At 37.4% G+C, this 70466-nt stretch overlaps 9 protein-coding genes and 2 pseudogenes across 12 annotated transcripts; 4 read left to right on the top strand and 7 right to left on the bottom strand.

Moving 5' to 3' along the window:
- Positions 1 to 3710: 3710 nt before the first annotated feature.
- On the bottom strand, positions 3711 to 7381 carry LOC121787551 (E3 ubiquitin-protein ligase RHF2A-like). Its single transcript, XM_042186323.1, has 9 exons — positions 7024 to 7381; positions 6465 to 6611; positions 6342 to 6388; positions 5447 to 5509; positions 5235 to 5343; positions 4795 to 5135; positions 4591 to 4698; positions 4134 to 4475; positions 3711 to 4043 (listed from the first exon to the last, which is right to left on the bottom strand). The coding sequence occupies exons 1-8, from the start codon at positions 7027 to 7029 to the stop codon at positions 4184 to 4186; spliced, it is 1113 nt and encodes a 370-aa protein (XP_042042257.1). The 5' UTR covers positions 7030 to 7381; the 3' UTR covers positions 3711 to 4043; positions 4134 to 4183.
- A 13801-nt stretch (positions 7382 to 21182) lies between these two features.
- Positions 21183 to 21914, bottom strand: LOC121787050. The gene is made up of 2 exons (XM_042185659.1): positions 21561 to 21914; positions 21183 to 21483 (listed from the first exon to the last, which is right to left on the bottom strand). Exons 1-2 carry the CDS (start codon positions 21670 to 21672, stop codon positions 21287 to 21289), a joined length of 309 nt encoding a protein of 102 aa, XP_042041593.1. The 5' UTR covers positions 21673 to 21914; the 3' UTR covers positions 21183 to 21286.
- Positions 21915 to 23363: 1449 nt separating this feature from the next.
- On the top strand, positions 23364 to 24080 carry LOC121786943. The gene has a single exon (XM_042185535.1). It carries the CDS (start codon positions 23364 to 23366, stop codon positions 24078 to 24080), a length of 717 nt encoding a protein of 238 aa, XP_042041469.1.
- Positions 24081 to 24187: 107 nt separating this feature from the next.
- Positions 24188 to 27258, bottom strand: LOC121787821. Of its 2 annotated transcripts, none has more exons than XM_042186663.1 (9): positions 26943 to 27258; positions 26364 to 26569; positions 25987 to 26022; positions 25832 to 25908; positions 25466 to 25728; positions 24759 to 24827; positions 24618 to 24676; positions 24410 to 24511; positions 24188 to 24322 (listed from the first exon to the last, which is right to left on the bottom strand). In XM_042186663.1, exons 1-9 carry the CDS (start codon positions 26945 to 26947, stop codon positions 24225 to 24227), a joined length of 915 nt encoding a protein of 304 aa, XP_042042597.1. In that variant the 5' UTR covers positions 26948 to 27258; the 3' UTR covers positions 24188 to 24224. The 2 variants fall into 2 exon arrangements, with proteins under 2 accessions (XP_042042597.1, XP_042042598.1); XM_042186664.1 differs by having other exon boundaries at positions 24188 to 24283.
- Positions 27259 to 30106: 2848 nt separating this feature from the next.
- Positions 30107 to 35660, bottom strand: LOC121786942 (annotated as a pseudogene).
- LOC121787074 (prolycopene isomerase, chloroplastic-like) lies at positions 35616 to 39599 on the top strand. Its single transcript, XM_042185692.1, has 13 exons — positions 35616 to 36295; positions 36464 to 36670; positions 36759 to 36858; positions 37117 to 37199; positions 37285 to 37341; positions 37484 to 37636; positions 37737 to 37815; positions 37913 to 38061; positions 38151 to 38285; positions 38390 to 38503; positions 38802 to 38912; positions 39025 to 39133; positions 39267 to 39599. The coding sequence occupies exons 1-13, from the start codon at positions 35843 to 35845 to the stop codon at positions 39338 to 39340; spliced, it is 1824 nt and encodes a 607-aa protein (XP_042041626.1). The 5' UTR covers positions 35616 to 35842; the 3' UTR covers positions 39341 to 39599.
- A 281-nt stretch (positions 39600 to 39880) lies between these two features.
- LOC121787073 (ABC transporter G family member 22-like) lies at positions 39881 to 46135 on the bottom strand. 3 transcript variants are annotated; one of them, XM_042185689.1, is made up of 11 exons: positions 46045 to 46135; positions 45559 to 45931; positions 43156 to 43226; positions 42487 to 42722; positions 42264 to 42419; positions 41998 to 42181; positions 41573 to 41881; positions 41150 to 41440; positions 40562 to 40846; positions 40368 to 40475; positions 39881 to 40265 (listed from the first exon to the last, which is right to left on the bottom strand). In XM_042185689.1, exons 2-11 carry the CDS (start codon positions 45926 to 45928, stop codon positions 40044 to 40046), a joined length of 2232 nt encoding a protein of 743 aa, XP_042041623.1. In that variant the 5' UTR covers positions 45929 to 45931; positions 46045 to 46135; the 3' UTR covers positions 39881 to 40043. The 3 variants fall into 3 exon arrangements, with proteins under 3 accessions (XP_042041623.1, XP_042041624.1, XP_042041625.1); XM_042185690.1 differs by having other exon boundaries at positions 41150 to 41437; XM_042185691.1 differs by lacking the exons at positions 43156 to 43226; positions 45559 to 45931; positions 46045 to 46135 and adding an exon at positions 42939 to 43020.
- A 5215-nt stretch (positions 46136 to 51350) lies between these two features.
- On the bottom strand, positions 51351 to 52695 carry LOC121786941 (annotated as a pseudogene).
- Positions 52696 to 55144: 2449 nt separating this feature from the next.
- LOC121787987 (putative UDP-glucuronate:xylan alpha-glucuronosyltransferase 4) lies at positions 55145 to 56873 on the top strand. The gene has a single exon (XM_042186843.1). The coding sequence runs from the start codon at positions 55223 to 55225 to the stop codon at positions 56831 to 56833; it is 1611 nt and encodes a 536-aa protein (XP_042042777.1). The 5' UTR covers positions 55145 to 55222; the 3' UTR covers positions 56834 to 56873.
- A 1423-nt stretch (positions 56874 to 58296) lies between these two features.
- On the bottom strand, positions 58297 to 59568 carry LOC121787988 (transcription termination factor MTEF1, chloroplastic-like). The gene has a single exon (XM_042186844.1). It carries the CDS (start codon positions 59408 to 59410, stop codon positions 58400 to 58402), a length of 1011 nt encoding a protein of 336 aa, XP_042042778.1. The 5' UTR covers positions 59411 to 59568; the 3' UTR covers positions 58297 to 58399.
- Positions 59569 to 62685: 3117 nt separating this feature from the next.
- Positions 62686 to 65680, top strand: LOC121787752 (protein SMAX1-LIKE 3-like). Its single transcript, XM_042186592.1, has 4 exons — positions 62686 to 63995; positions 64068 to 64245; positions 64636 to 64874; positions 65091 to 65680. The coding sequence occupies exons 1-4, from the start codon at positions 62824 to 62826 to the stop codon at positions 65590 to 65592; spliced, it is 2091 nt and encodes a 696-aa protein (XP_042042526.1). The 5' UTR covers positions 62686 to 62823; the 3' UTR covers positions 65593 to 65680.
- Positions 65681 to 70466: the final 4786 nt, after the last annotated feature.

Raw genomic sequence — 70466 nt, 5'->3', positions numbered from 1 at the left:
CTACTACTTAATTTCACTAAACAATAAATTTTGAATTGAATTAAAATATCAAAACTTCAATTTTATTTCCACAAAATTGCAATTATAACACAATATCATTTTCGTTGTACCAACTACCAGACACAAGAATAAATATACATATTAATTTACATAAAATAAAGTGGTTATATTTTGTACTGTTCTTAACCATGCCTACAATATTTTTATCTTTGAAATAACAAATACTAATATAGAATCGTAATTCTGCTATATAAAATGTAATCTTGTAATTATAGATTTGTTTTGGTGCGTGTACATAGCGATTAGTTGGTGCGACATTCACATTTAATTAGGACTTCTCTCCTAATTGTAAGATCTTAGATACATCATCACTCACATTAATACTTTAAATAATTTATTTATATAATTTTTTCTTTTCATCAATTGATTTTTGTTTGTATCTAAAAGCCATTTTGGCTATAAATTAATAATGTATATTTGATTTTTGTGTCATATTATAGAATTGATTATGGTCAATGAAAAAAAAGTGGTTGTTTGGTCATTCATTTATTTTTAAATTGTTATGATCAAACTACTTGTCACGAGTGAGTAATTAATCTAGAGTTTTAGGCCATCCACCTCCATGTCTCAATACCGTCTTAATACCGTCTCATCTCTTAACTATTCATAAGCTCCACTGCATTTTTTACCTCATCTCTTAATTAAGAGACAACACATGCAACCCTCCATCTCTTAATCATCTCATCCCTTAACTATTAATTCAATTTCATTTTTTATTTTTATTTCCAACAAATTCAATTAAGACACACTTCATTAAATAAAAAAATTATAATTTAAAATCCTTAAAAATAAAAAAAAAACACATAATTAAAATCTTAAAAGAAAATAAAAAAGATATAATTTAAAATACTAGAAATAAAAAAGACACAATATAAAAAAAATTTGAAAATTTGATTTTTTAAAAAAATATTTATTGTGTCGTCATGACGACGCCCACTCGCCGGCCGGCGAGTGGGCGTCACTCCCCGCACCAGAGCTCGCCAGCTTCATCGAGGAGGAGGGACACGCTGCGTGACGGGAGGGCTGCATCGCTATCTCGACGCTGGCTCGTCTCGCCGAGAAGAGTCCGAGCCCGCATCGAGATGGCTTTGCAGATGCTCTTAGGAGCTCAACAGTGGACAAAATCATTGAGAAATGAAATATTTATGGGAAGTATATATATATGTTAGGATCTTAATTAAATTACTAAGAAAGATAACAATTTTTTACTTTTTTTTTATTTTAGTACACTTCTATTTCAACTTATCATAACATATAGTATGATATATCTACCCCTCAAAAAACATATGCCTAGCAAATATATTGATACAATCAAAACTAATTAATCATTCTCTACAAAATATATAATCACTTCATTTTGTAATATATCGTGTCATCATTACATCTCCAAGTCATAATCAACTAACTCTTGCCTCATCAAATTAATTAAGTATTAAAAAACATTATGTTCTATTGGCGTGACCGACAGTTTTTTTTGTTTTATTTTGATAAATGTAGCCTCCTACAAAGTGCTAAATTAGGTTGTAAAACGTGTTATTGTTATTTTAAAATAGTGCTTATTTTAAATTATTTGTCAATTATACTTTGTTACTAGTTCAAAAATTTTCCAGCATTTTAATTTTGATTGATATCATATTTTTTTAGAGGGACGACTCGAGAGACTTGATTGCTCAATAATGCCCTCTTGCAATTAATACTACAAATACAATATAAGATTAGGTGATGAAATATGAACCACAATATAAGATTTGGTGATCAAATTTTCCATAAAGTATAGCTCGAGGCTGTCGGTGCCGAATGGGGTTCAAATCATCTTCATTTCATATTTTGATATATAAAATTTAATTATATGTATAAAAAACATGTACATAAATGCACATGTGGACCATCAATATAATTATTCCAATCCCATGGAGTTTAATAGTAATTTAATCTTATTTTTCACGAGCTATGTTGCTTCAATCATTTTACAGTATAATATAAATCCACTCTCTTTATTGAGTGTGTAGGGAATATGTTGTTATTTCTTGATATTAGTAAAACTTTTTAATTGAGTAATAAAGTAACATGGAGTAGTAATTAATTAATAATGTGGCTTGATTATTTAATCTAAGATCATTCAAATAAAAATTCAAAAGAAAGTTTGAAATTAAATAGTAAAAGCTAAAATTAGTCAAGTGCTTTTCACTAAGCATATGGACTTATAACTGATGGCATTCCCATTTGAATTCAAATAATGTTGGGAATCAAACTTATTAACTGAAGTATATTTAAATTTGGAATTGAAGGCCATATTAATACACCTTTTAAAAGTATTTTTAGGAATTTTCTTTATGTTCTCATTTGAAATTGAAACCCATCGGCCAAATTCTCTCAAATCAAATTAATTCTCAATTCGAATACAACTTGAATTTTCTTTCATTTGTGAGAATGGCTCCACAAGTTGGCGAGTTTGTTTTAATAAAAATCGTTCAAATTCAAATGTGATGATAAGAGAAATTTTTTTCCAAAAGAAATTCACAACTACTTATAAGTTATAAATACAATTTAAATATATATAATTATGTTTAGTAAAAGCTTAATTTGCTCTTCCCTTCTCGTTGGTTTGTTTTTTTGTTGTGTGATCTCGTTTGTTCTATGTATATGATGTTGCTAATTTGGTTTGTTTGGATTTTATCCATTCTACTGGTGTCTTACCTCGGATCTTCAAGAAGGCTTTGAGCTTTGTATATATTTTTTTTGTATAAAAGAGAAAAGTTTAATTTAAAAGCCATCAATAGATATTTATGCATGTGAATGGATCTACTTTGTACTACCTCTAACACATATTGACCCACTCAGTACGGAAAGGAGCCCATTACCATAAAACATGTTCCATAATCAACTTTATATACATAATGTCATTTCCAAATATTTAGTTTTAATCTATTCATTCACTAATTCATTAGAGCATCCACAGTAGTGCTCTTTACAAGAACAAACGTCGTGCTGACGGCATGGCAAGAGCCATGCCCACCATTGCACTCTTGCCGTCGGCACGGACGTGCTCTTGCAGAAGAGCATTGTCGTGCCGACGGCAAGAGCACGAGCAACCAACATGGCATACTCTGGTTGGCCGTTGGTTTATAGTTTTTTTTAATTCAAAAAAATCTGAATAATTCAGATTTAATAATAAAAAATATTTTCACACTTCCATTAATATATATCGTTTTTTCCACACTGTTAATTTATTTTTTTCATTATTTTTATCCCAAAATTCACACCTTCGTCTATAAATACCCCTCATTTCAACTCAAAAAAATCACACTACGCCAAACAACTCTCACGATCTCAATTTTAGGATTTTAATTATGTAATTTTTTTTTTTTTTGTAATTTGTAATAATAATTCGGGTATTTTGAATGCATTTTAATATGTGGAAAATGTTCTTAGTAATTGAAGTATTTAAATTGAATAATAGAATGGTGGAACCCTTGAGCATGCTCTTGACAAGAGCATGAACGGACGTGGATGCTCTTATGGTAGCTTTGCTACTTGGACATGATAAATAAAAACAAATAGTGCTTTCATTTTTTTTATGAAATAGAAATACCACCAACCGACAAATAGTGTTTCCACTAATTTTGGTATAGAGGTAGTAAAGCCCAGGCTCACAAGTCAAGACTAATCATATATAATATCGAACTCTATCTACCCAATCGAACAATATTTATAAAACTTACATAGATAGGGTGAGTGTTGCAAGTTCCATGCATCAATTCAAATGGAGAAATAAGAAAGCAAAGCATCCACTACACTATCTCTGCCCAAATCTATCTCCCAAAGTCACATTGCAAGATTTATGTTCAGATAAAGATTTTATGGTAAACAAAGCTTAACAAGTTGCCTTCCTTTCCTGTTTCTGTTCTTCACTCTGGTTGTGGATCGAACAACGAGTACCATTCACTATCTGATCCTCGGCATGTCATATTTGGATCATATACCTGGATTGCCAAGCAAAAGAACGATAATCGAAAAAAAGTAACCAAATATCAAAAGATCAAGATTACTTATCAGGCCACTCAACAACACACCTTCAAAGATGAAATGCTGAGGATGGACGCCCCTTAGCAATATTATAAACTTAACTTGATACTGAACTTGCAGCAACGGAAGCAGAGTTTTTTCCATTCAATGACGTATCACTGGGAGTATCCCTACTGTTGTTGCTTGGTCCAGCGCCCGAAGAACTTTCTGCACTATTTGTTTCTGGCACATGACTATCGTTATCTCTACTTTCGAGACGTTCCATCATGCGGGATACAGTAGCATTCACCTCCTTCCTGACTTCCGAACCAATATCTGCCATGGAAGAGCTTCGAGAAAACAGCTTCTCTTTCCATTCCTTAGTACTATTTGAAATGGACTCCTTGTATCTAAACATAATTGAATTGACAACACTCAGAACTCAGAAGGCTTAAAGTCTTAAACCATAATAACTAAGCACAAGAAGAAGATTAAATAATGATTAAAATTAAAACCAACTCATACTTCGTTGACATAGAACTAAATCGAGACTTCCAGGAATTTGAAATGGACGGTAACTCAGATGGTCCAGCTCTGTCTTGATTTGGCAAGGACGACTGGCTTACATAGTTTCTAAGTGGACATACATAAAGTGAGTTGAAAGTTGATATAAGAAATCATTTAGAACAACCACCATATAATAGATAGAAAAACTATATATAGTAGTACCTATTATCATTTGATGATCCTGGGGCAGAAGTCGGCACCACTAAAGGTCTGGATAATAAAGCTGAATTTTGATTGCTTCCGATGTTATTTATGGATGCAACTGATAGTGATGGGTTAGTTTCAGCTGCTGCAATTGGCTCAGTTCCTTCTCCACCAGAACCAGCAGAAGATCCAGGAGGATGACCTGAGTATACAACAAACTGTGGACGGGCATGAGCAGAAGAACGGCTCCTTGAGCCATCCCTCCGAGAAACTCGGTGAGTTCTACCAATTGCAGCAGCAGCTGCCAAATGTTGGATAATCCGCTCCTGAAGTTCAGCATCATTAATTCCAGCTGGTAACTGCATATGGCCAGAAGAGTTGTGAAACACTAACACAACATTAAATATCAGGGGCATTGGAGTAATTTTCAAAGGTAACTACAAATATTGATAGCATACATGCTGCAATTCAAAATCTCCGAGAGTCGGATGACGAAATATTGTTGTATTCCTTGATGGAGTGAGCCTAAAACTTCTTTCACGTTCTACAGCCTCAAGTAATTCTTGACTGCCATTAAATAGAAAAGGTACATCAACCCAAATCAAGAAACAACAGAACTGAACAAGAGTTTTGGATTTAAATCAATAGAAGGTCAACTTCAGAAACATACTTTGCAGGATCCTTCAGACTGACACTTTGCCAGCACATTGGACAATTGGAGCTTCTTTGGCACCTACTCCACCAATAGAAGGAAAGATAAGTGTATATTTCAGTCTTCCTCAAACACTAGTTACACTACCAAAATAACTTTAACATGAGGCTTCCTAACTTTTGGCCTCACAATACTGTGTTTTAGTTTAGATTATACAAGATTTAGCCAACAAAATGTACAAACTAATTAGACCCATAGAATAGCAATTACATAGCAACGTTTCAACTGTTGTAAAATTATTGTTGAGCTTGAAGCTAAATTTAAAATAAAATGAAAATATAGAAAGGAAACAATTGCTGGATGATTGTCAATCAGCTCTGGTAGAGTATAATTACTGGTAATGAAAGACTGGGACTAGAAACTTTGCGAACCAGATCAGCAAATTCAGTACTCATTTGCTACCCCTGTCTGATTGGGATGGGTTTCAGATACAACTAAGACAGCAATTGAGGCAGTGTCTCATAAAGAATTACCTAAGAGTTTCTAAAATCTATCTAGACCATCTTCTACCTGCTATAATAACTTTTTCTCTTAAGTTCTCAACCAACAGAGGATGTAGGTTAGTGCCAAAATTAACACACAAACATATTGGTACTACCACCAAACCGAAGTAAGGGTCACAACATTGCTAGTCATAAGTGTTACTTATAAGTCATGAATAACGGCTATACTATACAACTGACTTAGGCAGTCTATATAACGTTGTTAGTATGATTCATTTTGACATCTTAAGTGAAACATGAAATACCAAATAAATGATGTTACGTTGAGCATGAAGTAGCAAATAGAACTAGAACAATCCTATAGATTGAGACAAAGCATGAGCTGAAAATTCAAACGGGGTGACACATACCATTCAAGAATGCACTGAAGATGGAACTCATGCTTGCAACTTGTCACCTGCATAAGATTATCAAACAGATTCACAGATAGCAACAATGGATATGCAAATGCAAATACCACATCAACACTTCACCGCCATAGGATCACTATCAGTAAACCCCTCGAGGCATATGCTACAAGCATCATCACAAGACTCCTGTATCCCTCCCTCGACAAAAGCCGCAGCTGATGTCATGTGAGCCTCTGCCTTCTTAGCCTCATCCATCCCCGGAACTTTACCCTAAAAACACAAACAAATCAGAGAGCAAAATGCATTAGAGTCAGTTCATTTATCACATCACTACCAATAGACCGTTTTTTTCCTTATTTTAGGCAAATATACTAGGCGAGAAAACTGAAACTTCATAACTAAAACACACGCACAAATGTTTGGGCATCTCCTCCATAACTATCCCCAAAAAATCAATCAATAATCAGGCAACAGTCGAATTATGTGATTGCATCAGAAGAATGACCAAAATTCAATGAATTAATAATGAAACGTATCATTAATCATAAAAAACTAGCCGAAATTCTTCAACATCCACCGGAATTGGATGATCGAACATCATACATTCACTATCCGATCGTACAAATACGAGCACTATCAATTTTCCAAAAAGAATCGAGCAAATTAATCATTAATCATTTACCTCCATAATATAGAGAAATTTTCCAGAAACAAAAAAAGAGAAGAATCAACAGACGGTTGTCAAAAATAGGAGAACAATCTCATAAAATTCCGAAAAGTTGAAAGCAGATTTCCCTCCAAATATGAAATTAACGCAGAGGTCGCATTCAGGGAAACCTCGAGAGACAAAGAAGGAGAGAGAAACAAAGAGATGTGACGAAATCGTGTATTAATGAAGATATTAAATTGTTTATTGCAGAGAAGGAAAAATGGTTATTAAATTAAATGAAATTAAATGTGAAGTATGAATGCTGGGTTTGGATTTGGTGGCAAATTCAATAATTCAATTGAAACTTTAATCTAAAACGTTTGATTAGTGATAGAATATTTGCAAATTCATGCCGTATTCTTTATCCAATAAAAAAAATTTGATTTTGATATATTGTTTAACTGGAATAATTTTATTCTTTCATGATTGAATACTTTGTTTTTTTAATATATAAAGTCTTGTTACTAGCAGTCCATATATATTCACTTCAGCCCAACTCAAATGGGCCAATGAATATGGAAATACATCGCCCAATTCTCATTTTTCTCCAATAATTTATTATTTTCTTTGATCATGAAACCTCAACTTTGATAAAGAATATACATTTCTTCTAGTGTTTGATTAGTTTCAAGATACGTGATTTCATGGCATGTCAAATGTCATGCGACTAAACTAAAATTTTTGTTTTCATTTTATATACTTTACTTTTAATTTTATTTTTTTAATGTAAAAATCATGGATTAAATATGCCCGGTCAATGAATTTTGACCAAATAATAAATGTGACGAGACATTTAATTTTGTGAAATTAAATGACATAGCGTCGATCTACATTTTACGTAGATAAATGTAGTATATTCACTTTCTCAAATCCGATTTCCGGTGAGTGAGAAATAGTGGATTAAAGTTGGGCATAATTAGCTTTTAATTAAAGCTTGGAGTTGGAGCTTAGGGAATAATTAACTAGTGTTAATTATCCCACATTGGAGGATTAACACATCTTTTAATGTGTATAAATTAAGTGACTTTATGTTACTTAATAATTATAGTGGACCAAGATGGGTGAAAGAGCCCACACGCGCGCGCCGCCGCCCGCCCGAGCCCGCGGGCCCGAGCCCGATCTTGATCTTGATCTTGGATCTTGGATCTTGGCAATTGGGCTTGGTGCTTGGCCCAAACTATTCTTTTTAGACCACCGTCGAGTCAGCAATCCAAGTGGCTTGACACGTCGTCAAGCGAGGCACAGTCACGGCTGCCACGTGAGAAATCCACACGCGAATGGTACACTCATGCCACACGCTTGTAACCGCCGTCGGTTACGAATCTGCCATGATGAGCCTTCATGGCTTGGTTGACCCTGCATGGTGGCTTGGCCTATAAATAGGCTAGCCATTCCACTGCATTAGTATAACACATACAAGCATTCTCTGCATAAGTTCTCTCCCTCTCTCTGCATTGTCCTTCTGTCGAAGCTCTGCCCTCTCCTCTATCCAGTTCGTCGGAGCTCTGCTGATTGCGGTGCTGCATCAAAAGAGACGTAGCCGTTTTACCTTTGGGGACGACACGCCAAACCGAGAGCACTACCGGGGCGTATCTCGTCTTGCGGGAAGAGGCCTCCTCGACTCGGCTATCATACCATACTGGTTTAGTTGCTTCATTTTTTAAGTTGTTATTTCAGTTCAGTTCTTTCTTCTGTATTCCTTCTTTTGGGTTGTATTACGCCCGGTTTTGCTATCTTGTAATCCAGAAACCAACAATCGCAAGACGAGATATAACTTGCATTTGAAGGAATTTGGACTCTAAACTGAACCTAAAAACTTTCGAAACACTTAATACCTTTGCTGGAGATGTCGACTGATTCCAACACCGCCGCTGCCACCTCCGTCGCTGCCATTCCCTCCACCATGGCGACCACTGGACCGGTCAACACTTCATCGATTCCGTCGATGATGCCAACCCCTGTGTTCTATCCATCTTCATCAACAACCCCTTGAGTGTATGTTAACACCCATGGGCTCACTGGCGGATCCACCTCGAGTGGAACAGTTGGTTCCACTTTTAGTGGTTCCTTCGGATCCTTTAATGGATCGAGTGCTGGGGCCTTCGGGTCTCACACGGGTGCTGGCTCCTTCTGGACCAACACGGGTATTGGCTCCTCCGGGACCAATATGAACATGACGGGCTCTATGCCCGACATGACCATGGCTGGCTCTATGCCCAACATGAATGGTGGGGGCTCTATGCCCAACCATGTTGTTGGCTCCTTCGGGGGCAACGGAATTGGTTCCTTCCATGGACCAAGTTCGGCACCTTTGGCACCAAGAATGATGCCACCTGCCGAGAAACCACCCAAGTTTGGAGGATCTGACTTCAAGAGGTGGTACCAAAAGATGTTGTTCTACTTGACAACATTGGGCGTCGCCAACTTCCTCACGGAGAACGAGCCGCCCGTGCCAAGTGACCAAGAGACTAGGCTCGAAGTCATGGCGGACTATGAGGCTTGGAGGAAAGGAGATTATCTTTGTAAAAATTTCATTCTAAGGGCTTTAGATGATAGTTTGTACAATGTATACTCCAATGTAACCACATCTAAACAAATGTGGGAAAGCCTAGAAAAGAAATATAGCATAGATAATGCTGCAGGGACTGAACAAGTTGTAGCATCCAAATTTATGGACTACAAGATGGTCGACTCTCGACCCATCATGGAGCAAGTCCAAGAGCTCCAAATGATCATCCACGCATTAGTGGCTGAAGGGATGACCTTGCCCGACAAATTCCTAAGGTGCACGATCATTGACAAACTTCCTCCTAGTTGGAAGGACTTCAAGAGCTATCTTAAGCACAAGCGAAAGCAGATGACCCTTGAAGACTTGATCGTGAAGTTGCGCATTGAGGATGATGTGCGCAAAAGCGACCAAAAGGCTAAGGGCTTCACCCCAAATGAAGCCAAAGCCAATCTGTTGGAGCAGGGCGGTCCCTCCAACAAACGCCCTCGCCCAAACCGTCCAAATGACAAAGGGAAGGGAAAGCAGCCTTCAAAGAAGTTTGAAGGCGACTGCTACAAATGTGGCAAACAAGGCCACTTTGCTAAAGACTGCCGCAGCAAGAAGAAGAAGCCGGCTGCCCACGTCGTTGAGAAGGAGTTCAAAGACTGGGATGAAAACGACCTCATTGTTGTGGTCACTGAAGAGGTTAACCTTGTTGATAACAAGGGTGGCAGGTACATCGACACCGGCGCTACTGCTCATGTCTGCTCAGATAGGAGCAAGTTTGCCTCCTACACTGCTGCTGAAGGGAGGAAAATCAACATGGGGAATCAAGCATCGTCCGAAGTCCTCGGCGTTGGTAACGTGATTCTCATGATGACGTCTGGCGTCACGATCACTTTGAAGGATGTGCTGCATGTCCCGGACATCCGCAAGAACCTAGTGTCAGGATCAATACTAGTTAATAAGGGGTTTAAACTTGTATTTGAGTCTGATAGGTTTACTTTGTATAAGTTTGGAAAATCCCTCGGAAAAGGTTATGTAACCGATGGGCTTTTCAAGCTTAGTGTGGCAACTCGCAGTGTTGCAAAGCCTTTGGCTAATAAAAATAAAGCATCTACTTCCTCTTACTTGACTGAGTGTTCAAATTTGTGGCATTGTAGATTGGGACATGTAAATTCAAAAGCCATTAAAAGATTAGTAAATTTAGATTTACTAAAGGCTAATGAATTGGATATCCAAGATAAATGTTAAATTTGTCTTGAAGCAAAAATGACTAAGTTGCCGTTTCACTCGGTTGAACGAAGCACAAAACCCCTTGAATTAATTCACACGGACGTATGTGATTTAAAGATGGTGCAAACTAGAGGTGGTAAAAAGTACTTTATCACTTTCATAGATGATTGCACAAGGTATTGCTACATTTATCTTTTAAGAAGTAAAGATGAAGCAATAGAAGCATTCAAAAATTATAAGAACGAAGTTGAGAATCAACTTGGTTGTAAAATCAAAACGATTCGAAGTGATAGAGGAGGGTAATATGTAGCCCCGTTTGAGGAATTATGCAACGAAAGTGGTATAATCCATCAAACGACTGCACCATATTCACCACAATCTAATGGTGTTGCAGAACGCAAAAATCGAACTCTAAAAGATATGATGATTACCACATAACATGTGGGGGGAAGCTGTTTTGACAGCCAACTATATCTTGAATAAGATCCCTCTCAAAGGAAAAGATGTCACTCCTTATGAGTTGTGGAAGGGAAGGAAGCCATCCTACAAATACTTCTAAGTGTGGGGGTGTTTGGCAAAGGTGATGGTTCCTCCGCCCAAAAAAGTTACAATCGGACCTAAGACGGTTGATTGCATCTTCATTGGATATGCACTTAACAGTAGTGCATATCGATTTGTTGTTCACAAGTCTGAAATATCGACTATCACAGTAGGAACAACAATTGAGTCGATGAATGCTGTATTTCTCGAAAATACATTTCCTTGCAAAGACAAGGAAAAAGTCTCAACCAATTCTGAGACAAGAATTGAAGAAGCCACTAGTTCTAAACCAGTGGAAGAAGAAGCCACTAGTTCTAAATCAGCGGATGCGGAACCTGAATCGCGCAAACGTGCAAGGCCCGATCCAAAAGATACAGTACTAAGACGTGGTAATAGAGTCAGAACACCAAAAACTTTTGGTCCTGACTACATTGCTTTCATGTTGGATGAAGAACCAACATCGATAAAAGTAGCCTTTGCTGGCCCAGACGGACTGCATTGGAGAGAAGCTGTTCAAAGCGAAATTGATTCAATTTTGCTAAACCACACTTGGGTGTTGGTAGATCTACCTGAAGGTGCAAAACCTCTAGGTTTCAAATGGGTACTTAAAAGGAAATTTAAGGCCGATGGAACAGTGGATAAGTATAAAGCCCGATTAGTAGTAAAGAGTTTTAAACAAAAGGAAGGACATGACTTCTTCGATACCTATTCACCTGTAACAAGGATTACATCTATCCGAGTGCTTCTCGCTATTGCTGCATTGCACAATCTTGAGATTCATCAAATGGATGTAAAGACCGCGTTTCTAAATGGTGAACTAGAAGATGAAATCTATATGGAACAACCCGAAGGGTTTGTAGTACCTGGACAAGAGAAAAAGGTATGCAAGCTAGTAAAATCTCTATATGGATTGAAACAAGCGTCATTGCAGTGGCACTTGAAGTTTGATAATGTGATGTTATCAAATGGGTTTAAAATCAACGAGTGCGACAAATGTGTCTACATCAAGAGCACTAATAACGGCCATGTTATAGTGTGTCTATACTTTGATGATATGTTAATCTTGGGTAGTAACACTCAAGTAATTAACGATACAAAGGCCATGTTAAAGAGAAACTTTGACATGAAAGACATGGGTCTAGCCGATGTAATTCTTGGAATGAAGATTCTAAGAACGTCTGATGGAATCATCTTAACACAATCACATTATGTTGAGAAGATATTGAATAAATTCAAAGCCTATGATGGCGCGCCGGTTAAGACTCCAATTGAACTCGACGTTCACTTGAGCAAGAACAAAGGCGAGCCCGTTGCTCAAGAAGAGTATGCACGGGTGATCGGATGCATTATGTACTTGACTAATTGCACTCGACCTGACATTGCTTGTGCCGTGAACAAGCTGAGTCGTTACACGAGCAATCCAAGCAAAGAGCATTGGAGAGCTCTTGTGAGGGTTTTGAGATATTTAAAACATACTCAAAATCTTGGGCTACACTTCTCGAGATACCCCCGGTACTTGAAGGGTACTGTGATGCCAACTGGATATCCGATAATAGAGACTCACTTTCAACAAGTGGATACGTCTTTACTATTGGGGGTAGAGCTGTATCGTGGAAATCCACAAAACAGACATGTATAGCCCGATCAACAATGGAATCAGAGTTCATTGCCTTAGATAAGGCTGGTGAGGAAGCCGAGTGGCTTAAGAACTTCCTTGAAGACATTCCATGTTGGTCTAAGCCAGTGCCACCAGTGCTAATCCACTGCGATAGCCAAGCGGCTATTGGAAGGGCAAACAATGGTTTCTATAATGGTAAGTCTCGACATATACGTCGACGACATAACACCGTGAGACATTTGATCACAACAGGGGTGATTACAATTGACTATGTGAAGTCAATAGATAATCTAGCGGATCCGCTAACCAAAGGGTTAAACCGTGATCAAATGAACAAGTTGCTAGAGGGAATGGGTTTGAAATCCACAAACTAAAGAACTATTATATTGGTAACCCAACCATGATGACTGGAGATCCCAAGAACTTGGTTCAAAGGGACAACTAAGCTATGAGAGTTCATGAGAAACACTCAACTATATCTATTCCCTAGAGAGCAATAGAGTGTTAGAGAACTTGCCTAGTGGTAAAGGCTAAGTCTATGACTTTTAATGGTTCTTAAGGATATCAAAGAGATGGAGTTCTCAAAGAGACCAAGTATGGCAAGGTACTTGACTAAGAATCACCTATGTAAGTGCGAAGTGTGGTCGCTTCATAAAACACACTTATGAATCCAAAGTGGTGTCCAAGACCGCAATGGACACAAAACGTGAGAACGGATGAGGTTGAGGTGTTTAAGCGTTAACACCATTGTCTCGGTGCACGCCGTGGGGGATTAGTTCAAAGCATCGCGCTACTAAGCCGCCTGTGTATCCGATGGTGTCGACTATGGAAGGTTCAAGACCAACAACTACCTATCCTTATGCTTATATACCTCTCGAGGGTTGAGCTTGTGTCTGCATGCATATGCATTTGGCTATTTCCACTCATGTGGGGGATTGTAAAAATCATGGATTAAATATGCCCGGTCAATGGATTTTGACCAAATAATAAATGTGACGAGACATTTAATTTTGTGAAATTAAATGGCATAGCGTCGATCTACATTTTACGTAGATAAATGTAGTATATTCACTTTCTCAAATCCGATTTCCGGTGAGTGAGAAATAGTGGATTGAAGTTGGGCATAATTAGCTTTTAATTAAAGCTTGTAGTTGGAGCTTAGGGAATAATTAACTAGTGTTAATTATCCCACATTGAAGGATTAACACATCTTTTAATGTGTATAAATTAAGTGACTTTATGTTACTTAATAATTATAGTGGACCAAGATGGGTGAAAGAGCCACACGCGCGCACACGCGCGCGCCACCGCCCCCCGCCCGAGCCCGAGCCCGAGCCTGTGCTCGTGGTCGCGGCCTCGGGCCTCGGGCCTCGTGCCCGATCCTAAGCCCGATCCCGATCCCGAGCCCGATCCCGATCCCGATCTCGATCTCGATCTCGATCTTGGACTTGGACTTGGATCTTGGCAATTGGTCTTTGGGCTTGGTGCTTGGCTCAAACTATTCTTTTTAGACCACCGCCGAGTCAGCAATCCAAGTGGCTTGACACGTCGTCAAGCGAGGCACAGTCACGGCTGCCACGTGAGAAATCCACACGCTCCACACGCGAATGGCACACTCCTGCCACACGCTTGTAACCGCCGTCGGTTACGAATCTGCCATGATGAGCCTTCATGGCTTGGTTGACCCTGCATGGTGGCTTGGCCTATAAATAGGCTAGCCATTCCACTGCATTAGTATAACACATACAAGCATTCTCTGCATAAGCTCTCTCCCTCTCTCTGCATTGTCCTTCTGTCGAAGCTCTGCCATCTCCTCTATCCAGTTCGTCGGAGCTCTGCTGATTGCGGTGCTGCATCAAAAGAGACGTAGCCGTTTTACCTTTGGGGACGACACGCCAAACCGAGAGCACTACCGGGGCGTATCTCGTCTTGCGGGAAGAGGCCTCCTCGACTCGGCTATCATACCATACTGGTTTAGTTGCTTCATTTTTTAAGTTGTAATTTCAGTTCAGTTCTTTCTTCTGTATTTCTTCTTTTGGGTTATATTACGCCCGGTTTTGCTATCTTGTAATCCAGAAACCAATATTTAATAAATAAATTACCTTCAACAATCAATAACAGCATGGATCCATTTTGCCATGTCTGCCTTTTTTTGTTATCCCATTAGATTTGCTAAAGAGAATCACTTTACTATGGGCTGGAAGGATATAGCTAAAGTCTAAAGAGCATGCTACATTTGTCAAAGCAAAGTATAAATAAGTTGTACCATGTTATAATAAAACGAATCAGTAGGTAAATCGGCAAATTTATTAGTTTTCAGTTTAATTGTTGGAATCGATTTGACCATTGGTCGCTCCAGAATCTTGTAGCAAATATAGTTAAACATTATATAAAAATGTTAAATCTTACATATAATTAAATATTGTATTATATAGGTATTTAAATATATACTATGTAAAAATATTAAATTCTAGTGAATAATAAAATATAACAAATATTTGTTGGATGATAGATATTATATTAAATACTCCATCCGTCCCCTAATAGGAGTCGTTGTTTGACCGGGCACGAGTTTTAAGAAATGTAAAGAAAAGTTGGTTGAAAAAGTTAGTGGAATGTGGGACCCACTTTTTATATTGATTTTATAATAAAATGTGAGTGGAGTGGGTTAGTGGAATGTGGGACCTACTACCATTTATGGTAAAAATGAAGAGTGACTCTTAATGGGGGACGGTCCAAAAAGGAAATTATCGACTCTTATTCGGGGACGGAGGGAGTATTATAATTAATTAATTATTTAATTACTTTGTAACAATATAAAATTTAACATGAATATTAGATAGTATAGATAAAACAATGTTTTATAACATGACACAAAAATGATTTGGTGGATTGGTTAAGGTAATTTATACACATCATCACATGGGTCAAGACATCATCTACAAACACTAAAAATTTTGATTTCATCGGTCGACAATTCATTTATCCACTGGCTTTATTATAATTATGTATCATTCATAAATTTTAAAGTCACACTAAAAAATAAATGTTTAATACGTTATTAATTAATAAATAATAATAATAATAATAATAATAATAATAAAGCATTAATCATTATAATAATAGTTATCATTATTGTTATTATTAGTAAAATTTAAATTCTATGACTCATAATTAAAAATAACATTAAGATCTCCCTAGTTAGTTGTTAATTGATAACAATAATAATATTGTGGATTACTATTCTTTACATTTTCCAATGTTCGTATCAAAACAATGTGTTCAGTGTTCTACCTAAAAAATTCTTCAAGATAGTTCTTTTTATTTGATAACTGTAATTTTCACTACAATTTTGACTAGTGACTGTAAAATTTCCACTACCGAGGGGGCAATCATAAATTCTGTCCAACTTCAAAACATACTCAAATTAAATAAAATATATAACCGGCCCTTTAATTATGATAGTACTATGATTGCAACTTTTGGTCCAAAACCCCTCGCAAAATATAATTATCCATTTTCTCTCATGGAGTATTTAACATTATAAAAAGAAATAAACAAAAGTTAAAAACTGCAAAAATATATAGTACTAGAATAAGGTGAATAGAGTCCTCAACCAGGGAAAACAAAACACGCCTCGATTTTAAATTTTTAACTTTGGGAGTGCTACTCCCCTTATTCCATTAAAAATAAAATATTTTCTTTTAACATTATCCCATTAAAAATGAAACGTTTTTAAAATAAAAATAATATGATCTCTAGTTTTTTATACTTTATTATCTCTTCGTTAACTCATAAAATAACACTAAATAAAATTTCGTGTAGAAAATAAAAAATATTTATATTTAATACGGGGGAGTAGTATAATTTAGGGATGTATCCTTCAATCTTAATAATATAGCCATCGGATTCTTGAACTAGAGTAGTTCATTGTGACACTACAGTTAATATACAGATTTGGATTGGAAAATGTTAACAGAAAAAATAGGAAAAAGATTGAATGTTGATTGGATTATAGCAAAAAGAAGGCATTGGTGCGTCATGTCGATGTCCATTGTAATGGTGAGCATGTGATCATATGTTAGCTGAAAGATAGACAATCAGTACAGTAGAAGATCCCACTCCCTCTCATCTCTCCCACCTTACCTTTTTACCTTACCTCACTATGGAGTATCACTCTTCATTTTACTTGAAATACTTTTACTCTAAGGGCATCAGCAGTTGGGCGCCCTAAGGCGCGCTCTATGGCGCGCCACGTCATCAGTTTTTATCCTCCTTCTCCCCACCTGCAGTGGGGCGCCCTATGGCGCGCCACATCATCATTTTTTTTAATATTTACAAAATCCATACGAATTTAAAAAAACTAATAAATTAAAATATGAATTTCAAAAACTTCATTTCATTTAATAAAAATTAATACATTACAATGCGAATTAAAAAAAACGCAAACTCAGTGACGGCGGTTACGAGCCCACACTTCTTCAATCATGTCGCTCATGAGCTGCGCATGCTCCTGTTGGTTGCGCATTGAGGCCTGTCTAGATAGAACCTCTTCGAAGCCTAACGGTAACCCTCTATCGGGTGTGTCGGTCGATGTGCCGGACGAGCTAGATGCACGGTCATCTTCATTCCAATCGGTGATGCTTCCGCCTTCATTCTCGACTATCATGTTGTGCATGATTATGCATGCATATATGACATCGACGATGACTTCCTTGTACCATGAACGAGCCGACCCTTTCACAATTGCCCACCGTGATTGAAGCACACCAAATGCCCGCTCGACATCCTTCCGCGCCGACTCCTGCTTTTGCGCAAATAAAACCCTCTTCTCACCAATTGGGCAGCTGACCGTCTTTAGGAAAACTGACCACCGTGGGTAGATGCCATCGGCCAAGTAGTACCCCATATGATATTGGCGTCTGTTGGCAGTGAACTCGATGGCCGGGCCGTTGCCGTTACATTGGTCGGTGAAGAGAGTGGACGAGTTGAGGACGTTGATGTCGTTGTTCGACCCGGCTACGCCGAAGTAAGCATGCCAGATCCAGAGCCGATGGTCAGCGACGGCTTCGAGGATCATCGTCAGGTGGATGCCCTTGTATCCACTTGTGAATTGGCCTCTCCACGCCGTCGGACAATTCTTCCACTCCCAGTGCATACAGTCGATGCTCCCGAGCATCCCGGGAAACCCGTGCGCCCTCTCGTGCATCTGCATCAGACCCTGGCAATCAGTGGCTGTCGGCTTACGCAAATATGTGTCGCCATAGGCCTCTACTATCCCCCGACAAAAGCTCTTCAGACACTCGCGGCCTGTAGTCTCCCCACAGTGGAGGTACTCGTCAAAAAGGTCCGCCGTGGTGCCGTATGCCAACTGACGAATAGCAGTCGTGCACTTTTGCAATGGTGTAAGGTCGGGTTTCCCGATGCCGTCCTCCCGAAACGTGAAGTATTCATCACGTGAAGACAATGTACGAACAATGCTGAGAAAAAGGTACCTCGACATTCTAAACCTGCGGCGGAAAACATTCGGGCCCCATCGCGGTTGATCGGTAAAATAGTCTTCAACCAGACGTCTGTGAGCTTCCTGGTGGTCGCGTCGGACATACGACCTATGTCGAATAGGCCAATGGACTTGCTCAGCCGCCGCTGCCGCCGCCGCCGCTGCCGCCTCCTTCTCGCGCTGCATTTGCGCATAGCATGCCGCCATGGCCTCTTCAACGGCTGCATCTAATGCTTCGTCAAGCGAACCACCGGATTCAGACGAACTAGAACTATTGGTGTCGCCGAGATTCATTTTGGTTGGATGTAGAGAGAGAATATGTAAAGAGATAGTCGATATGTTCGTATGCACAACTGAATGAGAAACGAGATTTAAATAGAAAATCAAAACCGCGTGCCATTGTCCGCGTCGATCGTCCGCGACCTCCACAATGGGGCGGACGATGACCATCGTCCGCGGCCATCGTCCGCGACAGCCGCAATGGGGCGGACGATGGCCATCGTCCGCGCTATCCTCCGCGACCGAAGTATAGGGCGCGGCTATCGTCCGCGCCCTATGGCACGCACCCGCAATGGGTGCGGACGATGGATGGCGCGGACGATGCGCTCCATCGGGCGTGCCATCGTCCGCCCATTGCGGATGCTCTTGGCTTCAATTTTCTTTCTACTTTTTTGGATTACAATTGACTAGGTATATATATGAACATGATATTATTAGTATATTATTTTTTGTGATAAAGGTTTTGTCTACACACATGCACATATAAAAAAGCTACAAATTGGTAACTAAACCTTTATAAGTTAAATCCCCAAATGTAAAATATCCTATAATTAAGGTATGCATGCATAAACTTTACTAATAAGGATAAACATACATAAATTGCACGTACCCAAATGTAAAATATCCTATAATTAAGGTATGCATGCACAAACTTTACTAATAAGGATAAACATACATAAATTGCACGTATATAACTTAATTAAATGACTTTTTAGAGGTGACTTTGGTACGTCTTCACTCTTCCTTTGCTTCGGTATCTTATGTAGCTAGCTAGTGGTACTCTCATGACTGCACTCCTTGTTTTTGTTTTGGTTGTGCTTGTTTCGTGAGGTTTGTGAGGTGTTTGTTTCAGTCCATGACTTCTGTTTTTCTACTTTTATGGCGACTTTGTTTCTATTGTTCTTTTGAGCATTTGGCTCGCCATCGTGTCATTCATGGCTTGAGCATGATTCGTAGACATGAAAAAAATAACACTTAACTAAATTGACCCGAAATGGACTGGGTTTTGATGTGAGTCGAGTGGATATCGTCGTTATTGCTATGTGCTAGGTTTATACAAAATTCATCATATATTTATATTCGAGTGTGCTAAAATATTATGGGACATATGTAAGCATCATATTTTGGTGTGTTTGTTGCAGTGACAATTTACATATCGTGAAGTTTATTAGTTGTTCAAACACTTAGTTAGAAGGTAAACAATGAATAAGTATAAGAAAATAGAAATAAATGGACAACATATTTAGGAGAGATGCTTGGGGTTGGATTCATGTGAAAAAGAGAGGATTGGACAATTAAATGAATCGTCTCGTGACAATTATAATAGCTATTGGGTGCTTAGACTATCTCCATCCGTGACACTCACCCAACTCAACCTTAATCAACTTTTTAATAAAATATTCATTTCTCTATCCTCCACACACACAACTCTCTCTCAATTCAACCTCCATCAACTTTTTTACTTCTATCCGTGATCCCAACCCAACCCAATTAAATATTTTCTTTTTCATATATTTTATATTAATATTTAAATTTATAGTTAATTTAGATATATTAAATAATGTCTAACAATTATAATAAAAAATATATGATTCAAATTTAAAACATAAAATATTAGATATTCAAATAATTAAAGCACAATATAATAACAAATTACACCCATTAAAGATAAATGTAATAATCATTGAAAAAATAATAAAATTAATAAAACAATCAAAATTTAATGTAGTGCAAAATTTTCGAGATTGAACATGTGATGTAGAATTATATTGTTATTGTGCAAATTTATTACAACATACATGTACTCCAATAATCAAGTAATAAAAATAAATCAATAATAAAAAGTGAAAAAACAAAAATAAAAAAGAAATCAATATTCAGCCAATAATATGAAGACATGTGGCATGTGCCCCTCACTTTTTCTAGTGGCGGCAGGCTGCTCTCGAGAGATGAGGGGCGATTGCCTGAAATTATTTTACAATTACTTTTATTTATACTTATTTTGTCTTTTATGTGTGACATTGTCTAGAATGTCACCGTTGGAGGTAGTCTTACAATTCGACAAGGCAAAAAATTTCATCTAAATAATGAGGAAGTGGATCTTTTTACCATGCTTTGAAACTATAGAATTAAGTTTCTGTTTATAAATTGCTCCATATACTCGTATTTTATATTTATTCTTTAATATCTTTATCATTTACCATATTAATTTTTATTAGTATAAGAAAATCATCATAATAGTTTTTAATGTATCATGTTCATGATTATTTATCTTGTTAGTGGCTTGTATATAAAGTTATATGTTGTGGACTTCAAAAATGTACATGTGATAGATATTTTATGATAGTCAGTATTTAAATTATGAATGATTACAAATTCATTAAATACATTATGTACGGCACCCAGTTCACAAAACAGCCTCATGAAAACGGTCCTTACTTTTTTTCTTTATTTCTTCATCTTCGCCTACTTCTCATCTCTAATTAATAATAATAATAATAATAATAATAATAATAATAATAATAATAATACTTATTATTAATATTATTATTAAAACCTGATTTTTAAACAAGTACTAGTAATTTAATACATGCCTTTCATGCAAAATCTCCCTATACATAGCCTGCCAAATTTCCGGCAACGCCTCCAGATTCTCATCGTTATTACCGTCCGATTCCGCCGCCTTTCCCCAAGCCCTCCGATTCGCAGGCGAATCCACCACGTCATCGGCCCATCGAACCTTCTTCTTCGGCTCCACTTTTGCCACCGTCTCTACAAAAAAATAGAATAAAAATTCACGTTAATTAAATTTTAAAAAAAGGGAGAAACTAATTAATTAACGAATAAACCTGTGGAATTTCCGATTTCGAATTCGATTTTGTCCATGAATTTGGAAAGGAGGTGTTTGTGGACTTGCATGGCGACGAAAACGACGCTGCCGGAAACGGCAAAAACTGCCATTAAACCAGTTTTTCATTGAAGAATCCATTCTTGAAATGGGGTTTTTATCTGTTTTTTCATATAATAATCAAAGGTAATATTTAAGATAAAAACCATTTACTAGATTTGAAGAATCTAATGAGAACAAAGGGAGGAAGCATTTAAGGATGATGGTGAAAAATGGAACAAGAATTTTGTTTGGAAAATTGAGGATTTTTTGGTTGACAGTTTTCTTATATTCTCTCTCCGTTTTTTTTTTCATTTTTGTTAGGATTTGGTGGTTTGACGCTTCGATGACTCTAACTTCCCCTCTTATATAAAGGCTCAAATAATTTTTGTTACTCAATTAATTTGGATCACTGATTTTTGTATGATTGAAAATTGCCATTATACTTATTTTCCATCATAAATGTGTAGTAATGTTTAATTAAGAATATAGTACTAATAAATGTCAATTTCTACATTACAAAAAAAAAATTTAAATCGAAATTGTTATATATACTTGTTCGTCGGTAAAAATTAAAAAAATGTTGCTTATACCGCCGGAAGCCTATGAAATCCTAGTTAAGCATACACAAATGATGGTTGAATCCAATCACCAAATCAGGAACATTTCATTAATTCAAACTTCTATTGCTAGGTTATCGAGAAACTAGTTTTTAGTTGTGCTTTTTATAATTCCATGTCTCTCAATTCCAACAATTTAAAACGAGGAAGAATATATGATGTGAATGAAAAGTGTCAAGTTTACTCATAGCTATTCTCACTTAATGCCATAACTAACGATGTTTGAACAAATATTTCATGTATAAGCCAGTCAACATTTTTTAAAAAAAACTTGTTTAAATTACGTGAGATGGTCTTTTCTTATACGAATCGGATAATAAATCCGGAAAATCTGTAACTTATTTTGTAAATTCAAATCCGAAATAAATATTCTATTGACGAAATAAAATCAAATGTAGTACACACTTAATTAGGAATTCAACTAATTGTGAATCTACTAAATACGTACACTTTGCTTAATCTAAATGCAATCTCGATTAATAGTCTCGTAACCATATAGCAAATATTCTAAATTATAAGAATTAGGGCAAACAATTACTAAATCATTTCAGCCAAACCATGTAATTAGGATAAAACAAATCCCAGCATTTTAATTTATAAAACTGCAATTTCTAGACACCGGTATAAGATAAAGAAGTGATATTTACATAAAAAATAATAATATGACGTTAACATTTCCATGCTATCTCAGAATCTTTTTATTCTTAAAAAAAATAACCAACAAACCTTTCTCTATCGTAATAAAAAGAAATCACCTCATAATCTATTAAAAGAATTTAGAAAGCACGATAATATTGCATGGCCACCCAAAATTTCCTTACCAAAAAAATAGTCCGTCAAATATAATCCCACTTTGACTCGGAACGTGTTTAAGAAATATAATGGAACGTGAGTTAAAAAAGTTAATGGATTGTAGGTTCTACTTTTATATATTAGTTTTATAATAAAATGTGAATATGAATGAGTTAGTCGAATATGTGGTCCACTACTAAAATGGTAAAAAGTGAAATGAGATAAACTTTGAGGGACAGACGAAAATGGAAAAATGGAACAAACTTTCAGGAACGGAGATAGTATTATAAATACACATTCACAAAACTGAAAACACTGATTTTATATCCCCATTTCTATAAGGAGAAAAAACCATGGCATCATACATCATGCCCATCGCCGTATTGTTTCTTTCCCTATGTTTCGCCGCCGCCGCCGAGTCCATCGCAGAATCCCCCTTCCCCGCCTCCGTCGACTCCATCGCGGAGCCCCCCTTCGCCGCCTTCGACTCACCTGCCCCTGCTCCCGCCTACGACGAGATGCTGATGACGGCCGACAACCTAGAGGGCTACGAAGATATCCCCGAGCCCATCCTCGATCCCTTCTTCCCTGTCACCGCTGAGTCCATCGCCGAGCCCCCTTTCCCAGCCTCTGACTCTCCAGCCCCGGCTCCAGCCTACGACGAGACCGCCGAAGCCCCAGCAAGCAACAATATCATCGACAAGGGGGCGATGGACAGCCACTACCTGACAGCGCACTTGAGCGCAGCCGCAAACAAGGTGGAGCAGTTCGTGGCGACGGAGGTGGATGGGAAGCTCAAGGACCCGGCGACGGTGGCCTCCGCGAGGGATTGCCTGGAGCTCTGCAAGGAGGTGTACGAGAGCGCGGCAGATTCTATGAAGAAGGCGGTGAAGAGCATCTCCACCGGCGACTTCATCAAGGCCAACTTCGACGTCAGCGCTTTCAGCACCGACATCGACACCTGCAACAGCGAATGCTCCATCGCAGGATTTGAGACATTCGAAAAGTGGGCCCAGGACGTCGCCAGCGACTGCCTCGATAGGATCCTCCAACACAGTAATCGAGTTTGAGATCATCAAATTTGATTACGAGATGATGGATTTTTCATTATTCGTCAATGTTTCTTCTCCAATATGGAATAATGGAATTCATTCATCACAAAAAAATCAAAATAAAATTTAAAAAAAAACTAATATGGAATTCATTCATTATATTTATGGAACCAAGTTTCTGGATACAAGTTTATCTCCATGTAGTGTAATCTTCCAGCAACCTGCTTCGAGCATAAAAACAGAAAACTTTTTGGGCACAACTGCAAATTAAAACATCACTCAAACAATTTTGAATCTAACAAAAGAACAAGACCAGCCATTTTCAGTTGATGGGAGAAAATTATTACCTTTGAATTTGTTATCCACTGTAACAATTCCAAATGTTTCTTTGGTTTCTCGAACCATGATGCCTTGTAACCCAACGTAAGCAGCAGTTTTACACTGAACAACTACACATACCGATAATTAAAGTCACACTTCAAGCATAGTCAGACTTTCACCAGGAAGTTTATTTTAGATTTTACAAAAGTTGAGAAATGAGTGAAGTTTCCAAACCTAAAACAATTGCACCATGTAGGTCGGCATTAAGGAAGCATTGAGCCAACTGTTCTTTCCTGCAAGAGCATTCAAGATTACAGGATTACATACATTACGAGAAAAGGCAATACTAAAGATGAAAATAGCATAAAAACTAACCCGGAAAATTTAAGAAGCTTCTGCACATTGGCTTTCCACTTCTCATGCATAGGCTTAAACATGTCAAAGCTGAAAAGTCAGAAAAAACAATTGAGGTATTACAAGAGAAGTATCTGACAATGATCACATGATCTCAGACTCAGACTACTAGAAAAGCAACGTCTGATTCCTATCACAATCAACGAAAGGTTGGAACTATTGCAAGAAATGTACATGGAAAATCTATCGATCCAAGGAGTAGTTACAACTTACACAAGCATCCCTTGAAGAAGAAGAAACAAACAATAACATGATATATACTCAATAAAGATAAAAGCCAAAAATTCTAAACACCAACCACCTTCCTCAAACTTCAATCACTGAATCGTGTCCGAAAGGCAAGGGGATTTCTTGAATTTATAGGGACTATACCATTCTAGTGAACTACCCGGCAGACTGGACATTCTTGGGGAGTATTTGTAAAGGTACACACTACACAAGTAGCGATCCCAATTTTTGTGGACTATCACAGCAATGCCAAAATTCAAGTTGCTCCCTTGGTGGCAGACCACTTTTTCAAAACAATAACCAGAAACTCCATGATTTTACTTAATTGCTCCAAATAAAAGAACATGCCGCACATTTGAATACTAGCTAAGTATGAAAAAAACACTGGTGTTGATCTATTAAGACTGCATGAGCAAAACAAAACTGAATAGTGAACTTACTTGTGGAACTCTTTTAGCAAATCAAATGTTCCAATACCCTTATGTTGCTTTAGGGACATATGCTTTTTAGAGCGTTTTGAGCCATGTTTTAATGCTCTCATATGACCAGAACTTGAACTGCCATTTTTCTGGACAAAATTATCAAGAAGTATTGTATTCTCGATTTTTATATTTTTGGATCCCTGCATGTATTTCTTAGCTGAATCACCATGTTGGAAAAGCTCATGTAAAATCCCATTAACTGTGGCTTTACCATCAGAAACCTGCACAATAGAGCAAATAGAAAAAGCCACAATTAACTTGATTTTCTAGAGAAAGCAAGTCAAATGACAACACAGATACTCAGATGGACTACGTGAGACTTACTTGTACACAATTTCGTAGCAAGTTTTCATGAACAGAGTGAGAAAGATTGAAGTAGGCAGGCTCATTTGATTCTGTATCTGTAAAATAGGGGGGTTACTATTAAGAGTTCTCTATCAAAGTCAAATCCAAACAGCTACTGTATAGTAGAGCAATACCTTCTTTAAAAGTACGACCTGGAAAAGAAAATTTTCCTGCATAGCATCCAAGAAGGCACATGAGATTAGACAACAGAAACATGCTAAAGTCTCTAAAACATAAAATGGCATTACATTTAAAGATTTTGCAAATTTGAAACTATTAGTTTCACAAAAAATAACACTCAAGTTTTAAGAGTCTTTGGCCACCACAACATAAAAGCTTAGACTCTAATGACATTAAAGAACGATTAAAATCCAAATTGGATATGCATACATACTTTATCCAAAAATGGAAAAAGATAATGAAGCTGCAATCAGTTACTATATTTTAATAATGTGTTCTAAGCTTTTATTCTAATAAAAAGATTAGACTGTAATCATGATTAAAGATAAACCTTTTTTAGGTGACGATTTAGAGAGGGGCTTAACGGCCGGTGAATCTACATTCACAGATTCAACAGATACAGAAACCGGTTTCTTATCTTCAGCTGGCCTTTTCTTGCTCTTCTGTTGCTGGGTCTGAACCTCCGACTTCGCTTGAGCAAATCGTCGCTCTAGAGCTTCCATGGTACGTCTCCTCTGGTCTTCCATACTAGTTAAACTGTCGGAAACATACATTATAACATGAATCTAGTGGGAGCACACAGTAATAAAGAACAAAATAGTCTATTTTTTTTGTACACATTAGTAACTGAATGAACAATAGATAGTGATGCAGAATTCATATGCAACAACGACACAAGCATTGAGTTACAACGACAACACAATTAGAAAATTGCGCAACATTGCAATAATGAGAAAGCACCAACTCTAAAAACTCTAATCTTAATGTGCAAAATTTGTGTTCTATCTGGTATGCAAGCTCAATCATCAATATACAGCAGAAACCAATCCACAGATACAAAATTGAGAAAAAAAAAAGCACAGAATATTAAATTACAGAAATGAAATCATCGAAGTGTTCGAGGCCAGACCTCATGGTTGCAGATTAGAGGTTGAGCGGATGTAGCATAAGATCAACAGCAGATTAGCGCTGTGTGATTTTATTAAAAGGTAGAGATTTGGGGCTGCTTCCTATCAATTAGGGTTATGCGTTCTATCTGCAAGACTTAAAATGCAGTAGGAAAATACCTCCAACAGTACTACTGCAAAACGAATCTAATTATAGGTTTTTGATGAAAAAATACCTATCTTTAGTATACCAAAACACTTTTTAGATTTTAATTTATTGTATTCAAGTCCAATCATTTTATATTTATCAAATGAACAAGAAGAAAAGGAATGGAAAAAACTTACAGTACTTTCAGTAAAACACACGCAGACGGTAGGTTGGAGAAGAAGATAACAAATAAAAACCTATATTAATGTTATTTAATTGTTGATTAGTGGGCTGGCCCATTTCTTTTACACGTCTGGCCCATTTCTTTTACACGTTTTTTCATAAGAGTAAACTTCAAAAACAATTCTCGGACTATGGATTTATCTCGTCTATAATCTCTAAACTTTAAAAATATCACCAGACAATCCTAGACTAAGAAATTATTTCAAAAAAATGGTCTTTTTAAATTTTTTTGGCGAAAATACCTTTTGAGAGTTTTTTAGAATTTGGGATTTTTATCTTTTCAATATTTTTACGTTTAAGAGTTTGTCTCATTTTGTCACATTCTATTTCTCTCTCCCTATCGCCCCTCTTTCTCTTTAAAATCTCTCTCTCGTCTCTCTTTCTCTTTAGGGTGTCCACTATAGGGCCGGCGCGCCGGCCGCCCCCATTCCGATACCGTCTCGTCGGCCTATAGTGGAGGGAGCGTTCGCCCTGGGGCGGATGATTTTTGTTGGGGCAGACGGCACTCTGGCGAGTTATGTGCGAGGGCGCGTCGACTGCCCCCATTAATTTTTTTATTATTATTATTTTCAAAAATTCTACTATAAATACCACTCCACCACCACCCATTTTACACCATTTTCAAACAATCTCCATTCATTCACTCTCAACACTTTTACTCTCTAAAAATACAAGGGTGGAGACGACGAAACACCCGGCACTGACGAATCGGGATATGGCGGCTATCCTTCCCAGCCGTCGGGTTGGAGTCAAACTCCCCCTCCGTGGGGATCGAGTCCAACTCATCCTCCATCTCAGCCGTGGAGGTCGAGTCCCACGCCCCAACCTTTTCAGAGGAATTTGAGTCGGTCGGCGTTTGGAGATTACAGACCCAACCTCGACGCGGTTAACCATCTGCAGCCGGAGACCCCTTTCCAATCCAGCCAATCTCCTTTCACCGATGCAGATCGAGACGCACTGGAGACTATGATGGGTCTGCTCAGTCCGGGAACAATACAATTTTTATTTGTATTGTTTTTAAATGTTCGTTGTATAATTTACCGTTTCCAATACAACGAATATTCGGTCCCAATTACTTCGTTTTCTAATTATTCACATTCTGATAATTTTAATTGATTTAATATAGATGAAATAAAATAAAATGATAAGTGGCTAAAATTTTTGGGGTTATTGGAAGTGCTCACCTTATAGTTGCGGATAATTTTTTTTGTGGGTGCCGACAAATAATTTGGGTCTGTGAAAAATATGCAATGTTACGTTTAGGCCACCCGCAACGCGTCCCGCGTGTGGCTCGTATCTCGTCCCACCGAGACGAGATGGCGGCGAGACGCGTTGCAGCGTCCCGTCTCGTCCCGGTCTCACCGAGACGCCTTTGCACAAGTTTCCTACTTTTAGCTACTTAATGTAACATTTTTATTTTTGTATTGAATTAGTTTTATATATAACATATTAATTTATTTTTCAATATTTATTTGCTGAAATGAAGAAGTTGGTTAAAATAAAGATTCTTATATTAATGAAGGTGTCCTATAAAAACATTTCACATTTCTCATTTGTTGTGAGAGAAGTCCAAATTCTTAATATAAAATTATCTCTCTCCTAATTCTCTCACTCTCTCTCCATGATGCATATATATATATATATATAGAGGAAAATGATCAATACAAAACTTGATCTCAATACAAAATCCAGACCAAATCCTGACCATGAGATTTGACAATCCAATGGTCAATAATTAAACAAAAACACGGAGGGTCATTGTAGAGCAGTTTTAGGTCATATTATAAACTTTGGATTTGAGGTCATGCTAAGACCATTTCATGTCATCCTTACTATAATGACGTAAAAATAAGCTTACAATGACCTAAAAATGACTTTTGTATGCTTGGTTCTGCATTTTTGTATTAAGAATGCTTTTGCATGGATCAAAACCCTATAGATATATATATATATATATATGTATATATATGGATGTATTCATTTCCTTTTTGTATCTTTTGTTCTTTATTCTTTTTAATCTCAGCCACACGATTTTGTCATCCGACGGTTAGAGACCTTAGATCCTTTATTCTTCTTAATATGGGCCGTTAGATCTCATTCATCAACGGTCCAGATGATCTGCATTATTACACTATAATGGTGCATTATTAGTCGGTGTGCATTATTCAACTGAAAATCTGTATTATTACACTATAATGGTGCATTATTAGTCGGTGTGCATTATTCAACTGAAAATCTGCATTATTAAATGACACGTGGCACCAATCTAACCGTCGGATGACAAAATCGTGGGACTGAGATTAAAAAGAACAAAGAACAAAAGATACAAAAAGGAAATGAATACATCTCACGTGTGTATATATATATATATATATATATATATATATATATATATATATATATATATATATATAGGACTATGATCAATACCAAACCAATCTTAAACCTTAAACGCCGAACAACGTCATTATATGACAACCTGAAGTTCATTATAATGAACTAATAACAAACTTATAATGAACTTCAGATCTTTATATTATGCTTGATGATGTTATTGTTTTTATATCTTTGAATTCCCTATAATGAACTACAAATAAAATTGTAATGAACTCCGCGTTGTTTTATAATGATGTGTTTGGTGTTTAGCGTTTAAAATTAGTTTGGTATATAAAACAACTCTCTCTCTCTCTCTCTCTCTCTCTATATATATATATATATATATATATGGATGTATTCATTTAGGTTGGAATTTTTGGGCCTAATTGAGAACTAAGATACATTTTCAGCCACTCATTCTCAATTTTCGCGCGATGACAACTACAGAGACATTATGTCAACTACGATGTCAACATCAAACGTTATTTATGTCAACTATTATGTCAACAGAGACATATCATGTAGTTGACATTATATGTGTGTAGCTTACCACCTCAATCGACGCAATCGAGAAACCCTTGCTCCTCCCCGGCGAGAAATTCTCCCCAACCGTAAGTTGCTCAATCGAATCGAATTTCTCCTTCATCCCCCTCACAATCCCCAAAATCTCACCCTTCCCTGCCTCCTCCTCCTCCTCCTCCTCCTCCTTCAGTTTCATCACTGTCAGCCGCAGCGACGACCCTGGAGGGACCGCCACCGGACCGTAGAAGCCGTCGGCCACCCAATTGACGGCAATTGACGTCGTCAACGACTGGCTTGACGTAATTTTTGACGACGCTGACGTGAGCGGGGTCATCGATGTAGGACGCCAGATCCGATTTGGACCTGTAGCGGGAGTGGAGGAGGTGAGTGAAGGTGAGGGAGGCAGATCGGCAGCGGGCGACAGGGCCGGCGGAGATGTGGAGGCGACGGTGGCGGAGGAGGGGAGGGAGCGGAGAGGGGGCTTGCCGAGGCAGAGATCAGCCATTTCATAATTAAAACATGAAATTATATTCTATCATTTTATAATTAATAAATATAAAAGTATTTTTCATGTGGCAAATTCTGAACCACTCATTTAATAAAAATGAGTGGCTAATAATGCATCTCAATTCGCAGGCTAAAAAATCTCAATTGATCACAACCCTATCTATATATATACATCCCTCCTTGTCCACACTATAGATATACGCATGTACCAACCAAATTATTTAATACTCCATAATTTAATTAATAAGTCTTATTATGTTATTTACTATAATTTAATTTAATTAAAGTTATTGGAAAATTGTTATGGGGTTGTGTGTAATTTAAATAAAATATATAGATATGATTGAAAAGTATAAAAAGTAAGTGAGTGGAGAATATTTTTTTTTGTTTGAGTTTAGTGTAAATGGTTGGAGTAAAATTAATATTTAGTGTGATATTTACACTAAAATGAGTTTTAGTTTAGTGTAACGAGTGGAGATGGTTAAATAACTCGATCGATATCATAAGCATTCAATTGATATTATTTTCTCTATAGAATTAATTACCTAATTCAGTTTTTATTAATAATACAAAAAATATTCATATTTTCCTATTTTAATATGTCCACCAAAATTATGCCATAATCAACTAATAGAAGTAATATTTTGTAATGAGATAAATCTTAGTTTACCCTAACTTCAACGAATTTTTATACCTTTCTCATTCGTATTTAAAAATATGTTACAATTTTGTTTGTGTTAACTTTATACTATATGTTTTTATATAAATATTTTTATAAAATTAAAAGTTAAACATTGCACTTACCATTTTAGACATAAATTTTCAATTTATTATTTTTAACCATCATAATGTAAATAATAGGAGTATTTATTTATACTATTAAATTAAAAAGTGGAATATTTTGTTTCCCGGTAAAAAGAGTTGAATACAGTCTTAGAGATTTTGTCTCATCTTGGGAAGAATCACTTCGTAAGGCCATCCGCATCGCGTCTCGATGTTGTCTCTATCTCGTCTCGGAGAGACGAGACTGCATCGAGACAGCGATGCGGGCTCCGTCTCGTCCCCAGCCCGTCCATATGCCGTCCCCTATCTCGCCGCGAAGAGGCGCCCCGCGAGACAGCTCGCCACGCGCGTTGGCCATGTGGCGAGCTGTGGTTCATCCGTGACGCCCACTCGCCGGCCCGCGAGTGGGCGTCGCTTATTTCCGTTGAAAATGTAATTTTTTTTGTTTTTTTATAAAATTCAGAAAAAAATTCCAAAATTATACTAGCCGTTTATAGCCGTTTTTTACAAATTTTTTATTTTTTGTATTTTTTAAGCCCCCAATCACTTCTATAAATATCAAATCATTCCCACAAATTAATCCACCAAAAAAAAAACTCTCTATTCTCACTCAAACACTCTCAAAGACTCTACATTCTTCATCTCAAAACATTATTCTTCTCCCAAATTTAATTCATTCATGGATCCATTTGAGCAAATGCGTCGAATAATGGAAGAATCGCTAGAAGAAGATCGACGTAGGGAGGAGGAGGAGGCCGCGCCGCCTCAAAGGCGATCCCGGATTTACATCCATCGTAACCGGGAGGAAGCCGCCGTAAGGTTGGTACGCGATTACTTCTGTGAGAACCCGGTATGGGGAGAGACCTACCTCCGTCGCCGTTTCCGCATGCGGAAACGACTATTTATGCATATCGCAAATACATTGGCAGCCCGGGAAGAGTACTTCCAAGAAGGGTTCGACGCCGTTGGCCGTCCCAGTCACACGACGCTCCAGAAATGTACCGTAGCAATCCGTCAGCTTGCTACTGGACAAACGACGGATGTGTTTGACGAATACCTACACATTGGGGAAAGCACTGGGAGAATGTGTTTGATGAACTTCTGCAAAGGCGTCCGGGCAGCCTTCACCGACAAAATTTTCCGGAAGCCTAGCACCGCAGATTGTCAGTTTCTGCTCCGACTTCACGAAAAAGTGCACGGATTCCCCGGGATGCTTGGCAGCGTCGATTGCATGCATTAGCAATGGAAGAATTGCCCTGTGGCGTGGAGGGGGTCATACACGAGCGGCCACAAAGGCACCCACCCATCGTTATACTCGAGGCCATTGCCGACTACCGGCTATGGATTTGACATGCGTATTTCGGGGTCCCCGGATCGAACAACGACGTCAACGTGCTCAACTAATCCGACCTCTTTTTTGAATGGTGAAGCGCCGACCTTCAACTTCATCGCTAACAACCGCCAGTATATAATGAGGTACTATCTTGCCGACGACATCTTTCCGAAGTGGCCAACCTTCGTGAAGACGTTCAACAGGCCGATGAACGAATAACAAGCTCCTTTTGCGCAGAAGCAAGAGGCTGCTCGCAAGGATGTGGAGAGAGCGTTCGGGGTTCTCCAAGCTCGATTCAACATCATCAAAGCCCCGACTCGTACGTGGTTTATGGAGAATATGATCAACATCATGTATACGTGCATAATCTTGCACAACATGATTGTCGCCGACGAAGGACCTGAGGAGGGAAATTGGTTCGACTCTGAAACCCCGGGAAGCTCGACCGCAAGTAGTCCGCCTCGCAGTGGAGTGCATCCGTTTTTGCAAGAGCGGCTGTCTGTTCGGGCAAAGACACGTGATTCTACCGCCCACACCCAACTCCAGGAGGATCTAATGGAGCATATTTAGGCAAAATTTGGTAATCAGTAGACGCACATGATCGTCATTAGACAACTCTTTCTTATGCTTCTTTGAGTTATGAGATTTTGAATTTAGAGAGAGTGAGCGAAAGAAATTAAATTATATATTTTTAATTTTGTTTAGGATTTCAATTATGTGTTTTTTTTTAATTTTTTTAGAATTTTAAGTTGTAATTTTATTTTATTTAATAAAGTGTGTTTTTATTAATTGAATTTGTTGAAAATAAAAATAAAAAATGAAATTGAAAGAATAGTTAAGAGCTGAGATGATTAAGAGACGGTTAAGAGATGGAGGGGCGCAGGTGCTGCTTTTTAGTTAAGAGATGAGATGAAAAGTATAGTGTGGCCATGAACAGTGAAGAGATGAGAGACGGATAAGAGAGATAAGACCATCCACAACGCGTCCCGCCCCGGTCTCGCGTCTCGTCCCGGAGGGACGGGTTCGCCGCGGGACGCGTTGCAGCGCCCATCCCGTCCCCAGCCCGAGCCCGTCTCGTCCCGTAGCCCGTACCCTCGAGACGCGGGACGCGCTGTCCCGCCACGCGCCTGGGACACGTGGCGCTCGTCCCTTGCGTGCGTGTCGCCCACTCGCTGCCCCGCGAGTGGGCGACGTCACTGATGACGCAATAATTCGTTTTTTTTAAATCGAATTTTTAATTTTTTTTATACAAACGGTAATATTACCGTTTGATTTATATTTTTGTTTTTTTATTATTTTTTATTTTTTTTACTCTATAAATAATCTTATTTCATACTCATTTCAAACACACATCTATTCCTCTCAAATCCTCTCTATCACTCCAATTTCCATCTTCAATCACCTAAAATAAATGGATCCTTTTGAGCAAATGCGTCAATTAATGGAACAATTACTCGAAGAAGATCGATGACGGGAGGCGGAGGAAGCCGCGCCACCCCCACGACGCTCCCGGAAGTACATCAATCGGAACCGGGAAGAAGCCGCCGCACGGTTAGTATGCGACTATTTCTGCGATAACCCGATTTGGGGAGATACCTACTTCCGTCGCCGTTTCCGCATGCGGAAACCGCTATTTCTCCACATAGCGAATACTTTGGCGGCCAGGGAAGAGTTCTTCCGAGAAGGGTTCGACGCGGTCGGCCGTCCCAGCCACACGACGCTGCAGAAATGTACTGCAGCCATCCGACAGCTTGCGACTGGACAAACGGCCGACATATTCGACGAATACCTGCACATCGGAGACACCACTGGGCGCATGTGCTTGCTCAACTTCTGCAGAGACGTCCGGGCAGCCTTCAGTGACGAATTTCTCCGGAGGCCAACCACGGAGGATTGTCAGTTCCTCCTCAACCTGCACGAACAAGTGCACGGATTCCCCGGGATGCTTGGCAGTGTCGATTGCATGCACTGGCAATGGAAGAATTGCCCGGTGGCTTGGAGGGGGTCCTACACGAGCGGCCACAAAGGCACCCACCCAACCGTTGTACTCGAGGCCGTTGCCGACTACCGGCTTTGGATCTGGCACGCGTACTTCGAGGTTCCTGGCTGCGAACCCAAAGCAGACTCTTTTTGCGCAGAAGCAGGAGGCTGCGCGCAAGGATGTGGAGAGAGCGTTCGGGGTCATCAAAGCCCCGGCTCATTCGTGGTTCATGGAGAGCATGGTCGACATCATGTATACGTGCATAATCTTGCACAACATGATTGTCCGAGACGAAGGACCCGATGCGGGAAATTGGTTCGACCCCGAATCCCCCGGAAGCTCAACCGCAAGTAGTCCGCCGCGAAGTGGAGCGCATCCGTCTATATAAGAACGGTTGGCTATTCGGGCAAGGACACGCGACTCTAGCGCCCACACCCAACTCCAAGAGGATCTAATTGAGCACATTTGGGAAAACTTTGGCGGAGCAGATTAAATTATGTCATTTTTATTTTTTGGGAATTTTAATTATGTCTTCGTTTTTTTTAATTTTAAGTTGTAATGTTGTTTTAATTTTAATAAAGTGTGTTTGTTTAAATTGAATTGGGTTGAAAAAAAATTATAAATGAAATTGAATGAATAGTAATTAAGGGACTGTATATAGACGGTTAAGGGACGGAGCGTTGCAAGTTCCGTCCCTTAGTTAAGGGATGGATGAAAAAAGGAGAGTGAGGCCCTCAAATAGTGCTCAAATAGTAGTTAAGAGACGGTTTAAGAGACGGTTCATTGACAGTTCAACTCCTACCTTCGCCATTAATTTCCCTCCAAATACTTCCAAACCAGTTCCCCATTAAAGCTTGAATCCGTAGGCTGCCTCTACCCAGTCTAAACCAACCTAACTCAATCACCATAATACCTCAAACTGCCAAGCTATCTTTAACACTTAAATTCTGTGACTTGGAATAAGCTCTTGCAAGAATCACTTTCTTGAAATCTCCGGATTTTGATTGTTTCTTGAATAATAATTTTCAAAATGAGCATCCTCAGTTCTGGGGTTTCTTTCCGTCGCTCAATTTTCAGTAAGCCTGAGCCTGTGAGCAGCCGAAACCCCAGAAACCAAAATCGCAGGATTCTCTGTTTAAACCATTTGAATTCCTTGAATTCGAGTAGTGATGGTTTGGAATTTGGGGTCAGCAGAGGCAAGGATGAGAAAAGGAGCAGTCTTTTTAGGTTGAAATCGGCTGTTGATGTTGGGGAAGTGGTAGAGACTTCTGGGACAAGTGGGAGGGATAGCTGCTCCTATGATGCAATTGTTATAGGTTCCGGGATTGGGGGGCTGGTGGCGGCGACACAGCTGGCGGTGAAAGGGGCAAAAGTTTTGGTCTTGGAGAAGTATGTGATTCCTGGAGGAAGCTCTGGGTTTTATGAGAGGGATGGCTTTAAATTCGATGTTGGATCATCGGTCATGTTTGGTTTCAGCGATAAGGTTAGCTTGTTTTTCGCATTTGGCTTCATTTATTGGGGGAATTAGAAGAATGTAGTAACTTGCATAGAATGCCCAATGATTGAGAACTAGGAAATTTGAACATGCTGTTGTATAGATGTGATCAATGGTCATTACTCTTTAAACTCAATTGCACCATTGTATTTGCAGGGAAATTTGAATTTGATCACACAAGCATTAGCAGCCGTGGGAGCTAGGCTAGAAGTGATACCTGATCCCACCACTGTTCATTTTCATTTGCCTAATGGCCTCTCTGTCCAAGTACATAGAGAATATAACAAGTTTATTTCTGAACTTATCAGTAAATTCCCCCATGAGAAAGAGGGGATTCTCAAATTCTACGGTGTCTGCTGGCAGGTTTGTTTCTGATTGAAGTGATTGTTTGCTTCTTTAGGCTGTTCACAATGTCTGAATTAACCTTTCATTCTCTTGGATATATGATTAGGTCTATAATGCACTGAACTCATTGGAGTTGAAGTCACTGGAGGAGCCAATCTACCTTTTCGGGCAATTTTTTAAGAAGCCTGTTGAATGCTTGACTCTAGGTGATTGGTGTTTTCTGCCAATTTATATCCACTTTTTTCCTTTTCTGTCTCGTGATTCTTGTAATCTGTTCTGCTTGGTTTGTCTTATCTGTCTTTGGAGGTCTTTAGCCCATGATATAAGTGAAGAACCAACAAAGTAATGGGTTTAGGCTATTAATATTCTGATTTTATACATTTTATATTTGAATTACTTTGCTCTAAACTGCAAAATACGCATGCTTCTTTTATGCTGATGGGTGCTTTCACTATTCATCTCAGCCTACTATCTTCCCCAAAATGCTGGTGACATTGCTAGAAAGTATATTAAAGATCCTGAGTTGTTGTCCTTTATTGATGCTGAGGTGAACTTACCTAGTATGTTATGAATAAACTAACCTTTTGGATTAAATATATTTAATCTGTGTCATCAATTTTCTTGATTTTCAGTGTTTCATTGTGAGTACGGTTAATGGTAAGCGGACACCTATGATCAATGCAAGCATGGTAATCTATTTTATTTATTCTTGCTCCATCTAGATTTCAATTTTAATGGGGATTAATCTTTTTTCAGAAAGTTCCTTACTTAATCCCCTTATTTCCCCTACTTTCATTTCACGCCCTGTGTTCTGAAATTCCTCTCTTCTAGGTTGTATGTGATAGACATTTTGGTGGGATCAACTATCCTGTCGGAGGAGTTGGAGAAATTGCAAAGTCATTAGCAAAGGGTTTGACTAAAAAGGGGAGCGAGATACTTTATAGGGCAAATGCAACCAGCATTATCATAGAAGACGGAAAAGCTGTAAGTTTACCTGCAACTGCCATCCACTTTGTATTTCATGCTCTGTTTCCCTGAGATCATTAACGAATAAAAGATACGGTTCACTTGTCCCATTTTATAGGTGGGGGTGAATCTATCAGATGGAAGGCAGTTTTATGCTAAAACCATAATTTCCAATGCCACTAGATGGGATACCTTCGGTGAGTTTTTCCAAAACTCAGTTTACACTAACGTGAATTGCTTGCGTTATCTTCTTTATCATTGTGAGTTTTGAAACTGTTGACACAATTAATGTAGGCAAGCTCTTGAAAAAAGAAAATCTACCCAAGGAAGAAAAAAAGTTTCAGGAGGCATATGTTAAAGCGCCATCTTTTCTCTCTATTCATGTGGGGGTTAAAGCTGATGTTTTACCACCAGATACCGATTGCCACCATTTCATCCTAGAGGTATGGTGTGGTTTCGTATCATATAAATATGTGGCTTATGAATTAGTTCATTGTATATTGTTTAATTTGGTTTACCTTACAAATATTAGGATGACTGGAAAAATCTGGAAATCCCTTATGGAAGTATATTTCTGAGCATTCCAACAGTCCTTGATAAATCACTGGCTCCAGAAGGAAACCACATTCTTCACATTTTCACGACTTCTTCTGTTGAGGACTGGGAGGTTGCTTTACATCTCTTATTCTATTAAAAGCATTAGCTTTTCTTACTACCAATTTTCGTTTTGAACTTTTCAAGAGTTTAATTCAAATTTCCATCTTTCTACAGGGTCTGCCGCGCAAAGATTATGAGGAAAAGAAGGAACGTGTGGCCGGGGAGATAATTAACAGGCTCGAGAAGAAACTATTCCCTGGACTAAAGTCATCTATAGTTTTTAAGGAGGTACAGAAACTTACTCCACAACATTGGTTTCGGAGTTGATGCTTATTGTAACTTCTAGATTTATATATCACTCCAGTGATGAAATCCTGAAAGTTAAAATAATTTCACTGTACATAACTACTTTAATAAATAGTTTAAGAGTTGCCTGACGAGAGGAAGGAGAAAATAATTATATTGTGATTGCATCTTCACTGGGCAACCAGCGACCTTGTAATTTTAACAAAATATTATGATTTCTTGTCCATGTCAATTCAAGGCACAAATTGTATTATGTCAGTGATGCTTCTGAATATGGCAGGTGGGGACACCAAAGACACACCGGCGATATTTGGCCCGTGATAGTGGCACTTACGGTCCAATGCCTCAAAATGTTCCAAAGGGCTTACTGGGCATGCCCTTCAACACAACGGTATGTTAACCAAAGATTAACTGTTGCTGTCATAATCAATCATCGAAGTTGACTTTTTTTATAAGTTCTTATCTCTGCAACTTATCTACTTCATTTCTGATGGAGTTTGCAGGCTATTGATGGTTTGTATTGTGTGGGAGATAGTTGCTTTCCTGGGCAAGGTGTCATAGCTGTAGCTTTTTCAGGAGTTATGTGTGCACATCGAGTGGCAGCTGATTTGGGTCAGTTTTCTAAATTGTTTCTCATAACTTAATACAATATCCTCAAACAACCTATTATTTGTCTAGATTTTCATAAAGGTAGATCAACTGTAATTGTTTCGTGTTCTTGAACTCCTTTTCCACTTCAATGCAGGATTCGAGAAGAAAAACCCTGTGCTTGATGCCGCTCTCCTTCAGCTACTCGGTTGGTTCAGGACTTTAGCATGAGAAGCCAGCAAAAATGTCGAGACTCAATAGGAAAGCATACCAAATCAACAGTCTTAAAAGAGCATTAAGATGCCATCAAATGCTGTTAGCTACCTTTTCCTTATGTCGATAGAGTGGTGAAGTAACCATATTGAGGTACTTTTGCCTTGAGTTTGTTTTGGTAATACTATTGAGGAGTTTACTTTTGAGATAGATGCTGTAAATCATGTACTGCAGTTTCATACCAAATTAATATTACATTGTAGATTGACGAGATTGACATACACATACTTCGACCAACCCCAGATGAGGAATATTTTCATTTTCATCTTGGGTGTTCGTTGGGAATGTCACAAGTTTCCAAACATTAGTACAATACATACAATCATCTTGAGGAAAAATACTATTCCCTATTGTTCGTTTCGATACAACCTGAAAACCAAACATAGCCTAGAAAAGAGGGTGAAAAACTTTCATGGCATTGCTTGAACTTGTCAGAATTTGCTGGAAACATGTCTTTCAGTGAATCCTGCAGAAGTATCTTCAGAGAAATCCATGCAATGATGTTTAAATTAATCTCAGCAGAATGGTGATTGTGCGACCTCTCTTCGAGGCAAGAGTTTCAATACAGTCTTGTGGCCAGATGATTTGTTAGCTAGCAAAAGCTTTGAAAACAAAACACTGCACTGTCACAAGGCCTTTAATAATATGGCTTTGTGTACAACTAAGCTCCTGGCTGGAGCTTCATTCTTCGCAACGATAGGTAAGCTAGTAGCCTATAGCCTATCACCATTGCTAGCAGTGCTCCAACTTCCTTGCAACCGTTGTCTATTCTGACCCCATTGATTGTGTCACTTATGTGCTCGTACTGTACTTTCAGGAGAAGTTTGTAGGTATGGTAATTGAAGGAGAGATAGCGAAGCCATGATATGAACACTGGAACATTCTGCAAAAAGATTAAACTTTATGTTAAAGTGTACATTTATTTCCTACTTAATCCCTATTAATTGTTGAGTAAAGTAATTCACTTCATAATTTATGTGGTTACCTTCACAAAGTATCCTCCAGCCAACATGAAGGTCATTACTGTGACTGAGGCCAGCGTTGTTGCCCTCTTTAAATCCATCAGTGTGGCACCAATGGCTAGCCCGAGCCCCTGCCATCATTTTTACTCTTATGATACTGATTCATGTAATGTATCCGAATTGCCAAAAAAATCTCTTAGATGGAGAAAGGGCATACCTGAGCTGCTATAATGCAGAGAAAAACTGTCACTACAGTGAGGAAAAAGGAACAAGCATTCATTCGTAACCCTGCCAAGAAATACACCACCACGAGGAAAAGTATTGGCAATATTAGGTCGAGTGGAAGGTCGCTTGTAGTTCTTGCCACAAAATATGCACTCAGTCTGTACATGTCAGCTGCTCGTTCCTTGCTCAGCATGGCTCGCTCTTGGGGAAATGTGAAAATGGCTGTGAAAACTGGGAAAAATCCCCAGAACACAGCAATGAAGAACAGTAACCCTGCCTGCAAATGTTTTTTCATTTAGATTAATTTTTTATTCATTATCTTGTTGATGAGCATACCATATTAATTCACTTCATTTTGACTAGAAATATTATGCTACCAGTTTTTATTTGAAACTCCTCTCTCTATAGCATATTAATTTATTTTGCAGAATAAACAATGTAACCTTGATGTGGATATAGGCTGTTACAGAATTTAGTTACTGACACAGTTTTGCTTACACAACTCATTATTTCTATTATTGTTCCATTTTGGGAATTATGAATGAGCTTAGGTTTAGAAGATGAAAGGATGTTTAGTTACCTGATCTTGCAGTTCTTTGGGGTTATTGCTGCCGGATTGCCACCATAGCAATCCCAAAATAGCCGCGGTTGCAAGAACCTGAGTTACCCTCAACCAGCTAAAGTAATCGTGCCTCCGTTCTTTTAGTCCTCTGCAGAATAGTATGGAGTACTGTTCAAACCAGCTTGCTCCCCATTCTCTCTTTGCAGAACATAGTTTGGTCTTAATCTCGTCATCAACAGGTGTTGGGTTTTTAAGTTTCTTCTTCTCACTTTCATCAACCCGTGCCTCATAGGCCTCCACAAGATACTGCTGATGCATGGTAACATGAGGAAAGCAATAATGTTTGTTCATTGTGAAACATTATGGACATATAGTTTACTGGTTGAACTGTGATATCTATAGTTTCTTAATTTCTTTGGTGACTGAATGAATATCTTTTACCTCATGCACAACTGCTGGAGCTGGTTTTCCGCTCTTTGTTTCTGTTGTGGAGTCCCCGATTTGCACTCTATCCTCCAATTCCGAGGGGACAGAAATGTCTGTTATGTTCCCATTTGCGAGGTCGAGCATGAACTCTGCAGGGTTCATTGCAATTAAAGGGGAGCAGCCTATGGATGAGAAGTAAACCATTGCTTCCGACACCTTGCCAAAGTAAAGCAGACTCCCTTTGCCAAGAAGAATCAACTTGTCGAACTTATGGAAGAGTCTGCTCGATGGCTGGTGAATCGTGGTCACCACTGTTTTCCCAGCCTGTCATACCGGGTACAAGGTAGGTGGTGTTATAATATTTTGAAAGTTACTGTAATAGTTTCAAATTCATGTTGATGTTAATTGCTTGGAACAGAATCATGGCTGTCTAATATTACCTCGGCTATATCGTGCAATGTGTCCACAATCCTCAAAGCAGTCGTAGAATCGAGGCCTGAGGTGGGTTCATCCAGGAACAAGAGGGATGGGTTGATAATTATCTCGTTTCCAATGCACACACGCTTCCTTTCTCCACCTGAGACTCCCCGAACGAAAGAGCCGCCTATCATAGTGTCTTGACAGCTGGTTGTGACATACATTGCTGAAAGGGTCAGTCAATTTCACAAGATCTGCACATAACTGACAAAACTACCTCCCTAGTTACCTCTCTAGCCCCAGCTCATATATAACATCCGATGCTCTTTTATCTTTTTCTTCTTTCGTCAAACTCTTTGGAAGCCTCAACCGAGCTGCATAAGTCAGCGTCTCCCGCACCGTAAGATGAGGAAACAGAACATCGTCTTGAGTCACAAACCCTATCCTGTGAGATTTGCAATGTCATCTTGAATGTCCTTGAATCTCTCCGGAGGGACAAAGCAGATCATTACCTGCACTTTAGGGACTTGGAATATGGTTGATCATTGTACGTGATCGAGCCACCATGGGCAGGCTCTCTCACTCTCCCTCCCAGTAGACTCAGCAACGAAGTCTTTCCACTTCCGGACGGCCCCATCAGAGCCAGAACTTCCCCCGGAGCAACAGAGCCGTTGATCCCATACAAAATATCCTTCTCCACTGTCGACGTCATGCCTTTTAAAATCACCTTGTAAGTTACATCTGTGAACTGCACATATTTAGGAGACAAGAATATGATGTGTATGTTAAGGCCGTTGCAAGAAAATGAGGCTCATCATCATATGTATTCTATTTCTGGCCCAAGATCATATGTGATGCATGATTTCTTGACGATTGCATTTGTTACATTTGTTTCTAGAAATAGAATGTAGGAAAGTCTTGTACAAAAATGCCATGGGAAATGAGATTCTGTACAAGACTGAACCTGAGATGACATAATAGCAATAATGATTTGAGTTTGCATTGATCTCTAGCTAGATAAACACCTCCATGCCTTTAATATCCCTGTCCAAATAGATGGTATCACACATCAATCTGTGGCTCCTTCTAGAAAGTACAGGGCTGTGACCAATTGCGTTTCTACACGTGTATGCCATCTCGAAAGAAGAGGTTTATTGAATATTTATGAGTGTGTATGTTACCTTGAGGTAGATTGGCATCGTGGGTTCTGATTGGAGTCTCTTCTTTAGCCTTCCTGCCTCAAGATTTTCAGCTGCAGCCATTTTACCAAACCATATGATTTATCATTTGCCATAGAATGCATGCTTTTGCTCGATTGGGGATTGTGTTTGATTCTTAGATCTTTTTATTTACAGAGAATATCTGTACTGTTTGAATATCCTTAAAAGACGACATTTTTCCATAATTTAATGAACGGAAAGTAAAATCAGTTGTAATTGTAATAATGAATATATTAAGCTTAACAGGGCTTACTAAAATGTAAAATGATTTTCTAGTACAAATATTCCAAACAGCATAGCCCGAAATTATTTTTAAACTGGTAGCAAAATAGATTTGCTTGGTGGCAGTATTATTGTTACTGTTATTACTCTTTAGAGTTGTTTTTCTCGGAAATGTGTTTTAGGAAGGACTCAAAAATGGTATTTTTACAATAGTGATAGATCTTAGTGCATGAATTTTAGTTTCTCGTCCTCAACTTTATATATAAAAGAAATTTAAGAAAAAAACGTCAGAATTTATTTTTTACTAGAAAGCAACTATTCTATAAAGTCTTTTCTTTTTTGTTTCCTTATTTTTGGTACCAAAAACTATATTGTATATTCTATTTATTTTGAAAAATAAAATTGTAAAAACAGAAATCATAAATAGAATGCCACTGGTTATTTAGTTTCAAAAGGAATTTTTAACGGTTTCGGCTAAAAACTGTCGATAGCTGGTTTTCCATTTTTTTACTTATTTTTTTTGTAGTTTTGGACAAAATTAGTGATTAACATCTCGTAAATTAGTGATTAACAGCTCGTTACATTTGAAGATACACTAAATCTCATTTTGGTGTAGATTTTTTTTACTAAAACTATAAATCCAAATTTATTTTTACGTTTTCCTACGAAACAATACCAAAATAATGTAAAATTTGATTTTATGTAATTGGTTGGATTAAAATTACTTTTGACATGATAAACACTTAGAATAGATTTGAATTTAGTATAAATGATTGGAGATGGGTAGATGAAAAATATATTTTAATTTAATCATGAATCACTAGTCATAAATGTACTTAGTACTACACAAATAGAAGATGAAATGTACGAATGTCCTTGGCAAAGCAAAGGGACCCCATTATATCGCCAAACTACTCTGGACCTTACAATTGTAGAGAGATAAATAGGATAAGCTACAATTATTTGATTTGGTGGAGAATTATGTGTCCCGCACCCAAATCTCAATTACCTAATTTTCTTGAATTTCATAATCAAAATCTGAGCTTCTTCCAAAATAATTGTCACACACACTCATTGACTAGGACTGCTGGTCTACTATAGTCTATATATCACCTTTTGTCAAACGAACATTAATCCCATCATCGTCTTTCATGACTTATTTGCAGAAAGTGATATAAATTTGAAGATAAAAAGTCATTTAGAATAATCGAAACTGCCGAAATTTGGTGTGGGGTGACGGAATAAAAAATTTCATTTTCATGCAAGTTCTTGTTACTCTAAAAAAAATAAAATTTAACGTGATCAAGTGCTTTGGCTAGATTCACGATTCATGCATGTGTTTTCATCTACTTTGGAATATGGTACCATATAATTTTTGCTCTTTTTCATTGTTAATTTTGTCAAAATTATCCAAAAATCATCTATAGTCCTTACTAAATTCACATAGATGAAGATCAATTGTCAAAGGTTGGAGAATCAGGAAGAACTGAAATTGGAGAAAAAATAAAGATTTTTTAGTTTTAAAATATACTCCCCTATTCCATTAGTAGTGAATCAAATTCCTTTTCTAGTCGTCTCATTATAATCGAGCTATTTCTCTTTTCAGGCAAAATCTAATACTCCTATGCAATCTTCTCTTTTACCTAAGTCTATCTTTCTTTATTCTCTTAATACTTATCTCCTTTATCCCGACTTCACTTAATTCACTAAATATTTATTCTTTAATTCTATGCCAAAAGAAACGCATAAACACTCATGAGCCGTATGATTAGTATTAATGGTATTGGCTTGATTTTTTTTGTACGATATAGTATTATTTTTAATATACATATACGTATTTGACTATAGGAAAATAGCCTCAATAAACCCCGAACAATATATTTTTCTACATACGCGCTTTATAAACATGCATGCATATGTATCTAGAGAGAGAATATCACATGAAGAGGTCTTGCTTTTAGTCTTCAACTACCCTTTTCAGTTTTCACAATCTATATGAAAATAAGTAATTGAAAACAAGCGTCTAATTTCGGTTGCATATCACAGAAATATTCATCCATTTAATTTCATCTACAAAAATAAAAATTAAATGTAATTGTTCCGTAAAATTGCAATGTATGAGTGAGAGAGGAGAGGACTGACCGATCTCGTCGTCGCTAAACGGCTTCGAATCGGCGAAATCGTCGGCGGGGACGGTGAAGCTGGCGAATCCGCTAAACGAGAAGCCGAGGCTAGCGCTGGACGCGCGGCTCAGGGCGGCGCCGCCGCTCAAATCGTCGACGTCGAATTTCAGCTGAGCGCTCCTCGACTTCCGAATGTGCGTGTTCCTCCCCGGCGACGCCGCCGTCAGCCGCCGGCTCGATATCCGCGATAAATTACTGCTGCTGTCCGCCGCCGCGTCGCCGGAAGACGCCGGAGACTTCATCGCCCCCAGCGCCGCCGCGATCGTCTCCACCAGCTGGTCCGATTTCGTCCGGAGGAGACTCGTCGTCGAATTCGCTGTCTTCTCCATTTTCTGCAAATTGATTAAATTCGAATACACTGATTCATCATTTTTTGCTACAGAATCAACAAATTGAACTTACGATTTGCATTTTTTTTGCTACAGAATTAACAGATTGAACTTACAATTGCAAATGTAGAGAGAGAAGTTGTTGAAGTTTTATCATAAATGTGAAGGGTTTATGCAATATATAGGGCGATAATGAAATGTGGGAAGAGTGGTTAAGTTGCATGTGAGCCCCTAAACTTTGTGATAATTGAATTTCTACCTTTTGTTGAAAATTACGGGACATAAATGCAAAAGATAGGATAAAGAGGATGATCTGTGCTTCTCACGCAATTGCATATCTCTTTTTAATTCATATTTAAAATTAAGAAAATGTTAATAAGCTTTCGAATTTAACTTGCTTGCGTTGAAATGACAAATTCTAGTAATCTCATGAATAAAATTTTAGTAGATTTTTTCGTGGACTAGTTACGGTTTTATCATCTAAATTCTAAACGTATTGAGATATTTACATTCAAGCCACTACTGTCTTTCCTAATTAATTTTAGAATAAAGTGTTACCAATATTTGATTGATTTCTTTCCACCTATCAAATTTGACTTGTGTTTGATTGGTTCAGATATGCATGTTTTAGTCAAGTGATGCGCCAATTTAATGGGAGTCGTACAAATATGCACACAGCTCATTCAATGCTCATCTCAAGATATTAAGAAACATTATAGAAGAACAATTTGTAAATCATTTTGTCAGTAGAAATAAGTAAATGTGTCATTATATTTCAATCATTATGAATTCTTTTAGTTAGATATCATTTCGGTAGAAATAATTAATAAAGTGGGTCTAACTGTGTTTAATTTCATGTTTACTTATATACTAGTTAACTATTGAGCCTTTCTTCATAATATCAATGTTTCAAAAGTGAAATTTGTTAGTGAATCAGTAAAGCTAGCTATTCATTCATGATTCAATCAATCCGACCTAGCTATTGATTCATGATTCAATCAATCCGACCACATGTCGAACTGAGATAATGTAGTTATACCACTACAAAAAAAACGCCAGTTAGCTCAAGGTGACAGATAAAATGACTAAAACCGCCAGTCACTAATTAGGGACGGAAAAATCCGTCACTAATACTAACTATTTATGTTTTATTGGGTGGATTAGTAACTTTAGTGACGGATAAATTCGTCACTAAGGTTTTGTGGTGACAATTTTTTTAATGACGGATCTGCCAATACTCATTCTGCCACTAATCATGGTAAGTGCCTAAATTTCACTAATTAGTGACGGATACGAGTTTTTTGTAGTGTACAAAGAACATTAAAATTAATTAGCGATAAAAAGAGACAATGTAGAACACAAATAACATTAAATACCAACTAAGTCTATAAATTTACCAATTAATTCAGATATCTAATAAATAAACAAAAGCTTTTACCGAAACATTTTAAACATGACAACAAAATGAAAGTTATAAACCAAAACCATGATATTCAATAATAATCTCTTTCACCCTCATTTCCTAGTTAAAGGCTAATGTAACTCAAGTCATCTAAAGCTATGCATGCATGTGCTAGCTAGGTTCATTTCAAAAAAACTTACATACAAAGAATTAAATAAAATAAAAACATAGTTCAATTGTTGGTTGGATTTTAGTCGAATTAGTTGGTTTCAGGTTCATATCGGTTCAACTGATCAACCCTTTCATGTTAGACTGAATAACACATCGATTCACGATCCAGCAGACCGATTTGATCCGATCCAATTTTTAATACAGTGTGGTGCGACCCAATTATGCACTTTTGTTACTTATTCCATACCACATGTCCTCTTTGGTCTATGAAATTACTTGATACATTAACTCAATGGTAGTCTCTAGAGCTTCACTAAATAAGGGTATATGACAAACTTGGTTTCACTTAAAAAACTCAGTGGCATACATATCTTCATCCAGTCTATTTTGTGGAATAAAGACAAGCCTCATCAAGATGGAGTAGAGTTAGGATAAAGTTGTCTCTATAATTCAAACTTTTGGCATTAATGTTGTTTAACCTTATTAGGTACGTAGTTGTTAATGAAATCATGATTGAATGGCCATCGTTTCATCTTAGCTTGCCTCTTTGCTAGGGCATGCAAATTTCTAAATCGTGTACCACCTTTTCCTTTTCAGATATGGAATTTGTCACTCAATCCCAATTATATATATACATGGTATATTTTTTTGTTTTGTGCTTATTTTGTAGTAGGTGTTTGGGTTTGATTTTATCCATTTAATTTTTAGCATTTTCTTCTTCGTCATGGTCTCATCATAGTTGTAGTCATCATTTTTTTTCCCTTCTGATTATCTCTTCTAGTTTTATATTATTGCGATACTCGTTACCTTGAGTTCAAGCTAATTATTAGCCATGTTTAATAAAATTTGAGAAAAGTAGGTTGTTCTTAACTAAGGAAAAATAAGGATAACTACATGGTGTATATCAAAGACTATAGGTGGAAAAAATATCAAAATACTACCAAAAAAATACTCAAAATATCAAACTTTTATTATATCGTAATTTTCGATGCATTATGCTATTTTATCGAATGATTTTGATATGATAACAGTATAAATATTTATATATCACGGTATACTGAAAAAACAATACTCATTTATGGATAAAATGCATAACTTTTGGAAAAATTCTATGAGCTATTAATACATCATTATAATTCGATTTACTGGGATTTGTATCTGTAATCTGCATGCACATTTTTTATTGTTCTTCGAAACACTTAATTAGTTTTTTGGATTTTTGTATTTTTTTTTCAATTTTTGCAATTGCAACACAAAGGTTTTAGTACAAATTTTCTTTGTGAGAATTTCATTTACTAGAATGAATGCATGATAATTTCACCTATCAAATAATTGGTACGTACATATTAATACAGTTCATTATAATGCCATCATCATCATCATCATGTGATTCAAAGTGTGGAAGAAGTGTGGAATGTATCAACTTGTTAATAGTGCTGATCACTTGTCAGTGGCCAATCAATACTATCGATATATAATTATATATATAGTGGCCTAATAATGTCAGAGACCTTCAACTCACCTCTCAATTCAAATTTCAAAACACTAAAAATAAACCCTAAATCTATCATAACACTCAGCTCTATCTCCCTCTATGTCTTTTGTCAGACGCAATCAATTCAAAGACAAACATTTAGACCAGATTTGTCTCACAACACTCACTTAAATTATCATAGAATTTCATTTTTTGTAAGTAATAAGAATGACTAGTGTCACGTAAAATCAATGATCAAGAAAAAAAAAGCAAATTGCCAAATAAATCCTGATAGAAATGTCAAATTTTGGTTCGGCCCATATTTTTCAAAATCTGGAAATTAAATCATGAAAAATGAAACTACGCAATTATCTCACCCAGCCTAATTTTCGGAGAAATATGTGATGATGTATGTAGCAACAGATTTTATGGGTAAGTGACGTGTTTAAAATCGGGTAGCACATCATCGCATATTTAGCCGACAGATGAGATAATTGCGTAGTTTCATATGTTGGGATTTAATTTTCAGAATTTAAAATGAGTGAGTTTGACCAGTTTATGATTTATTTGACAATTTGCCATAAAAATCTTGTGCGTATAATTTAATTTAAATACTACTAGTATAATTCATTTATTTGAATGATGAAAACAAAATTTACTTAAGAACTCTTTTGTTTCACTTCACAAAGGGAAAAAAAAATCCATTATATGTTGTAGGGAATTTATATAATTGAAATAGAAAATGGGATGGTGTTGGTCTCGTGTCAAAAAGTGGAGGTGCCGGCGAAAGCACGCGATAGGGACGGCGGTGGGGACGGCGGAGCAGTGGGCTGGACACAGCTGAGCCACCACACACGTGGTGCCAAAAATCTATTACTGTCTCTTCACAGCTTCCACGTCCACCCACTCTATCACCATCCCCTCTTCATTTAATACACACTACTATTTAATTTCACCTTTTTTACATTCACTTTTCATTAATTAATTTAATCAATTAGCTGTTGTTCTTCTCTCACTAAATCTAATCCATTTATTCTCCATGAGTATCTGTACAGAAATACTAGTATATGATTTTGCCAATATCATTTGAACATATATATTGCGTGTTTCTATTTGTATATCAAAATATTATGTTCAAGATCATGTAAATAAATTATGCACATTATTGCTGAACGAAGATTATCATTGTTGGGTGACACGGCTGTATTAATTGTTAATTAGTTTTAAATTCATTTTATAAAATTCGAATTTGAAAAATACGAAGGTCATATTTAGAGCATTTTAGATCATCATTCGTGTTTTGATTTCGTATTCGGCAATAAGATTAATTTTTCATATATATATAAGTATAATCATATGTGTGTGTATTAAAATTGTAAAGTAAAAAATAGGCAAATGAACACAAAAAACCTCTTTATAGTTATTAACTTATTAGGCTGTCCCTTTTACAAAATATATAGATGAAGTGATGAAAATGAAATGAAAAGATGGTAAAGACAGGAGAAATTTAAAAGGAAGAAAATGTCTATTAGCGATTATTACGTGAAAGACAATATGGCTCATGCTTTCAAACAAACAAATTGGACGTACATAAATTACGTATAATTATGTCCACACAATTGTCATGGATTTAGGATTTAGAGAGAGAGTGAAAAGAGAGAGAAGAGGCTGAAAATGGCCCTCATTTATGACTTTGGATTTGAATCAAAAGATGATATAATGATCTCCACTTATGAGCAATATTTAAAGGAAGACTATCTTCAATAATTGAATATGTCCTAAGTGATACCACATATAAAATTCATAAAAGTAATTTTATACTATATCACTTTTAATATCTAGTACTACTCACACCCTTGGTGAGTTCAGATTTAGAGTCTTATATACGGAGTATTTATTATTAATTTTTCTCTTCTATGAAGAGTATTTTTCGACATGTACTTAAAGATTATATATCATGAACACATTTGTCATTCTTTACAATTAAGCTAAATGGACATTTGTCACAATGACACATAAATTATTGGGTGTTTATAATTTATTTTTATAAACCATGAAATTCCCCCTAAATAGTTATTGCTCGCTAATATTGTTGACATTTGCGTTGGATAAGTGCTCGGAAGGTGCTTGTCAATTAGTTAAGCAATGTTTTTTTTGTAATAAATATCAATCATTACAATTTTTGAACAAGGGAAACGTTCAAAGATCAGATGCCATATATCCATATGCAAAACTAAACATTACTAGTAATACATGAGTAGAAAATATTGCAGCCAAAATTAGTGACAAAAAGAATATAAATATTGAATGTGATCAGGCATATGGAGTAAAGACAAAATAATAAGATGAAATCATTGTTTAAATCTCTGAATAAACTAACTGTGTGACTTAAAAGGAAAATTTGAAGGCACCCCATGAGGAGGAAACAGCACCCACTTCTTGGAGCCTCTCACCAAGCAGAGGTCGAGTTAGGATCAATGTCGAAAGACGATCCAGACACGGCCGGCCCAATTATGATCCACACCTATAGTCCGGCCTCTCGCTCCCCAAAACACTAAAAATATCCTCACCGAAGAATACTCAGGAACCCCATAATCCATCCCCAGCTTAGGAACTTTCTCAGCAAACTTAGGGTTGAAAAGATACAACGGCCGTTCCTCCTTCACTTGATCCGAGTACCTAAAGTAGTCCCCGAGCTTCATCTGCACCGGCCCAACCGAGAACTGAGCATCACCACAGACTCCAATCAGATACTCCCTGTCCCATTTCTCCACTGCAGGCAATTTCTTGAGACAACCCTCTAACAACACCGGCTTATTTAACTCCTCGAAGCTCGATGTAAACTCATCAACAGAACTCCCCCTTCTCCTCACTATGTTATCCCTCTCACACACTCAGGCTTCATCTCAAGGTTAGCACAGAGGCAGCTCTGGAACAAGTAATCAGAGTAAAAGTCCCTAACCCTAACCCCACTGTCAACAATCTTGAACTTGGATTTACGTCCGCATATGAGAGAGAGTACTAAAAATTTATTTATGGCTTGTTAAGACACGCCAAGAAAACTCTCAACATGAACAACCGAACGTGAATCCCAAGCGCGACTCGCACACAACATGATTCTATTTGTATTGATACAATACAAAGACAACATAATAACAACACGAACTCAATAACATATGCTAATGACACAGAACATGATATATAACCGACAACATGGTGATGGTCATCGTGGCTATGAAGGTCTTGACTATGAAGGCAATAAAATAACCAACAATTAATGGGTTATTCAAACTTGAAACCCAATACAAATACGATAAGACATGATAAAGCTCATAAATTTTGGGTGTGTTTGTGTCGTGTTGAGAATTATCAGTCCTACTATAAACAACAATTGGGGATACAAGAAAAATAACAAATCGACAATATTATAGAGTGAAGGAAAGGGGAAAAAATAGAAAGCAAAAGTGGTAATATACAGCAGAGAACTATCTAAGAGGCACACTCAGGACTACATTTCCACAAACCCAATTCTTAAATTGGCCGATCAACAGACAAGAATATGTATCTCCTATATCCACAAATTAGATGTATGCTATGTCACAAATTGAAGTGAAGCGAAACTGCACAACGACGTGTGATTAATGACCAATCAATCCCCTTAGCAGCAAATCCACCAGAACAATCGAAACACCAAAAGAGCAGCTTCAAAGCACTCAGCATCCAAACGGGTGTGGAAACAGGGGACTGAAGAAAGACTGATCAGGCTCAGTTTCGCAGGTTTACTGTCGACACAACCCTGCGCTGTCCGATACGAGGACCTTTGTCTAAAAGCATTAGCAAACCTTCATTCTTGGCAGATTTTCCGAACATGTACCTGAGACGGTCAGAAAAAAAAATAATGAGTGCACAATGGTAAACTCATACAATTTCTATCATCTTCCATTATTTTTGCTTTTTCCTGATTCTCATGAAAATGTTTCTCTACAAATTGATCTGTCTCTTACAGTGTTATTAAAAAGCAGAGATGGCGGCGCCGTGGCGGATAGCGGTGGCAGTTTCCAGGCTCAACACCACCGCCACCATGTGATATGGCGGTTTACTCCCTTTTTTGAATGGCGGCCGCCATTCACGTAGCGCCGTGGCGGGATATGGCGGTCGAGGTCGAGATGCCTTTTGCCTTGTAAAATGAGCCCACTTATCCCACTATCCAGCCCACGTGACATGTAACCTAGCCCATTGATCATTATAGACAGTTTATTTATAGGGTTTATGGGAGTTTCTGGCTTCAAAACCATAACTGCTGCAGTCAATCTCGATTCAAGATTTCAAATTCTTGTCTCTCCGATCTCCACACGCACAAGGCTCCAGATTCTAGACTTTCATCACGATTCACGACAACTGTAACTTTTTATGTGCTACTACTTATTTTGTATTAATTCCACTATTTAATTTTCTCTTTTCATATAATTGTTTTACTCGATGCATGTATTAATTCCAATGTATAATTCTCTATTTTCCTATAACTATTCTTTTCCTATAACTATTCTACTCAATGAAAGCATCTCTATAATTATTGTCTTCCACCATTTAATTAGTGTATCCACTAACTAAAACTTTAGTTTAAGTGCTTCCATTACTAATGTTGTTTTGTATGTAAACGTGCCACACATATATGAACATGCATGTCTTTATGATGACAGCAGGAGCTTAAATTCCCGAGACTATGTTATAGCCCACATTTAAAAAAAATATAAAAATGTATTGATCGGTGCAAGAGATAGTATATGCATTCCATTATGCATGATTTCAAAATAAAATATGCATATTGAATTCTCACACTATATTAATCGATGTTTTTGCTCTTTTAATATTCATAATAAAGTTATTATTTTTCTTTAAACATGCAGTAGTTGGAATTTGCAATAATGTCAACTAGAGAAGAATCTTCTTCAATGCCGGTTGGTGGCAAAAAAGATGTGGGCTGGAAATTCTGCACTCAAGTAGAAGCAACGTCTACGAACAAAGTCACGTGCAACTATTGCGGAAAAACTATGAATGGTGGAATTACTAGAGGTAAAGAGCATTTACTGGGGAAGATGGGCACTTTGGATGAGATGAAGATACACACGGCGGCCTACTCATCCAATGGTTCGAAACTAATTTTGAAGATGAAGATATTGATAGTCTTGAAAATTTATTATAAATAACTCTTTCGTTCTACTTGAAGTGGAACATTTCTAATTCGACACGTGATTTTATGTAATGTTGATTTGCACGTAAAGTGGAGAAAATAAAGAGAGGGGAAAAAAGTAGATATAATGATGTTGTTTCTATATTTGGAAATCTATTATACCTAGATATTATTGTGAGAATGTGAGGCCCTTTATTACATAAGCAAATTAGTAGTACTATAGTAGGTGTTAGAATTAGAGGTATTAGACTATTAGTAACTTTTAACTCTAACCTGTACAGTGTCCACTTTAACTGTATTTACAAAAATAATATGTTGCTCCATATTATAAGAGAAAAATGAAATAATTGAGTTTAACTAACCTATCACTGATTAGGGAAAGAGGTTTGTACATTTACAATCAAGTAAAGAGATGTAAGTTCTTGATTAATTGTAATATTATCCCTAAAAATATAAATACATTAATGCAAACTTCGTCATTATTAGGTTTGTTAAATGGTCACATTCTCGTACCTATATCAATGTTATTGACATTTATAATATGAATTCATATTTAGAGCTTTCCACAAAAAATATATTCTACTTTTTTAAAACCTTGGTCATCAATTGTCTATTTACTGGTTTTTTTATAACTATGCGTAATTACAATTTTAATTAATAATGTAACATGGTTTTTCAATATTTATTATTGAAGACGAAATGTCGAATAATGATGGAAACCACCAATTAATAAATTTAAATGACATATTTATTAAAACCTCTATAAATAGAAAAAATTAGGCGTGAAAATAATGTGGAAAACGTTTTATATTTTCGTGGAGATTCCTCACACATATGTACTAGTTATTGTTTTATTTATGGATAAGTGAATCCATTTTTTGAGTTCTCACTTTTTTTATAATAATTGTCACTTAATGAGTTCATAAACTAGTCTTGTAATTTCTTGCAAGGATTGGGAGGTTTAGTTGGTTGCAAATATTCAAGACTCTTCAAATTCGATTGCATACATTTAGTCCAAACTCTTTCCAATCTTTACAACAACAAAAATATTTCTTGATGATGTCTAAGCTCTACTACACCTTTTCTGTCATTCTTTTCTTTGCAGCCATCACAACTCTCAACATTCAATACCTAAGACAAATGCAAGAAGAGGTCCAAAATCCAACAACCTACCTTAAACCAGCCACAGACCACGGCTGGTTCGAATTCGTTGCACGAGAGTTCGGAGACGATCGCATCAACGTCGCACTGGTCAACATCGACCAAAGGACGATGCCAGGCCCGGTCCCGACCAAAGGAAAGACCGTCCCAGTGGATTTCCGCCACATTGATGGGGGTGTGCGGTGGTCCGACCTGTATCCGTCGTGGATCAACGAGAACTCCTCCAAGTGCCCCGAGGTACCAATGCCGGCGTTCGAGAGCTACAAGGAGCTCGACGTGGTGGTTGCTAGGGTTCCTTGTAATGGATGTGTGGAGATTGGAGTGAGGGATGTTTTTAGATTGCAAGTGAATTTGGTGGTGGCTAACTTGTTAGTGAGATGTGGGAGAGCCCAAAGTAGGGTTACTACTAGACCTATATTTGCAGTGTTTATAGGGTCAAGTGGGCCCATGTGGGAGATCTTTAGATGTGATGATCTTGTTTTCCAAGATTCTAATTTTTGGATTTACAAACCTCAATTGAGAAGGATAAGACAGATACTACTCACGCCTGTCGGAAGTTGCCAACTCAACAACGACGTCGTATCGGGTGAAGGCTTACGGGCACAGACAACCGAGGACGAGAGGACGAAGCAGCCAAGAGAGGCTTATTCCACTATACTACACTCTTCAGAAGCCTATGTATGTGGAGCAATAGCTCTAGCACAGAGCATCATCCAATCAAACACAACAAAAGACCTCGTCTTGCTAGCCGACGACCATGTCTCTCCTGAATCCATCAACGGCCTCCGATCAGCCGGTTGGAAGATCAAGCGGATCCAGCGGATACGCAACCCTCACTCAAAAAAAAATGCCTACAACGAGTGGAACTACAGCAAGCTCCGCCTCTGGGAGCTAGCAGAGTACGACAAAGTTATGTTCATAGACTCTGATTTCATCGTCACCAGAAGCCTAGATGAGTTCTTCGCACACCCGGGAGTCTCTGCCAAGGGAGATAACATAAACCGTTTCAACTCGGGGCTGATGGTTCTTGAACCATCCATGTGCACGTTTAGGACCCTGATGAAGAGGAGGTGGTTGGTGAGATCATATAACGGTGGTGATCAAGGTTTTCTTAATGAAATGTTCCCTTGGTGGCACCGTCTCCCCAACAAAATAAATCATCTCACCTTCTTTCCATCAGCTGGTGATCATAAAAATAGAGATCATACGGTGCCCGATGATATATCCGGGATCCACTACCTAGGGTTAAAGCCTTGGTGGTGTTACAGGGACTACGACTGCAATTGGGATATGCCGGAAAGGCAAATATTCGCCAGTGACTCGGCCAACAACATCTGGTGGGATGTTTATGACAAGATGCCAGAGAATTTGACACAACACTGCTCCTTGACACCCAAAATGCATACTATTTTTAGAGGCCATAGAAACAAAGCCAGAGATGCTAACTTACCTGATGGACATTGGAGGATCAAGATCAGAGACCCCAGGCTGAAAAATGTATTGTGATTCCTTATCAAATGAATACGTGATAACTTGTTCCCGCATATTCTGCAGTAATACCGCACATGTTAGAAGTTGTTTGTTCCAATATTTCTCAAATAAACTTTTTTCTGTAAGCATCAAAGTCAATTTTGCTACAAAACTTCAGTCGAAATATGGAAAACCTACATTTACCCAAAAGTAATTTGTATGTATGTTGATGCCAATCTGAAAATGAAAGATATCTTTCATATTAAGTTCACAAAGAGGAAGGAATTACTGTTCAGTTTCTATGAAGTTCATCTTCTTTCATCTTGTGGTTTATCATTTATGCACAAGAAATTATCAACCGCGCTTTGAACTTCATTTTTGAGTAAATCATTGCCTCTAATAGCTGCAGAAAACTCAGCTTGCAACTACCCCACATCAAGCTCCCTAGAATAAAGCTGATCGCACAACAACTGGTCAATCAGGTCTCTGATTTCAACTCCCGTCTAATTAAGTCCTGCAGTAGAAACCACAGGACATTGCAAAAAGTATGTTAGGACAAAATATAAAGGAGAAAACAGCAATTCGAAAGCACAATAAGAAGTAATCTACCTCTGCTTTCAGCTCATTATATTTGTGATTTATAATTCAAACAGGTGTTTGAATATCCATAGTAGCTGGGTGGAACATCTCATGCATCTGAGTGGACTTCTCTTGAAGGGCAGTGGACATTAGTTGCTCAATTCTCAGTGGCCATCTCTAAACCTTGAAGCTTCACTTCATATTCAACAAGAACGGAAGAACATTCGTGTAAACATGTTGCAGAAGCTGTCCATTTGTTCAATGGGAAGCCACCATTTGGTTTTAACATATTCAACTAACTATCTACCAAAAAACTAATACTACTACTACTACTACTACAGTTCTGTAGCATAAATGATTGATTTTCATGAATCCAGATTGACTTTTTTAGTCCATATGTATAAAGCGAAATCATAGAAATCCCAGAAACACTGATGCCAACTAGAAACATTTCTATCTAATCACAAATTTCACATTTATAGCTCCAGTAACAAATATCATAATCCTATATGGAAAAGCCATTGACCAATAATGATATTTCTAAATATTTGTCGAAGCATGCTCTGTGATATCATGAGCTGTTATCAGTCTTTCTAGAACTTCCTCAACAAGGCATGTCCTTCCTAGTGCTTCTATATATCAAGGTAATGAAATCTATTGTACTGCATAGTAGTCGCTTTACACTAAACCAAACTCGTCCCGTACACCATGAGCAATCGAAACTGAAATAGGTAGTAATCAACAAAACGAAGCAGCTTTATCTCTTATAATTAAGATAGAAAGGCCTTCAACAAAATGATTCTACCATATCGAATATCTAGCAAGCAAACGAGTAGCACATTCCAGCACTAGCATTGCTCAGAAAGGGTAGCATTATCAACAGTGGACATAACAAAGACAGCAACATCACTCATCCATAATTCTTAGCAATGATGAATTGAATTAACCTCATAATCATTCACAAGAGTAGAATGTATGTACTGTGCATACATCAATATAAACAAACAACACCAGTTTCCCAATCTATGTAACATCATCACCATGAGTATTTATCCAGAACGGAGAATTCCTCACCGGCGCGGATGAGCTACAGAAAACCTCCAACCTCGCCCGAAACCGCGCCTCCGAGAGCTTCAGCATCGTCGGCAACGCCAAGCACACGCCCTTCTCCACACACATCCCGTGCCTCGGCTTTATCCTATTCTCCAAGCTGAAGGAGAAATAATGGGGAAAAGCCACCAATTCCTTCAAATCCCTCCCCATTTCGACCACGAAGTAATCGAATTTCGGCTCGAAATTCTCCTTGATGCTGTAGCAGAACAGCGAGGGGAATCTCCTGAACATCGCGATCGTGTCCCTGTACGAAAACCCTAGCTTCTGAAGGTACTCAATTCTCGGAATAAACTTGGATTCGACGGAGCAGGAGAGGAGGAAGGTGAATTTGCTGACGTCCTCGATGCCGATTGTGCCCTGGAGGAAGTAGAGGGCGGGGCGGAGCTGGCGCTCGACGCTGCAGGTGAGGAGGCGGGGGCGGCGGTGGATGACGCGGCGGAGGTCGGGGGCGACGACGCGGGCCTCGCGGAGGAGGAAGGTGGTGGCGCGGATGACGGTGGCGGAGGTGGGGGAGGTGAGGAGGTCGGGGCACATGGGGAAGATGCGGCGGAGGTCGGGGACGGTGAGGCCGAGGGAGAGGAGGAAGGCGACAGTGGATTGGATTTGGGAGACGGGGGTGGAGAGGAGGGGAGGGTGGGAGTGGAGGCAGTGGAAGGAGTCGACGCCGAGGGAGTCGAGGTAGAGGATGATTTCTTGGATTTGGGAGGTTTGCGGCGTCGGGGGAGAAATGGGGAGAGGCGTGGGATTAGCAGGCGACTTGATTGGGGGAGGGAGGGAGATGGTTTTGGTTGAAGAAGGAGGGGGAAATTGGAGGTGTTTGGGGCGGGGAGTGGAAGGGAAATTGGGATTGGGGAGGGGGAGGGGGAGGGGAGTGATGGCGGCGGCGGCGGCGGCGGAGGAGAGGTGGAGAGTGTCTTGCATAGTTGCTTGCTACATTGCTTGGAGAGGGAGAGGGAGAGGGAGAGGGAGAGGGAGAGGGAGAGAGAGACAGAGACAGAGACAGACACAGAGGGAGAGAGATGGGAAGGAGATAAGGTGAAGAAGGCGTGTGTTATCTACAAATCTCCATTTTTGTTTGCTTCCAGCTTTACGGTTTTGTTCGATTTATTTATTTATTATAATAAAAGGCTGTAGTAATTGAAAATGGGATTAACAACTAGCGGTTATAAGAAAAATCTAACGGCCCAGTATTATAGTTAAAGCCCAATATGGTCCAATAAAAATGACATGGGCTTGAGAGCTTAGACACTAAATAGTTTAATCGATCCACTAAGTAAAATTTATGTCCTCTTATTTGGATTTTGAGCAATATCTTAAGAAACGATGTCATGTTAAAATTGCACCGACTCTTCGCCTTCAATACATATATATACATAAACTCCATCTCCATATATTATTGCTAAATTTTGGGAGCACGGCCTATAGATATAAGAAGAACAGTTTATGGGATCGGACTACGGACACAATAAAAAAAGGTTGGTGTCAATGTCAAAAGGCAGAAGCAGTGTAACGGAGAATGAAAGTTAACCTCGACTCTAAAGGTTGGGATGCAGTTTCTATACCTTGGGGTCGATGACAGCTCTAAAGGGCCGAATTTAATCGAGTTGTAGACTATGATTTCATTTAATTATCTCGGAGATAATCAATTTGCTCTCACATTATTAGTTTAGTTAGAAGATGTAAATCAATTTTTTTCAAATTTTTTTTTGAATGGCTTTAGCCCTGATGGCCACGTTGGCGCATTCGAAGGTCGAAAAGCATGTGTCTTTTTTATAGATGCATTACTTTTTATTAGTAGTGCTTTTCATGGTATATAGTGCTTTAATATACTTTTAGCAAGAGAGAGATAGGATAATTAATGGATGCTAAATTGCTAATCCTATATCATCTCCTGACACATACACACACACACACAACACTTTTCTTTTCTTTTTGTTTTATATTGCACTAGCTTATTTTTTTTCAACATATTAGTTTGTAGACTGCAGATAGAGAATATAGATAGATATTTGTAGTAAGTAATTAACTATGACCAAGCTTTTACAGGATTTAACCTATTTGAAGGTTTATTTGTGTTAGTGGGGTGTCAAAGCATGGGTCAAATACTTATCAAAAGCAACACACTGTTAAATTTGATTCAAACGAAACTGCTTTAGTGGTAGAAGAGGAGATAACTTTACATACAGTTTAGTTTATACAAATGGATGCTCTTAATTTGAAATTTTGAATGTCTTTTTAAGCCATCAAAGATAGGAAGACCCCTTTTTGACTGAGACTGCCTTTGAATGAAGATAAATACTTACCTATTTTTCATCTATAAAAGCTAATTAGATATCCATCAAAATCAATACAGCTGAGATATTCAAATGAAGATCATTGTTACTGTGAGAACGTGAGAACTGAGAACCATTTTCAGCCGTTCGATTGTGAATATATGTCTACCATAAATTGATGTGATAATGACTTTGCGTTCGGGTATTAGCAAACAAAAATAAAAATAAAAATAAAAATAAAAATAAAAAATAAACCAAGATTATGAGGTTAGGCATTGTAGTGTAGGAATAAGACAATTTAGGACAACAATTTCGAAATATTCTTGGTTGCAGAATTTCTCATGTCTTGGCTGCTTTAATTGGTCAGCATTTCTTCACTTCTACACCAAATTACAGTGTTCTTTTCTCCTTTCCCACAAAACACACACACACAAGCTCTCAATTTTGTTATAAATTGCATGTAATAGACATTAAATGATGTGAAATTATTGTCATATTGAGTTTTCATTTTTATCACTTTTTTTTTTCTTCCTGAAATTCATTTCAAAGATTGAGATTGATATGATATGATATGGATGGTGACCATTGCATGGGTTTCATCTCATTCTGTATCTATCACGCTAAGAAAAATGAGCACGCAGCTCAATCAAACTAATTTAAATTACATAGTTTGACTCATTAAAGTCTATCTTCGATAGTATGAAAACCCTAGAAACATTCTCTCATAGTATGTCAAATCCAATCAGAAATCAATGCATTTTAAAATATAATATAGTATATTTAACATTGGGTGATCGATCGATTGTTAAAGATTAAATTGTCTCGAGATTACCCGAGATTGGTATGGCCTACATATGCAGAATTGCCCTATATTAATATTGTCACAAGAAAAGACCAAACCCTATAAATCAAGACAAATTCTACATGACATTGTCTGAAATTAAGTATCGGATCGTACGTATCCATCCAACTGATTAACGTTCATAAGACTCAATCTTGTCTAATCTATCAAACTGAACATATCAATAAATGAAACATTCTTCAACTCACATTATTGAAGTGTCATTGAATAGTTGGGAAATTCATAATCCCCATGCAAAATAGAAAAAAGGATGATGCATGCAAAGCTTTTTAAACTTTAGGTTTAAGTTGAGAGAGAAAGAGAGAGAGTTTGCTTTATATATTCTCTTGGATATGGAAGCAAAATCATACACAGTTCCCGATTCCTTCAAACACACATCCCCCACACCTTGCTTCACTTTTTCACCTCCTCGTTTTCTGTGTTTATTCATTCTCTACCACAACTATATAATTGTGTTTGTGCCCACAAACAAACAAATTAAAATAAGAAAAGAAAAAGAAACTAATCGATCAACATTAGTCATTAGGACTATCATAAAGCGACCTACGTATACACAAAAAAATGTATCATAATTTAGTAAAATTTGTAACTTTTTTATCCGATTCAGATAACTTTAGTCGTTTGAATGGAAATGCTAAAAAGGAAAAGTTGCACTTTAGTTATATTGACCAAACATTCTCCAATAATTCGAAAATTGCTTACTAATCTCCAAACCAAAGGAATACTAATAGGAACGGTACTTAGTTTTAAGTAAATATTTAATTTTAAGTAAATGTAAGCTGCATGAAAGGAAGAGTCCCACTAACACCACATTCCATAAATATGCATAAAATAAAGAAGATATAAAATATGTGGAGAAAGATGAGATAGAGAGTAGAGCTGATTTGCCTTTGGCATTCCTCTTCCTTGTCACCACATGCATTCCACTGCAACATTCGACTTTGGACTAAGGCACTATTTTCTACATTTATATAATTGCCATCACAACCACAAAAGTTCCATTTTCTACTGTACATAAAGATTTAATCATAACAATATATTATTCCTAATACTATATAATAACCTACTCCACTTCATATACTCATTTTTTACCTCATCTACAAGAAAAGAATTCCCTTTCTCTTCCATCTATATTAAACTCTCTTGACAAGAATTAAATCCCCAACAACAAACACCAACATTCTTTTCTCCCAATTGCCATGCAACAAAATCCTGGTTTAATTCCCTTAGGTTTTCCCCTCACCAAACAATCGCAAGACAAATTAGTATACTCAGAAATGAGAGCGTGCGGTGGCTACTTCTCCTCCCAGCAGTCTCTCACGGCAGAGGCGGCCGGGGTGGTCAAGCAGGCAGTGGTGCTGGCGAAGCGGCGCGGCCATGCCCAGGTCACGCCGCTCCACGTAGCCACCACCATGCTGGCCGCCCCCGGCGGCCTTTTTCGTGTGGCGTGCCAAGACTCCCTCTCCCACCCCCTTCAGTGCAAAGCCCTAGAGTTATGCTTCAACGTAGCCCTCAACCGCCTCCCGGCCTCCGCCTCCCAAAACCCTTCCATCTCCAACGCCCTCGTGGCCGCCTTCAAGCGGGCCCAGGCCCACCAGCGACGCGGCACCACAGACAGCCAGCCCCAGCAGCCCCTAGTGAAGATCCAGTTCAACCACCTCGTCGTCTCCATCCTCGATGACCCAAGCGTCAGCCGCGTCATGAGAGAAGCCGGCTTCTCCAGCACACAAGTCAAGATCAACGTAGAGAAATCCATCTCCCCTCTCTCTCCCAAATCAAAATTACAAACCCCAACCCTAACCCTCTCCTCTTCGTCATCGTCATTACTGTCATCGTCGTCATCATCATCATCATCTCCACCACCATCATCTGAAGATGTGGATGTCATAATCGAAACCCTAATTAAAAAACACAAAAGGAGCGTGGCCTTAGTAGGGGAGAGCACAGCCGCCTTATCCGCAACGGTAAAAGCCCTAATCCACAAAATTGAGAGAGGGGAGGCGGCGGAGCCACTCAGAGAGGTGAAGGTCGTAACCATCCCGCCTCTCTACAACCTCCGCGGGGACGAGGTGGAGATGAAGATGAGCGAGATCACGCGACTCGTGCAGAGCCTTCTCCGGAGAGGGGTGGTGCTCTATTTAGGAGATCTCAGTGAATATCTAGAGAAAGAAGGAAGCTACAACATGATCATGGAGATAGGGAGGTTGGTTTGGGGGATTGGGGAGATGGAGAGGTTTTGGGTGATGGGAATCGCCACATTCCAGACTTACATGAGGTGTAGAGATGGCTACAATTCTCTCCAAAGTGTTTGGGGGCTTTACCCTCTCACCATTCCTCTTGATACCTTGGCCTTTACCCTTGTCTCCCAAAGGTATTTTATTTTATTTTATTTTCTTACAAATTTATTAAGAAGTGATTAAAGTTGATGATTGTGTTGGTTTAGTGATGAAAGGAGTGGAGGTGGAGAGGATGGAGAGATGGAGCTTTCGTGCTGCGTGGAATGTCGGGAGAAATTTCGTGTCGAAGCAAGGGATTTGCGGGCGAGTGGTAACGAGCAAGCCTTGTCGAGATTGCCTTCTTGGCTTAAAGAAGAAAGTAGAAGACTTAATGACAAAGACAAGGTGATTTCCTACTATCTATTTGGTTTAGTAATAGTTCTATTAAGTCAAGAAAATAATAGGCCTTTCACTTTTTCACATGACTCCTCAAGATCTTTATTAACATATATAAGTATAACTGTTGACTCGAAGAGTGTATATTAGGACACATCGTCCATTTAGTCTACAAATTCCACGTCAGTTTGATATTTGATATTGGAGTCTGTAATAATTGACTCACTCTTAAGGTCAATGTCCTCGTTGATCACAATTCTTCTATCAAGCCACAATATGTACACCACCGTTCTGAGTTGGCTTCCAAACATTCTCGTTGGTTCCTTTGTCTGGCCTCATTTTGTTACGTTATTTAATTCGTAATAATAACTAAGTTATCGAACTATTTGTTTGTTTTAGAAATGTGAGACCATGAGGGAGCTACGCATGAAATGGAACTCATTCTGCAGCTCAACGCACAACCAACCTTCATCATCGTCACCATTCTCATCCGAGGACGTCATGGAAACAGACGTCCCGCAAAAATTCAAAGAATTCAACGCAGAAAATTTGAATCTCCTCTGCAACACACTAGTGGAGAAAGTCCCGTCGCACAAACAAATCATCCCTGAAATTGCGGGGACAATCCTTCAGTGCAGGTCCGTGGACACATCTTAACCAATAAGGGGGCTTAAGCCCCTACCAAACTATATATATATTTTTTGTATAATATCATCTTATTTTTGGTATTTTGTGTTAATTGTTGCGCAAAAGTTACTATAGTAAAAAAAATAGTACTACATGCAAATTATTCTTTTAAAATTTCAAATATATAATGCTTCTACCAAAATAAATTTCTGCATCCGCCAATGTAGGTCCGGAATGCTAAAGAGGAAAACCCAGAGCAACAACGACATCATCAAAGAAGACACGTGGCTCCTTTTCCTTGGCCCGGACAAGAACCAGGCCAAGGAGAAGATCGCGAGAGAGCTGGCTAGGATCGTTTTCGGATCCTATTCGAGCTTCGCGTCGATTGGGGTGAGCGGGAGCTGCATCAACCGGTTTGAGGCGGCGGTGGAGGCAGATCCTCGCCGTGTTTTCTTGGTGGAGGATTTGGAGAAGGCGGACTACGGCTCGAGGATGGGGATCAAGAGGGCGATGGAGAAGGGGAGGATCGGAGAGGAGGTTGGGCTCGGCGACGCCATTGTTGTGTTGAGCTGCGGAGGTTTTGGTGGTGATCGGAGAAAGGAGGCGGGCGGAGGCGGCGGTGGTGGGGAGATTTTGGATTTGAATATGTCGTGTGAAGAAGAAGATGGATGTGTGGATGATTTGGGAATTTTTGAAAGTGTGGATACAAGGGTTGTGTTTGAGCTTTAGATTTTGTGGGGATAGTTTTTTTTTTGGTAGAAAGGAAAATGAATTCATTTTCTATGTAAGTTGGGTTGGATTTAAATTTAATTGGGTATAAATTACTTAGTTACTTCAAAGTTATTCTCCATATTCAGTTATGAATTCCCGCCAACCTCAGAAAACATAACTAAAACTCGGACCAATTTTTATAATTCGGATTTCGATTTTTTGTGTTTAGTTTTTCGGATAATTCGGTTTGATTTTCATTTAAAAAAAATTCAGTTTTTTGGTTCGATTTGGTTTGGAAAAAATCGAACCAAAAATCGAATACTCGCCTCTAAATATAAGAGTAAAATTTAATTCCCATCATTTTCCATTTTTCTTAATGTACTATATATCAAACTCATAAAAATGAATTTAATTCCTACTCTCATTGAATTTTCATATATGATAAAGTTGAAAGTACGTGTAATACATGTGAACAAATTGTAAGAAAATATATTCAAAATAAGCAGAAATAAATGTGTATTAATTTGATGGACAATCCAAAATGTATTAAAATGTGAACTATTTAATGTAACGAGATAGTAGTAAATTGATGAAACAAATACTGTAGCCAACTTTAATTTGGGTGTGGTGGGTGTGGAAATTCAAACTTAATAGCCTGGGAAACCGAAAGTTGATGTGAAAGAATTGAAATATTGAAGTGGGAAATGAATAAAAGAAAATGAATAAGAATTGGATTGCAGATAGTCTAGTTTGGCTTTATCTTTTATTTTTACAAACTTATGTTAAAAAGGTAGAGTTAATTAACCACGATATTTTTACCTGTTCTCCCAAATAAAAATGGGTGGTTTGGCCTTTAAAGAGAGTGATGAGTTTCCAAATCAAAAAATAAAAAGAACGAGAAAAGAAGAAGCTAATAGAGAAAGAATACAAGAACAAAGAAGTAAAAGCAAAAAATTAAAGTTGAAATAAGAAAAAGGTGAAAATAACTTGTTTTCCCTTTTAGCTTTTACGAGGTCAGGAACAAATTAAATAAAATGAAAAAAGCCGATTGGAACCTTTCTTTTTCTAATGAAATTCAACACTGTATATAGTAATATTAAAATGCTTTCAAAGATACATTTGTAAAGATATATGGTATACAAATCCAAATAACAACTAATTATAACGCGCGAAAGGAAAAAAAATAATAGAGTTTCATCGCAACAATTTTCTAGCCATTTTTTATTACCTTAAGTTACCAAAACAAAAAACTTTGCATTATTAATACATTTCCATTAAATAAATACTAATGTTAATTGAAATTACAAAAAAAATATATGAGGAATTCATAACGTAATAGTAGTTGGCAAAGTGGGAGTAACTTTTCTGCTTTAGAAGGTTTAATCGAGAAAAGTAAAATCTTCCCCTACAAAAATTCAAAAGATAGCAAGCACTACTACTTTCATGCTTTGTGACGTGTTTTACAAAAAGATAACACTTTTTTTCTTCTTAATTTATTTTTCATGATCCATTCTTGACAAAAGAATTTTACACTAACGCTGCACACAAATTATAGATAAATTTCATATAAAAGCCATAAATTAATTACTAATTCTTTTAAGTACTAATTTAAGTGGGGTAAAGAAACCATGTTAAAACATGTATGTTAATCTAGAATCCTGAAAATATAATAAAATGAGAAGCTAAAAATAAAGAGTAATTAGAGAATTTGTTGTGGCTGCTTTTGGAAAAGAGTTCCGGGGAATTAGTGCAGATTGTAAAGGAGGAAAAAGGTGATTTATTTAATATTCTTGTCTAACTTTTTGTTTTTCCAAAAACTTATGGATTAAGAGTTAGAAATTCCTTTTTGCAAAAATAGTTTTTTTTTTCTACTGGATAATAACCCGACATGTCAACTACGATATGCAGTTTTTGATGATGGCATGATATATATAGTTGGGAGTCACAAATCAATTTAGTTGATTATTTCATATGCTGATTTACAAGCATATCTTTCCTTATCTCAAGAATAAACTTATGAAATCAGTTTATTCTTTTTTTAGTGTAGACCAAGGTATTTATTGACGGATTCAATGACTACTTCATGTGCTAATTTGTAAGTATTTTGAAGTATAAAGCATCTAGTTCAAGAATTTAAGATTGCTACGTACTATTGACGAGAACCAAACTACTAATTATTTAAATAAAAATGAACGAGTTCCATGCTACTCGATTAAACTCTTAAATTGAAACCTATTTTTCTGTACATGGTTATCTATAAAAACATTTGACGAATAATATCAATATATTCGAAATTCGAAAGCATATGGAATCTAATTCTACCTCAAAAGGAGGAAGAGAGATACTCTTCATGATGAGTGATTAAATTAAATTAGCTTAAGTGTAGAAAGTGGACAGCCCTTTTAACACAAAAGTTGTTCTCTTTTTTGCACACCTCGTGCATTATAATTGAAAAGTTAACTTTAATCAATTTCAACTTTCTTTCTTACTTTTTTCTATACCTTTATATGCCTACAATATTCCTTTCTTCTCTTGTTTTGATCTTATAATATTTGGTGTAATCTTGGGGAAAAAAGGTGTCCACATTGTAATAAGAATTTCATTGATTTGCATGGAATAAAAAGGTGCCTATTACAATCGTTACATATATATGTATGTTTTGTTTTAATTTTTTTAGTCACATGGCCACCATTCAATGATTCGATTCCTCGTTGGATGAAAGAATTGGGCGGAATTAGTTAGGACTTCTAATAACGTACTAGTATAGAGTCCATTTACTAAACAAATTATAAAAGATAGCTAAATTTTAGTTTGTCCCACACTGTTTTAATAATTAAATTCAAAATTACGAAACTTGTAACTTTCACAATTTTTCCATTTGTCTCTTTTCTGGCAAAATATGAGATGATGTGGCGGCAATAGATTATAATTACGTTAACGTATCATATAAACATGTAGCACCCTATTGATGGAATAGAGTTAACATTTCTAACATGGTCATAAAATTACCACGTTTTAAAAATCGGTCGTCACATCATCGAGTAATTCGCTGCAAAAAAAGATGGATGAGATAATTGCAAACTTTGTGATATATGATTTGGTTTTTGAAAATTGTGGGACGGACTAGCATTTGACCATTTGTCGGGATTTATTTAAAAATTTCTTCAGGAGTATTATATGTTAATAATAACAAGAATAATAGTAATTTATTTTAAAAATAATAATATCACCAGCCCATTTACGCTTAAGCCCAATCAACACAAGCACGGAAATGGGCCGATATGGATCTAGATTCAAATAGGCCTACGCCGTCTAGGCCCAGTTCACCATGGACTAAAATATTTTTTCTTGTTTTTTTTCGCAAGTATTATCTTCAAGAGCTAAGATGAATATAAGATTTTTCTATTACAAATAAAAATTACTATTAAATGCAAATCAGACTTTTTAGTTTTAATTTATGCAATCAAGTAAGATATTTTTAAAAAGTAAATACGACTTTATTAATGAGCCGATAGTACTCCTTCCCTCCATGCATGGTTTAAAGATCCATTTCACTAGTACTCCTACCATTTTTAGATGTCTATTATTTAAAAATCTAGTACCTTTTTTTTAATATTTTGGAATAAAAAACCGTTACACTCTACTAAATCATTTACCTCATAAACCAGAAAGTGGTGTGGTATTTTTACAGTATATTTTTGCATGTATGAAGATCCTTTGTTAAAAAAATATACTACTCCTACTATACTACTAGTAATTATTCATGATTTGAGATAGGACACTCAAGAGTCGGTGGATATTTAAATGGTTTGTGAGTCAAATTTATTCTGAAATGCTGACTTCAAGAAGATGAAATTCAAAGCACTTCAAATGAACTAAAAAATTTCCTATGATAAAATGAAGGGATACCCCATTTGTAACACAATATTTAGGAACTTTATTGACTTTGATATCGATATTACAAATGACACAATTTAAAGTAGACGTCGAATGGAAGAAACACTATTTTTCCCGAATAAACAGATTCCGAGCTACAAGTTCGACATTGTAGTTGTAATTAAGCCCCCACAAAAAAAGCAAAACAATATAAAAATAAAGAAAAGCAGTGTCCAATAGTGCAAGATTTACATAAAAATTGGAAGAAAAATACAATTTCTTCACATCCTAATAGTGACTATGACCTCACATAAAGCGGTGCTAAATTATTGAAATTGTGACTAGAAATTGAGGGGGCAATTGACTAGATAATAAAGTGGCAAAAAAATACTGATAAATAGGGTTACAAGACAAAAATACTTAGACGGTGGCGTAGTTTGATAAAATTGTACAAGCTTGAAGCGGCCACTGTCACATGGCTTCAAAAACCACTCATAAATACATCTCCAAATAAATTTAATAAACTATGGAGTAGTACTCTGTAGTTATTAATTAGTTGTATGCAATGTTTTAAAAACCGGACCGGCAAGCGAACCGTCGACGTTACTGGTTCACGGTTCAACCGGTCGAACCACCGATCTAACCGTTTTACTGTTGCAAATATATATAAAAATAAATTTAATTTATTAAATGATTTACAATTAACAATATATCACAAAACATTAAACAATAAGTGATGTATAAATATAAATAATATTAAAATTTAGTAAATATATTCAGATATATATATTTAATATTAGTTAGTCTAGATAAAAAATTTAAAATTTCATGTATTAAAATAGATAATGTTTATATTAATTTAAGAAATTTTTTTTCATAAAATAATATATAATTAAATACGAATTAAGTACTTATTAATTAGTTTAGATAAGATTATTCATTAATGTCAATAGCTAGGGTATATAAATTATGTATGTAATATAAAAAATTTATTTATAGTAAATAATGAATCTTAT

The sequence above is a fragment of the Salvia splendens genome, chromosome 22, assembly GCF_004379255.2.
Source record: "Salvia splendens isolate huo1 chromosome 22, SspV2, whole genome shotgun sequence".
Taxonomy (NCBI): domain Eukaryota; kingdom Viridiplantae; phylum Streptophyta; class Magnoliopsida; order Lamiales; family Lamiaceae; genus Salvia; species Salvia splendens.
The sequence above is the reverse complement of the archived record's forward strand: the minus strand, read 5'-3'. Positions and strand labels throughout refer to the sequence as shown.

Excerpts from the sequence above, each read along its gene's own strand:
- LOC121787551 (XM_042186323.1), bottom strand. Across the intron at positions 5,510-6,341 it reads CTTCAGTGCATTCTTGAATG|GTGCCAAAGAAGCTCCAATT; the intron begins GTATGTGTCACC and ends TTGGTGGAGTAG. Across the intron at positions 4,699-4,794 it reads GGATCATCAAATGATAATAG|AAACTATGTAAGCCAGTCGT; the intron begins GTACTACTATAT and ends ATGTCCACTTAG.
- LOC121787050 (XM_042185659.1), bottom strand. The coding sequence starts at position 21,672 with ATGGCAGTTTTTGCCGTTTCCGGCAGCGTCGTTTTCGTCGCCATGCAA. Across the intron at positions 21,484-21,560 it reads CGAAATCGGAAATTCCACAG|AGACGGTGGCAAAAGTGGAG; the intron begins GTTTATTCGTTA and ends ATTTTTTTGTAG.
- LOC121786943 (XM_042185535.1), top strand. The coding sequence starts at position 23,364 with ATGGCATCATACATCATGCCCATCGCCGTATTGTTTCTTTCCCTATGT.
- LOC121787821 (XM_042186663.1), bottom strand. Across the intron at positions 25,909-25,986 it reads AGGTCGTACTTTTAAAGAAG|ATACAGAATCAAATGAGCCT; the intron begins GTATTGCTCTAC and ends CCTATTTTACAG. Across the intron at positions 24,828-25,465 it reads TTGCTAAAAGAGTTCCACAA|CTTTGACATGTTTAAGCCTA; the intron begins GTAAGTTCACTA and ends CTGACTTTTCAG.
- LOC121787074 (XM_042185692.1), top strand. The coding sequence starts at position 35,843 with ATGAGCATCCTCAGTTCTGGGGTTTCTTTCCGTCGCTCAATTTTCAGT. Across the intron at positions 38,286-38,389 it reads CTTCTGTTGAGGACTGGGAG|GGTCTGCCGCGCAAAGATTA; the intron begins GTTGCTTTACAT and ends ATCTTTCTACAG. Across the intron at positions 39,134-39,266 it reads TCGAGTGGCAGCTGATTTGG|GATTCGAGAAGAAAAACCCT; the intron begins GTCAGTTTTCTA and ends ACTTCAATGCAG.
- LOC121787073 (XM_042185689.1), bottom strand. The coding sequence starts at position 45,928 with ATGGAGAAGACAGCGAATTCGACGACGAGTCTCCTCCGGACGAAATCG. Across the intron at positions 42,420-42,486 it reads TCCAAGTCCCTAAAGTGCAG|GATAGGGTTTGTGACTCAAG; the intron begins GTAATGATCTGC and ends CAAATCTCACAG. Across the intron at positions 41,441-41,572 it reads CTCCAGCAGTTGTGCATGAG|CAGTATCTTGTGGAGGCCTA; the intron begins GTAAAAGATATT and ends ACCATGCATCAG.
- LOC121787987 (XM_042186843.1), top strand. The coding sequence starts at position 55,223 with ATGATGTCTAAGCTCTACTACACCTTTTCTGTCATTCTTTTCTTTGCA.
- LOC121787988 (XM_042186844.1), bottom strand. The coding sequence starts at position 59,410 with ATGCAAGACACTCTCCACCTCTCCTCCGCCGCCGCCGCCGCCGCCATC.
- LOC121787752 (XM_042186592.1), top strand. The coding sequence starts at position 62,824 with ATGCAACAAAATCCTGGTTTAATTCCCTTAGGTTTTCCCCTCACCAAA. Across the intron at positions 63,996-64,067 it reads TTTACCCTTGTCTCCCAAAG|TGATGAAAGGAGTGGAGGTG; the intron begins GTATTTTATTTT and ends GTGTTGGTTTAG. Across the intron at positions 64,875-65,090 it reads GGGACAATCCTTCAGTGCAG|GTCCGGAATGCTAAAGAGGA; the intron begins GTCCGTGGACAC and ends CCGCCAATGTAG.